We start from the raw sequence: 70936 nt of genomic DNA, 5'->3' as shown, positions 1-70936 counted from the left end.
CCCCCATTCTTCCTGTTCCATAACCCCACCCCCCTCTTCCTGCTCTATAACCCCCCCTCCCTCTTCCTGTTCTGTAACCCTGCCCCCCCCCCTTCCTGTTCCATAACCCTGCCCCCCCTTCCTGTTCTATAACCCCACCCCCTCCCCTCTTCCTGTTCCATAACCGCACCCCCCCTCCCCTCTTCTTGTTCCATAACCCCACCCCCCTCCCCTCTTCCTGTTTCATAACATCGCCCCCCCTCCCCACTTCCTGTTCCCAGGGCGACGGGAAGAAAAGAGGGAGATTTTTATTTAACTCTTCATACTTTTTGCATGAAATGAAGTATTTTTGAGGGCTCAAGTTTTACGGGGCCATAAAATCTTGCACATAGGATTTCTATACATTATTATTTTTAAATGCATAACCTAAGTTATTTAGATTTGCATTAAAAAAGGGATACTTTGATTGTCCTCATTCTAAATTAATGGGAAAAAATTCTGTCAGTTTCCACTAAGATTAAGTAATCAAAAATGTTCTATTTTCTGCCAGTACAGATAGTTTTTATAAAAACATACTTTTTTTCATAAAAATCGATGTATTCCTGGTTATTTTTATTTTATGTACATTACATTGTAATATTCATATTTTTGTTGCTACTTTTGCACTACAGGTAGCTATATATTCATGTGTCTGTATACATGCATATATACATACAGTTGAGTATGTATATTTGTGTATATATATATATAAATGATTCGGTGATTTTGACTTTAAGCAGGAGAAACACTGGATTCTTGTACATACACCATTGTGTTGGTTTTTAACGTGTACAGTACTTCATAGGCTAAAGTCGTAACGTTATGTAGCATTGGAAAAAAATTGTCGTAAAACGTGTCCCGAGTCCTGTCTGTCTGATACTGTTGCTCCAGATGTACATAGTGACTATAGTTTTAGCTTTCCTATGAACAACTGTGTCTTCTGTATATAAACCAGCTTCTGTTTCTGCCTGTCCATTATAACCGTGTAAATACATAAAGATTTTTTAAGAACCGGCGTAAAGACGGCTAACGCTTTTGTGTCTTCGAGAGCGTTATTGTGAACTCTCTTCCACATCGGTCTGTTCCTGTCTCGTGTATCACGAGGTACAGCACTGAGACCCCCGTCACCCGCCTCCACATTTTGGGCGTGCCTACTTGGCCAGGAGAAGAGTTGTGAGAATGTTCCCGCGGTTAATGTTTAAGAAACGCTCCATCCCGAGATCTCATCGTCCGAATGGAAATTTGGTCTCTAATCATTTGATTCATGGAAATGGGAATTCCTGCTAAGCAGTGGTTAAAGGAGTACCATGGTGATTTTCACACTTTCTCTGTTTTATGTGCTATTTGCACAAGAGGCATTGACGAAACACAATGAGCAAAGTATTAAATATGTCCGTTCTGTATTTTTGGAGAAATATGCGTTTTAAATTCATCGTCCCATTTTCAACCGGTTGAGAAAGTTGTCACTTTTCTACGTCACGAATACAGTAACCACTCCTATTTCCACGCCCCGTAAAGAAATCTGACAGGACACACCGTCCTGCTGTTCAGACAATGCAAATATTTGACTAACGTTAGGTTCACTTAAATTAGAGTTCCTTTAGATTATTTCTGGTTATATTCATTTAGCTAGCTAGCTAACGTTAGCTAGCTAGGAGGTTTGCTTTCATAAGGCAATGTCATCGATAACGTTAGCTTGCTAGTTCGCTTTTATGAGGACGTTATAGTTGTGCTTTTATCTTAACTTGGCTAGCTAGATAGCAAAAATTGTAACTGGATACAAGTCAACGTCCTTACCTTAGCTATCTATCGATACTTGATATACTACTAAGCTAGCTAGCTTGTGAAAATTCAGTCTCCCAAAGAGAGCGCGTATCATGGGGGTAGCTATGGTAACGGGGAACGGTCTGTCAATCATAGCTAACTGACAGTTCTCATTACCACGCCCAGACGGTTCGGGTGAATTTTTATAGTGGGAAATTTAGGCTTAGAAAAATACGTTTTTAAGTACATTGAAATGACTGAAGAATAAAAAAATTATGCACATTTGTTTTGTTGTTGCCTGAAGACAACTGGGAAGTGTCACGTTCAACCACCATGGTACTCCTTTAATGGAGGATTTTCACCTTCAGATAAACTATTTGCTGTGGTATGTCCTGTGTATTTTCTGAGTCATTTTCTACTACTTAAATAAATACTTCACAAATTCTGTGGTTAGGTAAACATCTGCAGAGCCCAGAATTGCATCATTTCCTTCTTGGAGCTGTAGTAGGTACTAATAAAGGAGCCCACGGGGACTTCAGATTAGGCTACTCTTAATTGACTCAGCGAACAAGTCACTGAGTCACATTTCAAACTTTTTTCCGTTAGCTTTGTGTTCGCCGCGAACGTTTGCAAACATAAGCGAACGGTCTGAAAAGGTAGTTTGCGGCGAACAAAAATGGACGCTGGACTGAGGGAAATGTTCCCAGATGGGTATTTCAATTGAAAATGCCGTTAAGTGTGATCAGTTTTTTCAATAATGTGATTGCTAACGCTGGCCAATGTTATTATTGTTCGCTAGCTGGCTATTGTTTTTTTTATCATCGATGATCACAGAAGCGGCTGTGAGTACTTAGCTCTCGTCGCCATGTCTGTTTATGTTTAATGGAAGCAGTTTGGAATGTTCGTAAAAAGCCATTCAAATTGAACTGTTCAAAGAAAACATTCGCCTCTGTTCGCTGAACTTGAACGCACCTCTGGTCTGACCGCCTGTTCCTCTAACAGCCAGCTTCAGCTTCTCCCTCCAGTTTACCGCGCAGGTTGTCACGTGGAATTTTTCTAGCACGCGCGGGTTTCAAGAATATAAACACTAAATTTGGGCTATAATTCCCTTTATTTTATTTACAATTCAATATTGTAATATAATTTAGGAAGACTGGTTATGTAAATGAGCACAAACCGCGGTATTTAAGATAGCAGGAAAGCAACACGCATACCATCTCTGGTGAAGTCGGGTTTTGGACAAGTGTCAGGATCCATGGATGCAATGAATACATTTTAACAGGTCTCATTAAAACAACAAAAAAAAACTTAAGAACTCAGTTCAGTTTTAATATTTCAGATTGTTTAATTCCGTATCCAATAGCCATCCCCAGAGTCACCATCTCTCAGCTGTCCCTAAAGATGGAGTCATGTGTTTCTAAAAGATTATAAAAGATTCTCTCCTTTCGCAAACGTCGGGGAGAATCGTCATGAATGCAATACGGCTACCGTAGCCATGTCAGGTTTGTACACGTCCAATTCAGTCATCTACCACCACCCAAATGAACGGAACAATGTGATAACCTTACGGGAAGTATTTCCACACAAAAAACTTTTTTGAGCGAGCTAAGTAAGAACTTCATTTTTATTTGCAATAAATCAAATCATAAATCATTTAAAAGTTACCGTCCTTGAGAAGTTAGAATGCTTTTCTGATTGCGGTGACCGAAAAAACATGTCCCCGTCTGTATAACTAACAACAGTTGCAGTTATGCCGCCTCTGAGTTGCTATAACAACGGTCTTTTTTGGTGCTATATGTCTACAGAATGGCATCTAAAGAGAAACGAGAGGGTTGGTACCCATGGAGGTTATGGGCTTCAGATTTGGGACACTAGGTGGTGTTGAAAGCATCTACTGTAGGCTACATGTAGTGATCCTTTTGGGAAAACCTTAGGCGTTTTAAATGGTGTTTAATATTTGTTAAAATATTTTTACTCGTCAACGTGTTTAGCATTTTAAGTTAGTTCCGTGTTTAATGTTAAATGTGTTCAGCTAATTTGCTTGCTGGGTTGACGTAGCCTCGGTTTCTGGATGCTCCAAGTGATTAAAGGAAAAGAAACCGTTTCCTGGTCACGGACATTTATAATAAGCACACATCGGTCTGCTCCGCATGGTCGGCTATTTCCTTTATAAAAGCTTACCTGGGGGTTAAGAAACAGACAAAAGCACCTTTCCTCATATATGTGGTCGTTACCACAACTCATTTCGCGGTAAGTTACGAAGTTGCTTGTGCGTTAATGTTAACGCAGTCTTTTTTCACGAATGAAGCCCCGTGCTTCATAATCTGCAGAAAAAAAACCTGTGTTTTCATTTACTATTACAATTATTCCGCACATCTATTACAGTCATACCGACAAGGTGATATGAATGTAAGTTACGTAACATCGGACTACGTGTACCTTGATTTTAATTGTATCCGACTCGATTAAGTAATGAATGTAATTAAAACGGCTAATGACTACTGACATGTCAAAATTCCACAGTAGTAGGGGGTGTCACGTGGCGTAGCCTGTAGAGCACTGTCACAGCCTGCAGCGACGTGACGAGCACTTTGCTCCTCACTGTCGTCTTCACTGCGCAAAAAGTACCGCCGTAAACCGTAGGCTATGTACACTCGACATACGCGTACATTTTTACGCATTTTTGTTGGTTTGTAAGACTGCCCTTTTTTATTTTTTTATTGTAGCAAGAATAATGAAATACATCAATCGGGAAATATGAAGTCCATCAGTGACAGCAATATAACATCTTAAGAATGCATACACAAAAGTATGAAACAATACAAATATCGTGGTACAATTTGCAATGAAGGGAAAGAGAAAGAGAGAGATGGAAAGAGAGATTATATACAACAATTAGGGGTTTTCTTTTTCACAGTTCTTCATAGCGGGTTAGTAACATCACTTTTTGTGTTTTTTATTAATTTCAAAGATTTTAAGAGAGAATCAACTTCCAAAAGCGATATCCAACATTAATCAGCCATTGGCTTAAGATGATCTGTTTTGAGGTCATCCAGCGATAACACCAGTCTGAGTCTGTGCTGATTTCCATTTCACTTCAGGAAATCAACTGAAATTCAGTTCTTGAATTTAAAGGTGCTCATAATGTTCTAAAAAGATTTTTTTATTCCAATTTTAATTAAAATTTTTAATGAACAATGTCTGCTAATATTATTTAGGTTTTATTGACCATTTGAATCGTTCGTAAGCAATATTTTGGTTATGCTCGGTTTGTGGGAGGAATTCAGGGCAATTAGAGGACCACGCCTGCTGGTTAAGAAGGCACACACCTGGATGATGTTACGAATCAATCCAGGATTTAAAAGTGTGCTTCTTTGCACAGTAGGTGTCTGAGAGCGGGGATCCCCTACGAAAGAGAGAGCGAGCCCGAGCCCGAGCCCGAGCCCGATGCGTGCAGCTGAAAAGCGATGCGTATGATTTCATTTATCTTTTTTTATTATTCCTCTTTGTTGTTTCAGTTTATTGTTTTGCCCAGAACCCGTGAGGGCTAAGGGTGAAGTGGTCCGTTTATTTTATTTTGTACTCAGTGTGTAGACTATCTGCGGTTATTTGTTTTATCTGGCACCTGTTGAGATTTACGATGCGCGCGTTCTTATTCTTTTTCACTGCTTGTTGGACTTAACCAGTTCCACCGCTGGGTGGCGCGAGGCACTCATCTGAAGACTTTATTGGCATGACAACCACACACGTGCGTTGTCATGCCAATAAACAGAAAAAGTAAAGACCATTTAAATTAATCAAGGGGAAATTAAAAAAAAAAAAAGCATTTACATCAGCCTACTATAACTAATGGAACCATTTATTAGGCTACTTGCACCCGCCAAGTAGCCAATTGGCGTCATCAGAAACTTAACACCCACGTCTGTAGACCTCTTTCACGCTAGTATGCCGCGCGACTCGAAATTCATTGTCACCTGATGCGACCTTTAATCTAAATTGCGCAACTGCCGGAGATACAGTTGATTTCAATCGCCCTGCCCACTTGAGAAAGAGGCTCAGTGCCCATAACCCCGGGATTCACATCACGTATCGTAACACCCAGGGTATGTCGGTAGCATAAAAGCCCAGTAGTCTACTGCAGTTTGTGACTTCGAGCACAGAGGAAGGCACGAGACTAACCATGTCGACTTACCTGCTTATTACCGGAGTGGCGGTCGGTGTGTATGTTGTCGTGTATTATAAGTTTGTCAAAGGAGCGCAGTGCAAGAGCAAAGCGAAACTACACGGCAAGACCGTCATTATAACCGGTGAGTTTGATTTCATTCGAAGCTTCATCATTATTGAACTGTAAACAAATTAATGCAAATTGTAAAGCGTAAGTGCTGATGACATTGTTTTCTATTATATTACGTGCATGTGTATGGTGCGAAACATTTTTCTCTTCTAATGAACTACACAACGGGACGCGTCTGCTCTAGCAGCTCAGCGAAAAGATCATTAAATCGCAACGTACTCTCAGAAAAAAGGTATGCTTGTCACTGTGGTGGTACCCTATAGGTACATAAACTGGTACCCCTAGCCAGCGATACGTAATTAATCTGTACGTTTTTTTGCTTGTAAAGGGTAGCTACTTATTTGTAATTGTACCAAAATAGAACATTATTATTATTTCTGGGGAAATTTGTTCCTTTAAAAAACGAAAATGTATCTCCACTGTACCTTTATTTCTGAGAGTAGGATAGAATTACCGGTATCTTCTGTGATTGTTATGACCATATTTGCCTTCTTGAAATGCGCTTATAAGACCACCAACAGACTGTTTACTGTGCTGGCAGGGAATCAGCAGGGCCTGATAGAGACGGTGCTCAGTTGCAGAACACCCTACTGGATCAGCCTTATTTGAACCTTAGGTTCTCCATAATACAGTCTAATCATGTTTTGTATTGTTGGAAAGCCGACGTCATGGGGCACTGTGTGCACTTAGGGCCATATTTATAAGTTTTGCGAAAATTACCGTCAGTGCCGCAAAATTTCTCTTCTCAGTTTAGAGAGGAAGGCCTGTTTAGGAAGACTGGTTATGTAAATGAGCACAGCCCGCGGTATTTAAGATGCGCCTTGCGCATAGCAGGAAAGCAACTGGTGACGTCGGGTTTTAGAAATATTTTCTGAATAAAATAGCAAAATCCGAAAACTGTTACATTTATGGCGACTCTTCCCTACTCTAACACGCTGATACGTCTCCTCTTACGAATGGCCGTGCTGATCTTGTGCCGGAAAGAAGTGAACACCCGCTTTTCGCGGGCGTTAAAAAAACAGACGCAATTTACTTTTCCGCAACAGCCACCAGCCATGATAAATGACCTCTAGCAGGTCAGATGCCTAAATGTCAATTCTGTCCGTTCATGTTTTTGCGGTCGAACATCAGAACGCCCTAAAATACTTTTGCATTTACCCAAACACGCACATTTTAGGGATGCCACATTCCTCTTGTTTTCCCTGAGTAATTATGTAAGAACGGTATTTGTCTTTTTGGCGTCTACAAAAGCCCCACAAATCCTTGGAGTATGTATGGCCCTAACCATTTTATTCCTTGTGACCTCTGACCTCTCCCCCCAGGGGGCAACACTGGCATTGGGAAGGCCACAGCCTTGGAGCTGGCCCGGAGGGGGGCGAGGGTGGTCCTGGCCTGCCGCAGCCGGCCAAGGGCAGAGGCTGCTGTCAACGACATCAAGGAGGTGAGGAAAATGGCTACTCCGACTGGCTTTCCACTAACATTACATTACACTACATTACAGGCATTTAGCAGACGCTCTTAGCCAGAGAGACTTACACACGTTTGCATTTACATTGCATCCATTTATATAGCTGGATATATACTGAAGATGTGCAGGTTAAGTGCCTAGATCAAGTGTACAATGGCAGTGTCCTGCCCATGAACCATACCTGTGATCTTTAGGTTACTAGACCAGTTCCTTACCCGTTATAGGGTCAGCTGTGGTGGCCTAAATTCACATCACAATATTTTGCAGTTATCACAATAACAAAATCGTTCTTAATCTGTATTGCAAGCATCACAATAACGATATGATCTCACATTATAGATTAAGAGCAATTCAGAATCATACCTTATAATATATAAAATCAGGATGGCATGACTTCATATACTCAATGATGTTGTGTCATTTTTAACTCCTCCACCAAAGCTAACATAAAAATGATTTTTTTCCCAGTAATATTTTTTTCTAATTGACTAATGTAAATGATTAATTTACAACAAAATAAAACATTTCAGGGTTGTCTTTTTTTCCAAAAGTTTTTCCTCTAAACTCTATCAGGGTCAACTGATCAATCAAATATCAACCTGGGCTCCCTTCCACAAAGTGGGCTCTATAAATCTAAGATTTGAGTTAAATTATATATTGCATTGAGAAACTATAACGTTCATGAAGTTAGGCTGCACAGCGTAGCCTAAAGCCTGGAAGATAGTTCCCATGTCCCATGGTTTCCAAGAAAGGACACGCTATACCAGCATACCGCCAACCCCTAATTTTCACCCGTAATTTCACTCGGCCTGATGCATGTGGACAGGCAGTCGGGGGGTGTGGCTTAGCTTGAAGCCCCTCCTCCCCCCTCCGTGTCCCTCCCCAGAAGAGCGGGAGCAGTGAGGTGGTGTACAGGCAGCTGGACCTGGCCAGTCTGGAATCGGTGCGCTCATTCGCCGAGAACTTCCTGAAGACTGAGCCCAGGCTGGACCTGCTCATCAACAATGCAGGTGAGAGGGGGAGGGGCCTGCTCATCAACAATGTCAGGTGAGAGGGGGAGGGGCCTGCTCATCAACAATGCAGGTGAGAGGGGGAGGGGCCTGCTCATCAACAATGCAGGTGAGAGGGGGAGGGGCCTGCTCATCAACAATGCAGGTGAGAGGGGGAGGGGCCTGCTCATCAACAATGCAGGTGAGAGGGGGAGGGGCCTGCTCATCAACAATGCAGGTGAGAGGGGGGAGGGGCCTGCTCATCAACAATGCAGGTGAGAGGGGGAGGGGCCTGCTCATCAACAATGCAGGTGAGAGGGGGAGGGGCCTGCTCATCAACAATGCAGGTGAGAGGGGGAGGGGCCTGCTCATCAACAATGCAGGTGAGGGGGGGAGGGACCTGCTCATCATTACATTACATCTATATTACATTTATTTGGCAGATATTTTTATCCAAAGCTACGTACAAAAAGTGAATTTCATGGTCATGGACAACTACTAAACACAGGTTCAATAAGATACAATACTTATTTTGTACAGCTATTTCTAGCCAAGAACACAGTTCACACAGTGAACACTATTCTGACCTAACGTCTGCAAAGCCAACTAGGCAGAAGAATAAGCTACAGTATTAGGACAAATACAAATTACCAAAAAGTGCTGGGATGGGGCAACATGTAACAAGTGTCATGGAAAGGGGGGGGGGGGTGGATTTAGAGTGAAACAATCAACAATGCTCATCAACAATGTCAGGTGAGAGGGGGAGGGGCCTGCTTTGGCACATACAGGTGATGGCATAAAATGTATTAAAGTCCATTTAAATAAGTTTCCTATTTTGAGAGCTTTATATTTCCCTGCGCTCTCAGGGCTTTTAATGGGTGGCCGGACGGAGGATGGGCTGGGCATGATGTTCGGCGTCAATCACCTGGGCCACTTCCTGTTGACCAACCTGCTGCTGGAGAGGCTGAAGGAGGGCGGGGCGGCTCGCATCGTCAACGTGGCCTCTCTGGGGCACCGATTCGGCAGCATCGACTTCGACTGTCTGAGCGCTCACAAGGAGCTCGGGCGGGGAAGCTCCACCTTTGGTCTGATGAAGATCTACAGCCACAGCAAGCTGTGCAACGTCCTCTTCACCCACGAGTTGGCTAAGAGGCTACAGGGCACCAACGTCACCTGCTACAGCCTGCACCCAGGTCAGTGAGCGCTACGTCACGGCATCCCCACCCTGTTCCTGGAGATCTGCCGTCCTGTAGGCTTTCACTCCACCCCTAACAAAGCACACCTCAGTCAACACCGAGTGATCTTGCATGTGTGTGCGTGTGTGTGTGTGAGTATGGGCATGTATTACTATCTTTGTGAGAACCAAATGTCCCCACAAGGATAGAAAGATGAGGAAAATTACGCAAGGTGGGGACCTTTTGCTGGTCCTCACAAGTTCAAGAGGCTGTTTTAGGGTTAGCACTTAGGGTTAGGGTTACAATTAGGTTGAGGTTAGGGTTAAGGTTAGGCATGTAGTGGTTGGGGTTAGGGTTAAGTTTAGGGTTATGGTTAGAGGTTACGGGATGAATGTAAGTCAATGGTAAGTCCTCACAAGTATAGCAATACAAACATGTGTGTGTGTGAGTGAGTGTGAGCCTCTCTGGGAGAGTGACCTGTCTCTGTGTGTTACTCAGGTACGATTAACACAGAGCTGAGTCGCAACACTAGCAGGGTGCTGAGGGTCCTGCTCCTGCCCATCACCGCGCTCTTCTTCCGAGGCGTGGAGGCGGGGTCCCAGACCACGCTGCACTGCGCCCTTCAGGAGGACATCGAGCGCCACAGCGGCCGCTACTTCTCCGACTGCGCCGTGCAGGAAGTGGACGCCAAAGCGCGCGACGACGCCGTGGCCAGGAAGCTGTGGGAAGTGAGCGAGACGCTGTGCGGCCTGCGCTGAGGCTCCGCCCACACCGTGCCCAAGCCCCGCCCTCATCCCACAAACTCCTCCCCTTCTCTACTCATGCCCCGCCCTCATCCCCATAAACTCCTCCACCTCCCCCTTACTCGCCCTCATCCCACATAAACTCCACCCTCTTCCCCATCCATGCCCTGCCCACATAAACCCCTCCCTACTGCCTCACCTTTGCCCCGCCCACATAAACCCTTCCCCCGGCCCCGCCACCAACGCCGTGGCCCGGAAGCCACTCCCACACCCTGCACAAGCCTCGCCCACTGCTCACTGCTACTCTGCCAACTGTGTTATTTTCTATCGTATGAAAATATCAATAATTACTTCAATAATTGTGTCGGCCCTGTAAGATAATAAAATCCTTTTATACTAGTTGCCTTTTATGAACGGTTACCAGTTTCTGAATGTGCACTTGATTTTTTGCGAATGCTCCCATATGGCTGGCTGTTTTTATTTTTAGTGTTTTCCTGTTACAGCTACAGAAACTACATCTGCTATAAGCGAGGAGTAGTTATGTAATCTAAACTCTGCATTACTTTTCTCTGTGTTCATGTTATATATCTGTTCTCACTGTTTTAAGACCTGCATGCTGTCCCTGTTTTAGTCTCAAAGGAAAGTCAGTGTTTTTTTTTCTGTTTGGGAGATACGCTTGTTAACCACAACCAGCCCCAGAAATTAAGAGAAAAAGAGTGAATGGTTGGTTTGTTTGTTGCCCTTTTATTAGAGCCCTGGTACGTCTGTGACAGATTCATGAGGTAGTAGATCATGCCTCGGGCGAAATGCCTCTCTGATAATATAAGAAGAAGAAGAAGAAGATATACTTTATTGTAATTTGTCCTCTGCCCTAGTTTGACCCATTTGACCCACCCTAGTTACCTAGGAGCAGTGGGCAGCTGCCTCTCTTGTGCTGCGCCCGGGGACCAACTCCAGTTCTGAGGCCGTGGTCAAGGGGACCTGCAGGAGCGCACCTAACATGCACGTCTTTGAGTGTGGGAGGAAACCGGAGTACCCGGAGTAAACCCACGCGAACACGGGGAGAACATGCAAACTCTGCACAGAAAAAAAGAAAGGCCCCAAGCGGAGATTCGAACCCACAACCTTCTTGCTGTGAGGCGACAGTGCTAACCACTATGCCGCCGTGTTCCTCCTTACTGTGAACGTGCGGTCTTCTGTCCTGGTGCGCTTGTGCTGATATCCAACGTTAATCAGCCATTGGCTTACGCTGATCCGTTTTGAGGTCATCCAGCGATAACACCAGTCTGAATCTGGGCTGAATTCCATTTCACTTCAGGAAATCAACTGAAATCCAGTTCTTGAATTTAAAGGTGCTCATAATTTTCTAAAAAGATTTTTTTTATTCCAATTAGTTGGTTGAATTTTAATAAACTTTTAATTTCATAAAAATTATTTTGGTTTTTACTAACCTGAATCATTTGTAAGCAATACTTTCTGATGCTGAGTATTGGACTACAGGATTGTATTTGAAAATATATTCAAACACTTTACGTTTTTAATATTGAATATCGCAGAACTTGGAACTTTGTGTAGCTATGTTTTAGGAAATTGACGACTTTTATTTACATTTACAGTCACTTGTTTTTATTGGGCATCACAAATGGAGGGAGACATCTGAATTCACTCTGAAGCTACATTTTTGAGCATTTTAAATATAATTTATGCATTTGGAAAGTACCTTTGAGAAATTGTGTAGATACTTCATACACACACAAAGAAAGTTTTTGTTTATGTTTATACATGTATGAGTATACATACATCGAAAAATACAAAATTTCAAAATTTTTAAAATCAGGATTTCTCTTTTGCCAGGAAGATGTGTAATATAAACAAATAATTACTTGAAATAATGTACATCTGAAAACATATTTTTAATCTAAATCCTAGAAAGTACTTCTGTATTTGACCCATGTCTACCAGCATGCACTTTGTACTTAAGTATTTGTATTGGATCTAACCCAAATCTGAGATAAAGTTTAGTGGTTTGACTGGTCCAAACATTCCAGAAGTCAAGGCTTGCAGAGCAACAGATTCTATCATGTTGGCTACACCCAATGCAACTGAATTACCTCCAAATATTACAGATATTACAGCGTGACATTCTCTCATTCCGTCTCCGCCCGCTTGAGAGGACACTCCCATTTTCTCTGAAATTTCAGCTCTGACATCGGCGGGGCTGGGTCCTGTGTTTAACCGCCGAAACAAACCACAGAGAACCACGTGCCCGTGTTTTTAAACCCCTCACAACAGGGGTTCCCAACCCTGTTTTTGGAGATCTAGGTTTTCTTGGGGAGATTTTAGGGTTTTCATTTCATCCCTAATCTGGCACACCTGATTCTACTAATTAGCGACTCAATGAGATCTCTGACTGTTGAGTGAGGCGTGGCTTTGTTAGGGTTGGAGTGAAAACCTACAGGACGGTAGATCTCTAGCTGTTGAGTGAGGCGTGGCTTTGTTAGGGTTGGAGTGAAAACCTACAGGACGGTAGATCTGTAGCTGTTGAGTGAGGCGTGGCTTTGTTAGGGTTGGAGTGAAAACCTACAGGACGGTAGATCTGTAGCTGTTGAATGAGGTGTGCTTTGTTAGGGTTGGAGTGAAAACGTACAGGACGGTTGATCTCCAGGAACAGGTTTGGGCAGCCCTGCCTCATAGCACATTGCTGTTGTCACCTAGATGATAATGTTTTTTGTATTATCTGATATCTGCAATGATAATGAAGAAATGAAATTAAAAGTGCCCGCTCCGTCTGTGCCCCGTCCCATCTGTGCTCGCCCCCTCTGTGCTCACCCCGTCTGTGCCCGCTCTGTCTGTGCCGTCTGTGCTCACTCCGTCTGTGCCCCGTCCCATCTGTGCTCGCCCCCTCTGTGCTCACCCCGTCTGTGCCCGCTCTGTCTGTGCCGTCTGTGCTCACTCCGTCTGTGCCCGTCCCGCCTGTGCCCCGCCCCGTCTATGTCTGTGCTCGCCCCCTCTGTGCTCACCCCGTCTGTGCCCGCTCTGTCTGTGCCGTCTGTGCTCACTCCGTCTGTGCCCGTCCCGTCTGTGTCTGTGCTCGCCCCGTCTGTGCCCGCTCTGTCTGTGCCGTCTGTGCCCGTCCCGTCTGTGTCTGTGCTCGCCCCGTCTGCGTGCGGGCGTGGCTTCCTGCCGCGTTCGGCAGCGCGCGGTGAAAAGGGACTCGAACCCCGGCGACCTCGGAGCGCGTCGGAGCTTTTTCGGGCGCTTCTGGAGCGCCGGCGGGCATACCTGCGCCAGCCTCCGCTGCCATGGCTGGGAACACAGCCATCATCACACTGTGCTATGCTTACCTTTATTCTGGAGGCTTTTACTCGGCGCTGTTTGCTGGAGACGGCTCGATGGTTTTGGCCTCGCTGTACCCACAATGCCTCATTTGAGGACTTTGCACGTGCTGTGTACCTTCACCTCTTTACTGCAACTTGTATTTATAACTTCTTCCTTAAGTCTTTATGTCAATTAAAATGCTGATGAAATTATGTACTTTTTATTTAATAGATTTAGAAACTGAAGGCCATGTTAAACGCACCTTGGTGAGTCACTTTGGTTAAAAGTGCGCCAAATGGCTAGATTTAAATGACCTGTCCAATAAACAGAATGTGCCAACTAGGACACGTCTTTTGACTGATGAATTCTAGGTGGCATGTCTCTCCCTCATCCCACATAAACTCTTCCCCCTTCCCCACCTAAGCCCAGCCCTCACCCCACATAAACCCCTCCCCCTTCTCTACCCATGCCCCACCCTCATCCCACATAAACTCCTCCCTCTTCCTTCAGATGCCCTGCCCTCTTTCAGCCTATGTGCTACCCACTCCTGAGAGAGAGAGAAACAGGGTGGGGAAGCTGATCAGATTTATAAATGATATGTGCCCTGCAATCTGTCCGGGGTGTATTCCTGCCTCTCACCCAATGCATGCTGGGATAGGCTCCAGCACCCGCTGAGATCCTGACCAGGATAAGCAGGTTAGATGATGGACGGATGGATGAAAACCCAAAAGAATCTGCAGGGAATAAGAGACTCACGTGCTGCTCAAATAAAAACTATAATAGACAAGCGTAAGAAAGTGCTAAATCTTATCAGGCGTCTGATAGGATAGGTGTGGGGAGCAGACAGGATTTCACGGAAGACCATGTATATCAGATTTAAAAGATCCGTATTTGACTACGGAAGTGATGTGAATGGCTCTGCAACTGTAATGTGTGTTGGAAAAACTCGACATAATTAAAAATCAGGAATTTAGATTAATCCGTGGGACAATTAAAACAACACCAGCGGTAGCAAGTGCGGGTGGAGATGGGAGAAGGGGCACTACACCTTATAAGAATGCACCTTATTGCTAATAGTGTTTCCACTGCAGATTATGGGAATGAGTGTCTGTTTTGCGTGAATTCCAGCGCAAGTAGGCGTTTAAGGGAAAGAACTGGCTGATAAATTCACAAAAAAGATGTAGTTTGAAGCGCAAAAATTCACATTAAAATAGACCGTAGTAAAGCAGAGATGAACAACATATTTAACGGTGTAATTTTGAAAATCAGCAAAGAGCAATTGAATGAAGAGAGGACAGGGTGGAATTTTTTAATTTTCAAAAGGGAACGGGACTGGTCGTGAAATGCAGCTAGGAGGAGATGGGAAGAAGTGATAATGTATAGAATGAGGCTTAGGCACACGTGGCTACATATAACACTGTTTTTAATGAATAAACACAACAGTGGGAGATGTGAATATTGTAACCTTTCTGAAACCATTGAGCACGTACTGGTTAAGTGTCCAAAATACAGTCAAGAAAGAGGACAACTGGTTTAAAGTTTTTCAGAAAAAAGTACGGTTTCATATAATTGACATTCTTTAAGAAAGTTCTCAATAGAATTGCTTTAGCTCATGTATTCACTTTCTACAGAACACAGGGTTTGTCCACCAAATTTGTACTCACAACTTTTAATAAGTAGATCTAGCAGGTAATAAATAACCCCTATCCACACTCCAGGTCAGAAGGTGGCAGTAGTGCATTATACACTTGTTTACAATCGCCATAAAACTCTCGAAGAAGAACGAAAATGAAATTAGTTGCTCGCGTTATTGAAATGTTGATTTCATAAAAAGGGACGCATTTACGAACTCACAAGTGTGAATGTAGTAGGAATAGAAAACTTTGGAATGTCTGCATTTTTAACTATACTGGCTGCAGTAGTTACTGTGTATGTTCTGATTTATTATTATCTATTCAAGTGCACCAGAAGATGTGAAAGTACTGTAAAGCTCAAAGGGAAAACGGCGATCGTAACAGGTGACATATATTTATTTTCCAGCATTTTAGAGCAGAGAGTGCACCATATTCACACAGCTATTCTTTTGAAATCGGAACTTAAAATATTATTTGCCTGTTGATCCGCTTGGTGAAATTTGACTAATCAACAGTTCTAACGTATAGCCTAATAAATGACACTTTTTATGCTTATTTTGTGTAGTCTACTTCAGCCGTGGCGGAGGCTACGGATGAAAGGACCGTAAACCAGTTCTGTTACATTTTAGCGTTACGTAAATACAGAGTTGGCAAGTACTTCATACTCAAGAAGCCAGCGTCTACCTCACTCGGTTTTATATGGGGAGTTAAAACTTTATGCGTTCTTTGCAATTATTATTTTTTTACGCGAGGGCACATTTTATGACGAAAATATGACGATTAAACTGACTGATTGTGTTTATGCACTTTGATTCTCTGAAGATGACCGCCTAGGTTGCAACTCAGTTCAGTGTCTTTTTCCAGGGTTTAGCCTACTTAGAACAACCATTTCTTTCTTCTGTACGCCTTTAAAATATGTAATTATATAACATTACACGCATTTCGCAGATGCGCTTATCCAGAGCGACTTACACAACTTATTATTTATTTATTTATTTATTTATTTATTTTTACATAGCATTTACACTGCATCCATTTATACAGCTGGATATATACTGAAGCAATGCAGGTTAAGTACCTTGTTCAAGCGTACAACGGCAGTGTGCAACCTGAGAATCGGACCTGTGACCTTTAGGTTACAAGACCAGCTCCTTACCCATCATTTGTTTATGCTTTTTAAGCAGGTCCCCCCTGCTCCTCTACTCTTGACAAGATTTGTCCATGACCCCTGACCCCTCTAATGATCAACATTTGACCTGTCCCCCCAGGGGGCAACACTGGCATTGGGAAGGCCACAGCCCTGGAGCTGGCCCGGAGGGGGGCGAGGGTGATCCTGGCCTGCCGCAGCCGGCCGCGGGCCGAGGCCGCTGTCTTCGACATCCGGAGGGTGAGCGGTTATTTAACCGATTCTCTGCTCTGTGGGTGAAAATAAACTACCTGCACAGGACGTATACTGCAGACAGAGGGCGCCGTAGCCTTGTGGCAGTGTCGACCGCAGGCTGGTGGCGTCACTGGACCTGGTTGCATTTTTCCACACCTCCTGGACTGAAGCGCCCCAATCCCCCTCCCCCTCCGTGTCCCTCCCCAGGAGAGCGGGAACGGTGAGGTGGTGTACATGCAGCTGGACCTGGCCAGTCTGAAATCGGTGCGCTCATTCGCCGAGAACTTCCTGAAGACTGAGCCCAGGCTGGACCTGCTCATCAACAATGCAGGTGAGAGGGGGAGGGGCCTGCTCATCAACAATGTCAGGTGAGAGGGGGAGGGCTGCTCACATGCAGTGAGGGAGGCCTGCTTATCAACAATGCAGGTGAGGGAGGCTACATGCAGGTGGGGGAGGGCTGCTCTCCATGCAGTGAGATGGAGGCTGAGAGTAGAAGAATGTGATAGGTCCAGCTCTCAGCGGGCAGTCAGCATGTTTGGTTGTGCAGCCCGAAGGTTTCTCCATGCGCAATATGCGCTGTACTTGTAGTAGCTGGGTTTTCACGGACTGTTGGATTGGCATGTCATGGATGAGCTTGCACTACATTACCCACAAACCACTTAGTGCAGCTACTGCGACCTTATACTGCAGTTTCGCTGAAGTACAGTGCAGTTAAAATGCAGTACCAAAGAGTTCTACTGCATGAGTACCGCACAGGAAGTAACGGAACTGCAATTAAAAACAAGTGTGTCAGAAATATTGCATAATACTGCAGTAATACTGTAATAATTACAGTACAGTCATCAGTTTTCTGTGAGGGTGTTGATGGAATTGAAGAGAGACCCAGTCAATGTGCACAGAGGGAGGCCTGCTTCTCACCAGTACATTAAGGGTTAATCGTCAGGATTGAGAGGGGAAAGCGGAGCGCGAGATTTTCGGGCGTGACCCCGGGGCCTGCCTCTGCCCCGTCCCGTCCCGCCTCAGGGGTGATGGGGCCCGGGCGGACGGAGGAGGGGCTGGACCTGGCTTTCGGGGTGAACCACCTGGGCCACTTCCTGCTCACCCGCCTCCTGCTGGAGCGTCTGAGGATGGCGGACGCGAGCCGCGTGGTGAACGTGGCGGCTCTGCTCTACCGGCTGGGGGGCGTGAACCTCCCCGCCCTGACCGCCCCCCCGCGGGACTCCGCCCCCGCGCCGTCCGGCTGGGCCCACGTCCAATCGTACAGCAACAGCAAGCTGTGCAACCTGCTCTTCACCCGGGAGCTGGCCAATCAGCTGGAGGGAACCAGCGTCACCTGCTACAGCCTGCACCCTGGTGAGTCTGCACCGGGGCTGGGCACGTTTCAGAACTTCACACTGTTCTCCCTTTCAGTTTGTCAGTTGGAATTTGAATTGGATAGGCCACACCCCACCGAATGTTGAACTGGAATTTGAAGTGGAATGACAGGAAAGTGGAAGTTCAATTCACCGCTGTTGAAAGAAATTCCACTCTGTCACACTACAAGAATACTTCAGACATAAATTGTAAATGGACTGAATTTATATAGCGCTTTTATCCAAAGCGCTTTACAATTGATGCCTCTCATTCACCCATTCACACACACACTCACACAGCAACGGTGAAAGGCTGCCATGCAAGGTACCAGTCAGCTCGTTGGGAGCAATTAGGGGTTAGGTGTCTTGCTCAGGCATACTTTTTGCTGAAAACTTGTTGTTTTATATTTAAAGCCACAATCTCTTTCATTTCCAATTGACTGTTTTAAATACTTAAGGCAATGATTATCTGCTCATTTAATTCATATGGCATAATGTGTATTTCATCAGAATGAACGTGATCTAGGTAGTCACAATAAATGAGTAGCTGTGCTATATTCTACGATATGATATTGAATTTCAGCCCGGAATGCATCTCCTAATTATTTTTTATTAAGGCTTAGTAGATAAGTTCTGCGCGTATAAATTGCCATTCTGTTCAAATGCTAACATAGTTATGATGTCAAATTTATCAATGGCAGACCCTGTAATCTACACTAAACTACACTACACTAAACTACAGTAACGTCACAAATTATGGAAACACTGCATTTATAAAAGATTATGGTGATTGATGCAATATTTTGCAACAATTTCTCTTTTTTTATAATATGTGTATTGTCAACATAAAATTAAGAAATTATTAGCATTTGCGTTAAACAAGTAGTAATTATTCCAGTCTATTGTATCTACTGTTGGAAATGTTATTATCAGCTTGAACATGTATTTTTCGACATAAAGTGATACTATTCATGCGAAGAGAACTTTATTTCAAATGACTGATGTCAGATAATGTCACTGCTGCTCGTGATCTGGTAGATAACTTTCAAATACGAAAATGGCTCAGAGATACAACAGAAGAAGAAGGGGCTCAGATAAGAGTTTTAAGAGATTATGAAACATCTTTAAGCACAGTGTTTTTGTCATTTTTGCCTGTACTGTGTGTATATGAATTTAATTGAATTTAATTCTTGTTGCTTTAATTCAAACTTGAATTGCAATTCGGCATCCTTTGTGCTGCCTCAGTTCTTGCTTTATATAATCCATGTTAGTATGAACCAAGATACTAATATTCCATCATATTATAGTCAGCATCTGATTTGGTTCTATTTTATTGATATTTTATTTCCAGAAAAAGGCCCTTGAAAGGCTGGGTGGGGGGTGGGGGGGGTGCATGGTCTCAGATTTGGTGAGAGAGTAATTTTATTCAGCTGATTAAATAGGCTGCTGATTGGGTGAGGTGGCCTCTGTCAGGATGGGCTCCTTGCCTGACGGTGTGATCATGTGTCTGTGGATGTGATCATGTGATCGTGTGTCTGTGGATGTGATCATGTGTCTGTGGATGTGATCATGTGATCGTGTGTCTGTGGATGTGATCATGTGATCGTGTGTCTGTGGATGTGATCATGTGATCGTGTGTCTGTGGATGTGATCATGTGATCGTGTGTCTGTGGATGTGATCATGTGATCGTGTGTCTGTGGATGTGATCATGTGACGTGTCTGTGGATGTGATCATGTGTCTGTGGATGTGATCATGTGATCGTGTGTCTGTGTGCCCCGCCCTCAGGGGTGGTGAAGACGGAGATCGGCCGGGACATGCCGCTGTGGCTGAGGCTCCTCTCCGTCCCCATGGGGGCGCTCTTCTTCCTGGACGTGGAGGCGGGGTCCCAGACCACGCTGCACTGCGCCCTTCAGGAGGGCATCGAGCGCTACAGCGGCCGCTACTTCTCCGACTGCGCCGTGCAGGAAGTGGACGCCAAAGCGCGCGACGACGCCGTGGCCAGGAAGCTGTGGGAAGTGAGCGAGACGCTGTGCGGCCTGCGCTGAGGCTCCGCCCACGCCGTGCCCAAGCCCCGCCCTCATCCCACATAAACCCCTCCCCTTCTCTACTCATGCCCCGCCCTCATCCCACATAAACCCCTCCCCTTCCCCACCCAAGCCCCACCCTCATCCCACATAAACCCCTCCCCTTTCCCACCCACGCCCCACCCACATCCCCATAAACTCCTTCTCCTTCCACACGCGTGCCCCATGCTCATCTCACTTAAACTCCTCCCCTTTCCCCACCCATGTCCCACCCTCATAACCCCTTCCCCACCCTCATCCCACTAACCCCTCCCCTTCCCCACCCAAGCCCCACTCTCATCCCACATAAACCCCCCCCCTTCCCCACCCATGCCCCGCCCTCATCTCACATAACCCCCTCCCCCTTCCTCATCCATGTACCCAACCACACCGTGGCCAGGAGGCTGTGGAAAGTGAAACAAGACTCTGACCACAGTCACGCCTTTCTGGGCGGGGCCTCTTCTGAAATTGAGATAACTTTAACCACGAGCATTCACAACAAAGGGACACAAAGAGGAAAGACAACATTACTGATCTGCCATTTCATAGATTACTCATGTGGCTGCTCATTTTAATGCCAGAACACTAAAGATTATGCCATGAAAACAATACTGAGAACAGCACCTTATAAATATATCTTTCTAATCGGGTTCTAATAACAATAATGTAAAAATAAAAGATGCTGGTATCGTTTTGATAATTTTAAGAATGACGTTATTAAACCGATGGTGTGATACGTTTAACTACAAGTTACCAGTTCTTAATAACATGTTAGTTATAGTTTGAAGGTGACTTCTTGGCAAGAATGTATTGGTTGGGGTGTTATAATTAAAAAAGACTTGTGACAGATGATAAATGATTGTCTTTTTTGGGATAGTTGTCGTTGACTGTGTGATGGGGACAGAGGGAAGCCCGCGATGATCCAGCCGTAGTGAAGAATGTGGCTGAACCCTACGGTGCTCAGCAGGTCCAGTCGTATGCAACACAGGGTCTTACTGTAGAGGAAAACTAGGATTTCACTTAATTTGTGGTCTTCCTCTGTGTCAGGTTTTTACACGAGCGATACTTAGAATCTTTAGAAGATCTATAGAAGAGTATATTGTTTCAAAAATGCTTTTGTAATTTTACCGGCAGCAAGTCTAAAACCGTGATCAGTTCTGGCCAAAAACAGGATTGAGAAACTAATGTGAAACTAACCTTTTGAACCTTTTGAACACCACACTGTGCATGTATAGGAAAAACACATGGATAATTTTTAAAAAATGTGAATACATGCTTTGGATATACACTTCAAAATTTGACACTTTCATTTTTTATCTCATGTTAGAGTATGGAATTGGAGCTGCAAAAGAAGGTGTCACTTGATGAGATTAGACTATTAGATATTAGTAAATATTTCTGGAGATGTGAGTGAATATTGTGTTTTTTCAAAAGAAAACTGGCTTTAAAGAATTTGTTTTGAATTTTTCCCTGTCTCATCATAAAATATGCCCCCAAGCCAGGTAATATTGTTATGCTTGCGTAGGCCTTAGTGTTTGCTATGATTCTGAGTGGCTTTGATTATGATAGAGGTTTTTGTAAAAAAAAAAGAAAAGAAGATATATCTCAAGTTTAACCTCTGATTTAGCTCAAATTTTTTTATTTAGATTCTTCTACTTCCTTAATCATTTTGGCATGGCTCTCCTCATAATGTAGCTTTAAAACATTCATAACTGCTCTCTCTATTGAAATAGAAAAATAATACTCCACAGTGCCGCTGTGTTTTGATAGCTCTCATTAACAGATACTTCTAGCCAGGAAGCTATCCCACAATGCATTGCACATGAATACTTGGAGGAAAATGGCTGCCTACTGTCTCTTTCGTCTGCTTTTGTCAGATTTTTGTTGCTTTTAGATTTTATATTTTTTCACATGACTGCAGAATGCAGGTGAAAAAGTAAATTGCTGAATATTTGAGTAGATATTTTTATTTAATAAAAAAGACTCGGTGCTCAGTAAAAAGCATTTTCAGAGAATGCAAATAGCATTGAAATATAAATAGAAAGATATTGGCACAAAAGATACATTTCTGTAATGTTCATTTTTCATTCATTCGATTTTTTTGACAAAATGTGATCCTAAAGTTCAGCGTTTGCAATAATTAATTTGGACCTCAAACATCTATACCAGTGGTAACCAAACCTGTTCATAGAGATCTGCCATCCTGTTGGTTTTCATTTCAATAAGATCTCTACCTTGTGGTGTGCTTTGTAGGGGTTGGAGTAAAACCTACAGGACGGTAGATCTCCAGGAGCAGGTTTGGTTACCACTGCTCTACACCTTGTTTTAAAGGTTTGTGCCTCCTGCTCCATCAGGGCTTGTGATGTCACTATTGTCCACTAGGGGGCAGTAGCACACTTCCAATTTTCACTCTCGTCCGCTGAAAATAGTCGTGCCGCGTTCATTCGCCAGCGAGTTTCCATAACGATTGTGGATAATAGAATTCTGAATGTTGTTTCCCTCGTCCTAAAAACTTTTGAAATTTATTCGGCAGGATGAATCTGGGAATATTGTGTGATGTGATATTTTTTTTATCAGTGTATATATGTTTGAGACATAAGCTGGGGCACCTTGCTCAGCTGTGATATATGCACAATAAAAAATAAGCAGTTTAAAGCAGCTATGCATCCTAATAGTGAGACCGCTGGCACTATTACTGCAACAGGGTTTATGAAGCTGTCATTCTATGTTGAGCATGAATCACTGAGTGGTTTTAGTATTATTTTATGTATCACATAAAGTTAAGCTGAATTCTCAGTTTCCAGAAAAACACGTTCGATGTTGAGCAGTATATTTAGTCTCCGAGCGAGCGGCGGCGTTGAGCAACAAAGCAGAAATGAGCAGTATGCTGAAAGTGGAATTCATGTGTTTTTCTGTTGTTGTTTTTATGTTTTCTTTTTTGCAGGAGGACTGTTGTTCTCTGAAGGGGAAATCATTTGTACACAGTCTTTGCTATAAAGGGGCAGAGGGGAAATCTCCTACTTTTCAGCTGTGTGGGAGTAGTTTTAGAGGTTTTCCATCACCTCCTGAACAGATTGATCCCATATTACTGTATATGCAACTTTTGATACATTCCCTTCCTATATGTAGGACGGAGTGTAGCACAGTGGGTAAGGAACTGGGCTTGTAACTGAAAGGTCGTAGGTTCGATTCCCGGGTAAGGACACTGCCGTTGTACCCTTGAGCAAGGTACTGAACCGGAATTGCGTGTGAGTATGCTATAGTATGCCAGTGTGCTTGTGTGAGTATGCTATAGTATGCCAGTGTGCTTGTGTGAGTACGCTTGAGTAGGCTATTATGCTTGTGTGAGTGTGCTGTGTGTTTGCGTGAGAACCCTAGTGTGCTTGTGTGAGTATGCTACAACACCACCCCACTCACAGGAGAGCTGCAGCACCATGGACAGCACCAGGCCCACTCACAGGAGAACAGCAGCACCATGGACAGCGCCACCCCACTCACAGGAGAGCTGCAGCACCATGGACAGCGCCAGCCCCACTCACAGGAGAGCTTCAGCACCAGGGACAGCACCAGGCCCACTCACAGGAGAGCTGCAGCACCATGGACAGCACCAGCCCCACTCACAGGAGAGCTTCAGCACCAGGACAGCACCAGCCCCACTCACAGGAGAGCTGCAGCACCATGGACAGCGCCAGCCCCACTCACAGGAGAGCTGCAGCACCATGGACAGCACCAGCCCCACTCACAGGAGAGCTGCAGCACCATGGACAGCACCAGGCCCACTCACAGGAGAGCTTCAGCACCAGGGACAGCACCAGCCCCACTCACAGGAGAGCTGCAGCACCATGGACAGCGCCAGCCCCACTCACAGGAGAGCAGCAGGACCAAATAAAAGGAGGTAAGCCAGACCTCTTGTCGAGTTGTATTTCTCTGCTCACCACGTGTTCAGTAGTGCATCACACTTGCGTGAGTACACTAGTGTACCCAGCACTGCATCACTGTGTGTGAGTGTCAGTGTGTGCATGTGTGTGAGTGAGTGGGCCTGTGTACCAGCATTTGTGGCGTGGGGGCCCGCCCCCACGCCATCTGCTGATGTGTGGTGTTTGCAAACACGCTACAACGTGCTAAAGAACTCTTATCACCCCACCCTCTTCACACCTTGTCAGAACGGTGGCCTGTACCAGCTGTCCTGTGCTTGGGTTGATGCTACTCGGACGTGACGGCTGACAGGTGTCAGGTGTGCTGAGATCCGGTCATGAGAACAAGGTCTCTCTGAGCGTGCTCACGTCAGGAGTCTAATGTACTGTTTTGTTCCTGAATTTATGCTCAGGAATATTGTAGCGGTGCTTTGAACTGAACACGCTCCGTGCTCGCTGAATGCATTCTGTGCTTGCTGAACATACTCTGTGTTTGTTTAACACACTCTATGCGTGCATGCATGCGTGCGTGCAGGGGTTAATGCAGCCATGAGTGCATGCATGGGTGCGTGAGCGCGAGCATGCATGAGTGCGTGCATGGGTGAGGACGTGCATGTGTGCCTGAGGTTGTGCATGCGTGAGTGTGTGAGTGCATTCATGCGTGCGTACATTCTATCATATTAACCAAATTGGCTTATGACACTGTTGCCAGGCGAGAGTGGGTGCAGTGGGCAACCCAAGAGTGGAGAGTGGAGGTTTTCACAAACATTCTGCACGCCAGCGTTCAACCAATCAGAGCGCTCCGCTGAGCCGGCCCCACTGGCCCCCGTTCTCTATAATTTGCGGTAATGAAATGAAGACACACAGAGCCCCGTGTGTGCAGTCAGGCAGACAGTCTTCAGCTGGGAGTAAATCCCTGAAAACATTAGAGAATTAGAGAGAGAATATTGCATTTTTTCACTGATTGCCAATTACCTGCTTTCTTTTTTTTTTTTTTTTTTTACCATAAGCACCACTGTCTTATTGATTCGTGCAATTCTCTAAGCAATCAGAGTGTTCGCGAAAACTGGGGGAAACGGTGGAGTTTCTCGAATTGCGTTCTTCTGAACTCGAGCCTACGGCTCTTCCACTTTAAGGGTGTACTTCTCTTTCACCCCACCCCAAAACCACGAACGCAAAACACGCAGCGTTTTCCAGCCGCCGCTGTAAGTTTCCGGAACTTTTTTACGCGACGCATTTCCTGGTGTTAAAACTCGCTTTCTTAACACACTCAAATACGAATTATTGCCCATCTGTTGGTAAGTCTGCAGAAAGCACTCTTTGTCGCCCGCGGATGATAAAGAAACTCCGCTTTACGCGTACTCTTCGCCGGGCCGGTGAGCGACCCCTCCTCCGAGCCCCGGGTCGAGGCTGCGGTTTTTTTGTGCGAGCTTCTCGGGGGAATCGACGGAAAAATTCCAGGGAGGGTATTACAATCGATCGGCCGCTAATTGCGGCTCCAAACCCGCGCCGGAGGGGGGGGGGGGCGGTTGTTCCGACGGGCTGTGGGCGGCGGTTATTCCGACGGCCGGCGCCGAGCTCGGTTTTTGACAATGAGCACAATGGCGCCGCGCTCGCCTCCGTCCCGCCCGTTTCGCGTCCCCCGCCTGGAATGCGGGCGGACAAAAGGGCCCGCTCGCCAAGGTCACGGCGGGGGCCACCGCGGCTCTGCAGCTGTGCAGCTGTCTCAAAAGAGACCGTCGAGGTCCCGGGGACTAGGGGGGGTGGGGGGTGGGGGGGGTCGGGGGGGTTGTGGGTAAATACCGACGGAACCCAAAACGCGGATGCAATCAGACTTGAAATGGCGGCTCTCCGCGGCAACCTTGGAGGGAAGCGAGGGCCCCACGAGGACAGCGTTAATCAAACCGGGGAGAGCCATCGCTAAACCGAGCCGGGCGCTAATTAACGGCGCGGGTTCGCCGACTCCTGCCCGCTCTCCGCGGGAGGGAGGGAAAGCGTGACGGAAGAAAAACCGAAGACGCGGGACTGGAAACGCGAAAAGCGGACCGCGAAGCGACCAGAAAGAAAAAATTCCAGATCTTCAATTCCCGTCTGTACCGCACGACAAGGCCCGAGTCTACTACTTTTTTTTTCGTTACCGTTTTTCGAAGCTCAGTTTTAGAACTTCAGACCTTTTTTTTTTTTTTTTTTAGACCTTTCTTTAGCGGGGTTGGAATTCCGGGCCGCGATCCTTCCCCGTCTGTTTCGGGTTCCCGTCATTAGACCTGGGGCCCACTCGAGCACATGGGACGAGGGAGCAGGAGGACCCTTTCAGTCGAGTGGCCCCACTTGGAGGAACGGGTCCCAGCTGAGCCCCGGGAGGGTTGCGGAGCTGGTCAGCTTAAAAAGGGGCTTGTTTTGCTGACGGGGGGGAAGGGGGCGGGTTAATTGGTTTACAGTAAAACAGGCACACGCAAGGACACCTGGGCGCAAGGTTGAAGGACCCTTGTGTAGCTCCGTTTCCCCCCGGCGGGTTTCCCAGGATTCATCGTGGCACATCTGACCTCATTGCTGCTGGGGAAGACGGACAGTCAGACAGAGGGACAGATGAACACATCGCTCAGACACAAGTTGGCCTCCACATTCCCCTTGAAAAGCAGTCAAATGACACAATACCCCAGGCTGCCCTGGAAAGTTGTATTTACCTTGTGAGTTACACACGATTCTGGTCCTGGTGGTGTCTGCAGAGCACCTTGCTTTTTGTCTATGAGTATGAATCTGTGTGTCTTGCACATGTATTTGTGTGTCAGCTGTCAACAAGTTAGGCAGTGAAAACATACACACATGCCCCTCTCTCTCTCTCTGTCTCTCCCTTTCTCTCTCTCTCTCTCTCTCCATATTGTCAGCTACAGCAGCATGGGCGGTAGGCTGGACAGAGTGGTCAATACTGGTCGTTGCTATGGATCAGGCACATCGACGAGCACAGGAGCGATGTGGGGTGGGGGGGGGGGGTTCCTGATTCTCATCCCGGTGATTGTTTAGGGTCAGTGGCAGATCCGATAGCCAATCAGGGAACGATCATGAGAACAAACAGCTGCCCGGAGGAGCTGTCACTGCGGATTAGCCCCCGCAGAGAGGAGGACTGCCCACTGAGGCGAGAGGAGGAGGAGGACTGCCCAACTGCCCTCGAACCCGATACCACTCCACCTTCCTGTGAGTCATATCTCAATCCGTACGCGTTTAGTGTGCAGGGTCATTTATGGTAACTAAGGCGGTAGAGAAGTTTCTGGAAGCAGTACTTTGAAGGACGCGCGATTCTAAGTTTTACTGGGCTGTCGGAGCGTGTGGAACACGTCTGTCCGACACTCGGCGCCACGGAAACACGCGCTGCGGGTCGGTGCCCGGCTTCCTGTCTTGCCTCCACGTGTGGTGGCCGGCTTCCTGTCTTGCCTCCGCGTGTGGTGCCCGGCTTCCTGTCTTGCGTTCCGCGTGTGGTGCCCGGCTTCCTGTCTTGCCTCCGCGTGTGGTGCCCGACTTCCTGTCTTGCCCCCGCGTGTGATGCCCGCCCTGTGACGAGCCCCGCCCCCCTCATTCGGTGCAGGACCCGCTGACTCTGTGCATTGTGGGAATGAGCAGACCCGGGAGCGGGAGAGGTTGGGGGGGGGGTCTTATCTGAGGAACGCCGCCTCCCTGCAGCTTTGGCAGGTTATTAACAACACAGCGGCTGTAGCCTTTTACACCCGGCGCCCCCCCCAGGACCCCTCTCCTCACGCTATCTATCTGTCCTCTATTCTCCCCCGCACCCCCCTCCCCCCCCCCAAAAACTCCCCGAGGCCTGCTGCTCTCTCGCTAACTGGCACCTCATATTTATGCTCTTAAATCGCTCTGTGCCCCCTCTGTACCCCGAGTCCCAGGCCAAACAGGAATGGGTTTTTTTTTTTTTGGCCGGGGCTCAGGGGCTGAACGGAATTCTGATCGTTCCGTTCCGGCCTGGTTTACCGCCGACGTTCCGCCGCCGGTCGGCATCGGCGGTTCGGCGAAAACTTTGTTTTCGGTACGTGTGTGAGCGTAGACTTTTGTCTTCCTGCCCGGGAATGTTTTTCTGACATTATTTCCAGATCATTTTTTACTCTCCGTTTTAGCCACTGTTTCTCATTTTCAATCCCATCCACCAGGGATTCGGTTTTCACTCGTTGTGATTAGTTAGCATTTTTCGCTGCATAGCATCTACTTTATAGGACCTAACTTGAAAACAAACTTCAAAATCACAAGTGTAAAAATGTAAAAAAATTTAGACCACAGGAAGAAACAAAGCATTGTGTCAAACAGTGTAACACTGTCCTTCATTGCTACAGCGTGTCGACAAGGATGTTTTGGAAATGCTCAATGACAGAACGCCGGCTTTAGGTTTTCTTCGTCCGAGCGTTCAGAACAAGAGCAGACTTACACGAACGTCCTCTGAACGTGTTAAAAGTAGGCGGGGCCAATGTGGGCCCCGCCCCCGCCCGGCTCCTAGCGCGCGCTGACTCTGGTGGGGAGGGGCCACCGGGCGGAGCAGCTCTGAGCGACAGACAGACACAGCGGAGCGGGACTTTGATTTAAAAACGTGGCCCGGGGCACTTTGTTAACTAATTATGGAAAACAGAACCTCGCTTCCACAACCCCCCACCCCCCCTACCCCCCCCCGTCTCCCCCCACCTCTCACCCTCCCATCCTATGGCCTCTGATAAGGCTTTGCACACTTGTCAACAAGCTTGTATTTAATTAGTGTTGATTGTTGTTAGCGTGTTCAATAGTTATTAATTAGGACTGGGAGGGGCCTGGGCTTGATTGCTTGCCTGGGGGCGCGGTGACTTCTCGTGTAGCTTCACACTCTGATTGCGACACAGATGTGAATTTTAAAGAGAGAGAGAGAGAGAGACTGGGGACACGAGCGGGGCAAGAAGAGACAGGGAGGTCGTTTTCAAGGATTAAAACTCTGCTAAGTGGTTTTTTTTTTTTTTTTTTTTTTTGCCTGGACCGGAATGCAAAAAACGCTACGAATGAAAGGAACAGGGCCTTGGCTGGAATCGCAAAATCAAAATCCCACAAAGAGCGTCGCCAGGGCGGACGCCCGTGATGTCACACGGAGGCGGGGCCCGTGTGAGCGTTCCGCCGATCTCTGACCGGCCCTTCTCCTTCGCTCGTAAATCGAACCGTCCCCATTCTCTCTGAGCCAGAAATGCCTTCGCCGAGCGTCAAAACCGGAGAGAATTCACAACGCGCCGTCTACAAAATTAATCTCCATTGAAGTCGAAATCAATTGCGTTTCGTGGTTTTTCCTTGACCACAACACGCTCTGAAGATATTTTTTTATTTTATTTGTCTCTTTCTTGGTTATTCTGGTTGTCCTTTCTGTAGGCTGTCTCATACCGCACGCATTCCATCTGTGCAAAGAATTTAAAAACAGCGATTCTTCTTCCCCCGTGTTGATTTAACCGCTGGTGTGCGGGAGGGTCTGAGCTCCTGCCACTGATGCTTAGGAGGGATCCCTCCAGTGCTGCGATGAGGGTTAGGGTTAGGGTTGGGGTTTCTGCCCTGCTAGAGCTGCCCCAGTCAACTGCAAGTGCTGTTATTGTCAAGTGGAAATGTACAGGAGCAACAACAGCTCAGCCGAGAAGCGGTAGGCCACACAAGCTCACAGAACGACTGCTGAAGCGTGCAGCGCTTAAAAATCATCTGTCCTCAGGTACAACACTAGAGTTCCTCTGGAAACAATGACAGCACAAGTGTTTGTCAACAGAATGTACATAACATTACAGGCATTTAGCAGATGCTCTCTTTTTTTTTTTACATAGCATTTACATTGCATCCATTTATACAGCTGGATATATACTGAAGCAATGCAGGTTAAGTACCTAGCTCAAGGCAGTGCCCTATCTGGGAATCAAACCTGTGACCTTCGGGTCGCAAGACCACTTCCTTACCCATTATACTACCCTGCCGCCCCATAAGCTTCATGAAATGAGGTTTCCGTGGCCGAGAGGCATGTGTGCATGTGGACTTAAGACAAGCCTAAGATCACCATGCTCAAAGCCAAGTGTCGGCTGGAGTGGTGTAAAGAACCATTGGACTCCGGAGCAGTGGAAACGTGTTCTCTGGAGTGATGAATCATGCTTCACTATCTGGCAGTCTGACAAACGAAACTGGGTTTGGCGAAATGCATAGTGCCAACTGTACTGGCCTGAATAGTGTCAAATAGAGGAATAATGGTCTGGGGCTGTTTTTCATGGTTTGGGCTAGGCCCCTTAGCTCCAGTGAAGGGAACTCTTAATGCTACAGCATACAATGACGTTCTAGAGAATTGTGTGCTTCCAAGTTTGTAGGAACAGTTTGGGGAACGACCTGTCCTGTTTCAGCATGACAACGTCCCATGCACAAAGCAAGGTCCGTAAAGAAATGGTTTTCCGAGTTTGGTGGAGAAGAACTTTACTGATCTGCACAGAGCCCTGACCTCCACTCCATCAAACACCTTTGGGATGAATTGGAAAGCCGACTGTGAGCCAGGCCTTATCGCCCAAATCAGTGCCTGACCTCACTAGTGCTCTTGTGGCTGAATGGAAGCGAATCCCCACGGCCATGTTCCAAAATCTAGTGGAAAGCATCTCAGAGGAGTGGAGGCTGTTACAGCAGCAAAGGGGGGGTCCAACTCCATATTAATGCCCATGGTTTTGGAATAAGATGCCTAACAAGCACATGTGGGTACGATGTTCAGATGTCCACATACTTTAGGACATTTAGTGTATCTACAGTGGGTTTGAGACAAAGCCATAAAATAGCCATGAAATGGGGGAGCTTTGCACAAAAGGTGCTATTTCTACATGGCAAAACCAAAATGATTTAAAATCCCCTTCAATGAAAGCTTAAAGCATTTTAACCACATGAGCACTGTATGATTGCAAATCTAAAATTGTGGAGTACAGAGCCAAATCATAACTACTTACACTGTACTGCCTCCGTGTAATTTTATAATTTTTTAAACATTTTTTTGTTCTTCTGCTGAGTGTAGTCTTGTGTGAATGTGCCAGTCTGGGAATGTTTCCTGGCATTGCGCCCAGGCGATTGTTTTACCTGTTCTGTTCATCTGAGCCTCTGGGATCCGGGCTCCTTTTGTTCTGATCAGTGAGCGTGTTCCTGTGCGTCGGCCAGTTTGGAGACATTCACCCCAACAAGAAAAGAAGCGTGGAAAATGTGAGAGTCTATTTAAAAAAAATAAATAAATAAATAAAAACAAAATAAAGGTGAAGATAGTTTTATGAAATGGCACATTAAAACATATGCAAGGGATAAAATATTTGATGGAATAACCTGTGTGATGTCCTTCTGATTACACACATTTAGCAGCTCGAGTGTATTGTGTATGCACTGATCTATCATCCACACAATTATACACACACACACACATCTATATACACACACTCATTGTATATGTAGGCCTATACGTATGTGTAAATGTATATATATGTGTGTGTGTGAGCATGCATGTGTGTGTGTTTCTAAAAGATACCCTTTTACAGCCTCACAATAATTAAGCATGTTTTTTTCTAAATGTTTTAAAGTACGGGGGGGGGGTCTCACATGCCTGGCGGGACATTCCATCTCCCCCCCCCTACCCCCGAGCCCACCCCACATTCGAGGGCAGAGAGCGGATGCACCCATTAAAATGTAAATTCCCTCTGTGCTCAGCAGTCCCAGACGGGGGCTCGGAAGGGTGGGGGCGTCCCCCAATGGCAGGGAAGCATTGCTGCACCCCCACACTGTCTCACTCTCTGGGTAATGCCAGTTGAACACAAAAATATATTAAATATATTAAAACGTACGGCTATTTAATGATAAATCATGCATTGTCTACATTTGATAAGTGTTCAATGAGTCCAACTAAAACCCACCTTTAAAAACAAAACCTTTTTTTTTCACGTTCCTCAAATTCAAGAATACTGCTGGATATTAATGTACAGTAAATATGCACTATAATACGTACATGTAATATTATTTATATTATAATAATATAGCCAAAGTAATATATCCACATGCTCATATGACACACATTTATATGGCTAAATAAATATGCATATATACATAACATTAATTGGAAATCTGTTCAAATGCTCTCAACAACAAAGATACATTTTATCTTTCTTTGAGATGTTTTTTCTTCTTCAAGCATCTCTATCATCTCTGGAACTAGTTTTTTTTTCTTTTTCGTTTTTTCCTTTCTTAATATATTGAAATCCTTTTGATTACTTGTCTATTTTTCTCCCGCTGCCCTTAACTTAATATGCAATTGTTGAAACATCGGGTAAAATATCTTTGCGCGGGAGCCAGATGAGACCCGAACTGGAGCGCAGCTGAACCACGGCTCCCGCGAGGACGCGTCTCTGGCTGCACGAGCTCCGCCACCAATCGAGGTCTTGGCGGTTTATCTCAGACGCTGTCACCTTACGTTACGTTTTTAATTTTGGTAGGAATATAACTGCCTCTAAAAATGTAATTTGTCTGAGTTATTCTCTCGACTACGATGCTGAAATTAGAATTGTATTTAATTTTGGACCCCGCTATGAAGGAAGTGCGATTAAAATGCTGGCAAGTTTTGGCATTTTAATAGACAGCTAACTTTAACTCACACTGCAGTGTGTTGTAAAATGGCAGCCTATATTTCCATATTAATTCTTGAGTTTAAAAATCGAAATGTCTATTTAGGGTAACAGTCGGGTCCTCACTAGCTATTTTACTCACATTGCCCTGATGTGAGAGCAAAGGATGCCTTCTCAGCTTTAATTTAACAACCGAGGTAAAACAAAACAAAACAAAAAAACAGTCATTTCAATTCCGGGAAGTTTGTCTAGGTTTCCATTAGTTGCCTTAGCCACGTAACGAATTTACACTTTACATACAAGTATTTTAATAGGCAAAATATGAGGGTCCTCCTCATCAGTGTTCTGTGTAGGCCAGCGAACATGGCGGAAACGGGAACTAACCAGACGCAGCAGCAAACAGTTGGACGTGCGTTTGGATACAGGTTTGAACTTGGTTCAACAAGCATTTGTGTACGTTAATTACTGCGAGAGGTTGTCGTAAACTTGTACTTTATATAGGCTATGTATTTTGTTGTAGTAGGAATCCTCCAGTAATCTTTGTTAGCGTTTATAGTGTGTCCAAGTTCTCTGACAAAGTGAGCAGTAGTCGGAGGACCGAATTTCACCCGAGTGGCTCCAAGTTCTCAACTGATTCTTGCACTGACCCCGCTTGTAATTTTACGGAATAATATATGCAGGCACGCATTTATTCATTTTAAGAGAAAAGGGGTCTTGTTTTTTTATTATTCTTCACGTACCACATATCATAGGTATTTTTTAGGCCAAGATACGGCCTTTATGCTTGTTTGAAGGTTGTTTTTTAATGTGCCAGGTTTCACCACTCTGTAGTCAGAATACTGGTTTGATAATTTTGGTTTGGTAATATAGTTGTTTTCACGTTTCAAAAATGCACATGCAATGTGATTATCTGCTGAATAATTGTCACAATACAGGTGTTTTAGAATTCGCACCAAGATCCATAGAGGTTTAGGGGTGACCGTTCTCCCTAGAATGAGTTTTTCTTGATTTGGAATTGAATATAAAGTGGACGGTTTCCTCCAAATACAGGTGTTCTGCTTTCTGAATCTGCAACCTACAAAGTGCAATTCGGGAAACTACCACTAGATGGGGGTGTGATTTCATTGTCAGAAGTACAAAGTAAAAGGTCACATTGATTCTGTTACACACGGCCAAAAAAAGTCTCCCGCATTCGTCGTGGCATTGTTTCGACAACCTTATGCAACGTCACAACATTTATTTCTGTCCAGAATTGCATACATTTTTGGCCGAGATCTTGTATTGATGACGGGAGAGTCGAACGACTCTGTAAAGTCTTCTCCAGCATATCCCAAAGACTTTCAATGGGGTGAAGGTCAGGACTCTGTGGTGGCCAATTAATGTGTGAAAATGATTCCTCATGCTCCCAGAACCACTCGTTCACAATTTGAGCCCAATGAATTTTGGCATTGTCGTCCTGGAATATGCACGTGCCGTCAGGGAAGAAAAAATACATTGATGGAATAACCTGGTCGTTCAGTACATTCAGGTACTCAGCTGACTTCATTTTATTGCCGCATAAATGAATAAAATTAATGCAATTCTGGACGGAAATAAATGTGGCGTTGCATAAATTTGTCGAAACAATGCCACGACGAATGCGCGCCGTAATCAATGCTAAAGACGGTCCAACGAAATATTAGTGTGCGCGACTTTTTTTTCTTTTTTTGGCCAGGCAGTGTATTCAGGAAGCTGTAGTCTCACGAATACAAACTGGGGTCATGATGTAGATTGAATATAAATAATTAAGTATATTCCATTAATTTGTATAACGGATTTAAGTGATAACGGAGCTGATGTTTAAAACTTACTGCAGAATAGTCGTGGTATTATTATTGTGGTAACTGTAGTAACAGCTCACACTGTTGTAGATATTAGCTTACAGTGACACCGAAGACTGTTTACCTGTATTTAAGACCAGAGGATGTCCTCTCCTCCTTGCTCCGTGATATCTGCACAGACTTTGTCTGAATTGTTTAACTCGGGATAGCGGTGTAAGAGTGGAAGCGTGGCTAGCCAGTTGGATTGTTCAGTAGTGATGAATGCGTTTGGGCTTCAGTGAGATTTAACAAAGAGAGCGGCGGCAGTCCTTTTGGCCTGTGCGCTTTTCAGGTCCGAGTGAGGGGTGTGGCTAATGACCGTGAGTGTCGCGTGCCATTGGCTGCTGCTGTTGCAGTGATGGCCAGGGGCGGAGCCTCCACTACAGAGCTGTTGCAGCAGACCGCTAGCTTTGCGCACCATTTGAGCCTCTGTCAGGCCAGGTTCGATGGCAAAAGCCACAGCGTTGCAAGACGTCTCGGACATCATATCCTGCAAAGTAGGAATGCCTTCAAACCTGCATTGGCTGCAGCCTAATCACATCCAGCATTGATTTAGCAGTTACAAAGTGTTTCAAATGTGCATGTCAGTGCAGTGTTTCCTGATCCTAGGATTTGATTTTGCAGAAGTGAATTTGACATTATTGGTCATTCACCTGCAGTTTGGTGGAAGGACAGCAGATATACAGTCATGTGGACTAAACACAGCCATCACCAAATATCACTGGCAAAGAGATAGGGACCCTAAAGCTGGGACTAAAGGTAGGCACTGTTTGCCACCCCCACCTGTTCTTTCTTCCTTCCCATAAACAATTTAGCCCCCCTCCCACCCCAAACCAAAAGGCTCTTTGCATTTTGTTTGGTCATTTTACAGTTCAATCTTCCAAAAACTGAGATGGACCAATTTTGACGGGGCCTTTGTATTTTTAAAGAACGAGCCACTAAAATACCTGTGAAATAATGGTTATTCATTTTAGAAATTACAGAAAGGAAATTACACTGTCTATTTGAACTGACGTATCTAGCAAAAGGGGGGAAGAAAAAAAAAAACAGCCTCCAAACTGAAGCAGCAGTGGGGGGGGTAAAACAGCCTCCAAACTGAAGCGGTGTGGCAGGGTGATTTGAGGCCTTCGATCCTTGGAGTTCAGAGCAGCAGCCAGTGAACAGCCGCTCTTACCGCTGATTGGCAAAGTGACCGCGGACTCTCGTAAAAGCACACAAGTGCCCTGGGAAGGAAAAGAAAAAAAGAGATAAAATACTCAGACAGCCTTCCTGTCAAAACGCCACGTTACACGTTTGCAGTTCAGAGCACTCAAAACGTACTGCGCAATTATTTTGTCCAAAAAAATAAAAAATAATAGCGGGATTTTATTGGTGCAGCGACTCCAATCGCTGCAGACGGAGCCAGGTGGGGAAGGCTGTGTCCGAAGCCTTCCAGCGCAGACCTTGGGGTGACCGTTTGGGTTTTATGGGACGTTTCATAGCCTTTTGTTGTGAGCTACGTACGTAGCGTCTGCACCTCTGTTTTTCTGGCCACACAGAGAGGCCGTTTGTGGGGATCCAGTAACGCTGGCACGTGTGCTCACATTAAACCCAGTCTTGGATTTATTTGGCCGCTGTCTTTGCTCGACAGACCCGTCCGGTTCTGCTGCACCGTCCGTAGCGGTCAGTCACACTGTCGCATGGGACCACTGCGGTTCCTCGTAAGCAACTGCGGTCGCCAAATGCCTTTTCCTGCAGAGCAAAGCATTGCATTTATTAATTAACCGTTCGGTTGCGTTTACTGTCAGATAGGCCTCGAATAGCTCAGTTGAGCACGACTGAATTTTCGACATTAAAAATGCAGATTGTTTTACTGCACGTTTGATCAGGAAGTACGGTGCATGAACTGTTATTGAGTGTGTTAATAAAGAGTGTTATAGTCCCGTACTGATTACACAGCCAGGCACTGATGATTGACAGGTGGGTGAGGCGTTGTCATTTCTGCGCACGCAATTGGTTGATTCGCTCAAGGATGACATTTGCCGTCATTTTATCTATTCATGATTTATTTATTTTCATTATGTATTTTCCGCCTTCCATTTTGTGAAGAGAACACAAGCTGCTGCTTGAATATAAACATCATCATCAAGAACAAATATTATAAATGTAAATTATTATTATTATGTAATTCAGAGTTGGGGAATTGGGGAAAATTAGTGTTCGAAATGGTAAAACACGCTTTCAAACTTTTTTGTGTAATCGCGTTGCCGTGATAAACGATTTCCTCTGTAGTAGCTATTTATTTTCAACAAATAAACCAAACAGCACTGCAGTGCCATGACTGAACATTCAACCATCGATGAGGAGTTAATATCTCCTGGGGGTGTTTCACGAAGCAGGATTACTGAGTTAGGCTGGATAACAGCACTGAGTAAAACCCAGAACCCTCCCAAATCTGGAACACGGACTGGAGTAAAAAGAGCTGTTCCGGGTTTTATTCTGCGCAGTCATCCAGCTAACTCAGTAATCCTGCTTTGTGTAACACCCCCCGGGTTACTGAGTTAGCTGGATAACTGCGCTGAGTAAAACCCAGAACGCTCCCAAATCTGGAACACGGACTGAAGTAAAAAGATCTGTTCCGGGTTTTACTCGACGCAGTTATCCAGCTAACTCAATGATCCTGCTTTGTGAAACGCCCCCCGGGTTACTGAGTTAGCTGGATAACTGCGCTGAGTAAAACCTGTGTTTTTTTTTCGTTGTCATCCACACAGCCATAATCCACTGAGCCTCAGGAGACCGTCACATATGACCCTGTTAACTGTTTGCATACTGCCAGACAGCACTGATGTTTAATTAAATATAGAATTATGCTTTTGAATGTATTTGAAAAGTTAGCTTTTTTAAGGAAAGAATATACAAAATAAAAGTTTCTGGGGATTATTGACAGTCCTAAAATGTTCCTTGAGTCTTGGCCAATTTGAATCCCTGTTTTTGACGTACGTACGTATGTGTGTGTGTACGTATGTACGTATGTATCTGTGTGTGTACGTATGTACGTATGTATCTGTGTGTGTATGTATTGTGTCGTATGTTGTATGTGGTGTATGTATGTATGTACGTATGTATGTATGTGCGTATGTATGTATGTACGTATGTATGTGTGTGTGTATGTATGTACGTATGTCTGTATGTATGTATGTGCGTATGTATGTACGTATGTACGTATGTATGTGTGTGTGTATGTATGTACGTATGTCTGTATGTATGTATGTGCGTATGTATGTATGTATGTGTGTATGTATGTACGTATGTACGTATGTATGTGTGTATGTACGTATGTACGTATGTGTGTATGTATGTACGTATGTACGTATGTATGTGTGTATGTACGTATGTACGTATGTGTGTATGTATGTACGTATGTATATATGTATGTGGATAAACTGGTAAAGAACATCAGCTAATCAGTATTGGCCTATTGCAGGTGTGACCGCCGGAAGTACGGTGTTTCACTCACTGTTTTCCTGTCAGTTGCCAAACGCTCTTCAGACTTGTTCAAATACTCCGGAAAGTTCTGGCGGTTTTTTTGGGGTTGGAGTCGAGCGGCTCCGGCGGTCGCCGCGGCCGGTGCGTCTGGCCTTCGTCGCTCGCCGCTGTGAGGAGGCGCGGCCCCGCCCGCCCGGCCGCGCGGTTACACTCTGCGATTTATTCGGCTTTAATTTGGACGCTCTCTGTTTACCGCGTCCGCTGGGCTTCCTGCTGCTAGCAATTTCTGCGTTTTTGTGTGGATTCTGCCCGAGTTAATAGAGCTCTCTCTCACTCTGTGCTCAGCCCCAGTGTGATTGGGGGTGTGGGGGGTGTGGGGGAGGGTGAGGAAATATACTCCATTTGCTATTTACTCTGCCAGTTCCAATCGCTGGCGCTTGGCATATTGAAATGAATGGCAGCTGCTGATGTCGCCGAGGCAACTGCTGAACGGGAAGGATGGGGTGTACAGCGGGGGGTTCCTGCATTCTGGCTTCTGATTGGACCAGCTGCCTTTCACCCTCCAGGATCTTAAGTCAGCATTGGCTCAGACCTTCTTTGATTGCTTTCACACACGTTCACTGAATCTGCCAGGATCACCTTGTTCTCTGCCAGGATCCGTCCACTTCCTGTCGCTACATTTCCTGCCAGACTTAGTCCATTTCCTGTGCCCGTGTTTCCTTCCAGAATCCCTCCAGTGGATCCCTTTACTTCCTGGCTGTCTTAGCCTCAAGAGCCCTGAATTTCCTGTCTTCCTGTTTCAGGCTCAGAATCCCCTTTACTGTCTTCAGGTTCATTCCAGTCGCTTGGAGGTCTGCCATCTTCCAACCTGTTATATGTTCCTTGAAGGAGTGAGGAGCTCTAGGATGCTCCCGAAGGGTGCTTGAGCAAGGAAACATGAGTGTATCCTTTGCAGAAGTATTTTTTTTGGAACGCCTGATGGCCAAAATGCATTTACAATACCTCTCTCTTTCTTTAAAGGTCACCTGTTTTTTTAAGTTTACTTGTCAAAAGATGTTTGTGCCTTTCTAGATAAGGATGATTTGCATGTTTGATTCAGCAAGTAAAACTACTGCGCCAGCAGGTAAACCCCATTTTCACAGTCAAGGAGCAATTGTCAGACTCCAGTAGTAACTCATGGCGATGGTGAATTAAGGCGTGTCTAACGTGGCTCCAGTAATTTCCTGACAAGAGGCTGTTGTTATGTTATGCAGCGCAGTCGTAAAAGAGGGTGCTTTAAAGCACAGTTCATTTTCTGTTTTTTTTTTCATAATATTTCAGTTTTAGTGTGTTTTCGATTGCCCAAGGTCTTTTGTGTGCGATGGGGGATATTTTACAGACTTACAGACGTTTCTGACAACAATAAAGCCTTGACAATAAAGCCTTAATTCGAAGCTTTTATAATCTTAAAGGTTCAACATTTATTTATCAAATCATAGATAATTTAACATGTGTAGAGACTGTTTTTTCTCCACATATTACAGTCTTGTGTTATCACTTGCCAACATTCATATGCATGTATTGGTAAGACCACCAAAATGACACAGTGTGCCAGAATTAGAGCTAAAATGTGGTCTGGGGTTATTAGATACCAAACTTGGTGCTGATTTTTCACTGAAACGTGCCCTATTACACTGCCCAACCAATATTTGTTGATATTTATTTATTTATTTATTGAAACCATGTTCTTTGCAGACCATGAAACTACCAGCCCTGGGAAAAATATTGCATTTGCACGTCGCAAAATTCGCAATTCCACTCGTGCCCAGACGTGTCTGTGCTGCCGTCGCCACCATAGTAGGGCTTCTCGTGCCATTTCTCCTCAATATGTTTATCTGGGCCCCGTGTAATTTAACAGGAAGTGGAATTTATTAGCGGCTTCGCGCGCTCTGATTGGTCCTCTGGTGCGTGGCGGCGTTGGCCGTTTGCAGGGCGCTCTTTGATGACACCGTGAAGCGCTGCGATGAGAGTGGCTCAGATTACAGGATGACCTCACGGCCGTCGCCGTGGATACCCTGCATTTTGGACGCCCTTAATGCCCTTTTAGAAATAAATAACCCGCTTGGCCATTTGAACCCTGCTTTATACTCTCCAGCGAGGTTTGGTGCTTTTTCTGTGTGATACATAATATAAATATAAGTATAATGTGCAGATTATTATTAGTACACTAGTATTAATGTAACTGCGTCATGGCCAGGTATGGATAGCTTCAGCTTCTAGTCTGTTCAAAAATTAAACGGAGACTCTGTAGTGTGTAGGGGAGGAGGACATTTACTGACCCAGGATTTTAAACACAGTGCTCTCTAAATGACCAGTGCTGGACTGAGTCCACAGCTCTCTGTAAATTACTACAGCCGGACTGAGTCCTGGAGGCTGTGTTTCTCTTTGCATTTAACTCTCTTTCTATTTTTCTTTAATTGGTTCATTTTCTCTGCATGTACAGGTGCAGTGATGAGGTCACAGAGGGGAACCTGCGGGGCGGGGCATGGCGGCTCTGCGTGTTCTCGGACAAGCCCCCCCTTCCCCCTCGACCCCCCCCAACCCCCCCCCCCCCCCCCCCACCATCTCCCCGGCTGGAATCGCGACCTCATCTCGGCCTGATAATGAGCAGGTAAGAGGCAACACTGGTCAGCCGCTTAGGGAGCCGGCTGGCGTTCTCCGTCCTTAAAGATAATGGTAATGGCTCATCGATTGGACGACGCCGCACGCGGAGGTGATTACCTGGAGCCCGAGCGGCTCGCACCTTCCAGAGGCACGCGGTCACGCCGTCGCGTTAATCACACCTGCCCTTAACGTCTGGAACATCATCATCGTCATCATCATGATCTCTCTCTCCCTTCCCACCCCCCTCCCTCCCTTTGCTGTTGCACCCACAGGTTCACTGAGTCATAGACCCTTTGGCCGTATGTTTAATAAAGAACCCGCACATTCTCCAGTTAGCTACGTGATCGTGATTACAGTGCCACTCGCACGCACTAGCGCTGAGCTCACACACACAACGTGAACCAAAGAAGGTCGACCAGAGTAACTAGCAGTGGTAACTGCCATTGTTAGATGGACACACTGAAGTTTTTTAACTTTTAATTTTACTAAAACGGGTAATCCCAGGGCTTTTGCTTACAGTCGTAGGTGCTGTTTACTGAAGGTTTCTTGTCATTTTACATTTTCTTCAGGTCGTGTTTGTTGAGAATTAGTGATGTAATTGATCATGTTAAAATCATAAAGAGCGCTACCCCACGCAGGGTCTGCGGCCAAACCCAGTGCACTCGTGCAGGAGGCCACACAGGGAGCGGTGCAGTGGCACAGATTGGTCACGTGGTGGCCCTGACCAGGATAAGTGGGTATAGATAGTGGATGGATGGATGGTAACCCTGACCAGGATAAGTGGGTATAGATAGTGGATGGATGGATGGTGACCCTGACCAGGATAAGTGGGTATAGATAGTGGATGGATGGATGGTAACCCTGACCAGATAATGGTATAGATAGTGGATGGATGGATGTGACCTGACCAGGATAAGTGGGTATAGATAGTGGATGGATGGATGGTGACCCTGACCAGGATAAGTGGGTATAGATAGTGGATGGATGGATGGTAACCCTGACCAGGATAAGTGGGTATAGATAGTGGATGGATGGATGGTGACCCTGACCAGGATAAGTGGGTATAGATAGTGGATGGATGGATGGTAACCCTGACCAGGATAAGTGGGTATAGATGATGGATGGATGGATGGTGACCCTGACCAGGGTAAGTGGGTATAGATAGTGGATGGATGGATGGTGACCCTGACCAGGATAAGTGGGTATAGATAGTGGATGGATGGATGGTAACCCTGACCAGGATAAGTGGGTATAGATAGTGGATGGATGGATGGTAACCCTGACCAGGATAAGTGGGTATAGATAGTGGATGGATGGATGGTAACCCTGACCAGGATAAGTGGGTATAGATAGTGGATGGATGGATGGTGACCCTGACCAAGATAAGTGGGTATAGATAGTGGATGGATGGATGGTAACCCTGACCAGGATAAGTGGGTATAGATAGTGGATGGATGGATGGTGACCCTGACCAAGATAAGTGGGTATAGATAGTGGATGGATGGATGGTAACCCTGACCAGGATAAGTGGGTATAGATGATGGATGGATGGATGGTGACCCTGACCAGGATAAGTGGGTATAGATAGTGGATGGATGGATGGTAACCCTGACCAGGATAAGTGGGTATAGATAATGGATGGATGGATGGTAACCCTGACCAGGGTAAGTGGGTATAGATAGTGGATGGATGGATGGTGACCCTGACCAGGATAAGTGGGTATAGATAGTGGATGGATGGATGGTGACCCTGACCAGGATAAGTGGGTATAGATAGTGGATGGATGGATGGTAACCCTGACCAGGATAAGTGGGTATAGATAGTGGATGGATGGATGGTGACCCTGACCAGGATAAGTGGGTATAGATAGTGGATGGATGGATGGTAACCCTGACCAGGATAAGTGGGTATAGATAATGGATGGATGGATGGTAACCCTGACCAGGGTAAGTGGGTATAGATAATGGATGGATGGATGGTAACCCTGACCAGGATAAGTGGGTATAGATAATGGATGGATGGATGGTAACCCTGACCAGGATAAGTGGGTATAGATAATGGATGGATGGATGGTAACCCTGACCAGGATAAGTGGGTATAGATAATGGATGGATGGATGGTGACCCTGACCAGGATAAGTGGGTATAGATAATGGATGGATGGATGGTAACCCTGCCCAGGATAAGCGGGTATAGATAATAGATGGATGGATGGATGGTAACCCTGCCCAGGATAAACGGGTATAGATAATGGATGGATGGATGGTAACCCTGACCAGGTTAAGTGGGTATAGATAATGGATGGATGGATGGATGGTAACCATGACCAGGATAAGTGGGTATAGATAATGGATGGATAGATGGTAACCCTGACCAGGATAAGTGGGTATAGATAATGGGTGGATGGATGGTAACCCTGACCAGGATAAGTGGGTATAGATAATGGATGGATGGATGGTAACCCTGACCAGGATAAGTGGGTATAGATAATGGATGGATGGATGGTAACCCTGACCAGGATAAGTGGGTATAGATAATGGATGGATGGATGGTAACCCTGACCAGGATAAGTGGGTATAGATAATGGATGGATGGATGGTAACCCATGTAGAGGGAGAGCTGTTTGAGGGAGAGAGAGAGAGAGAAAAACACCTATTTTGACTTCTTTTTTTTTTTTTTTTGCCTGCAAAGTAAATTTGTTGCTTTATTCACGAAATAGTGTTGCTGATGACTGTATTCCGGTTATTTAGTGTCCTGTTGTGCTTGCAGATGAGTCTGTGCCTTCAAACGAACTCTCTCTGGGGCGACATTACGGTGTGAGCAGTGCCAGGCACGGCTGCTCTCCGGCCCCCAGCGAGCAGCTCGTTCCGCTGAAATTGAGTCGGTCTGCCTCCTCGCTCGGCGTCTGTACACGTTCACCACTTCCGTTGACATTTACCTTTGTTTTTTGTTAAAACGGTTTTTTTTTTTTAAATTTGGTGTCGCGTCCGTTCTAAATGAAAATGTCTCCCTCAGATGCAAGATCGCAGTGCGGTCTAAGTATTTAGACGGTGCCGCAATTTTTTTGTTTGTTTCCGGCACGTCGGATTTGAAATGAAACTGCGAAGACGAGGTTTAAGTGCAAACTGTCGGCTTTTGGGGGTAATTTACATCCATATCGGGTGAGCCTTGTAAAAAAAAAAAATTAAAATAAAAATGACTGCCTTTTTTATACGTTGTCCCCACCATTTTAGCCTGAACTTCAACCTCGAAATGAATGAATGTCGAAATGAATGGTTTCATTTCAACGACTGTGCCACTGTCCAAATACTTACGGACCGCGCTGTGTATACAGATTGTGTTGGGGGGGGAGAATCCGCACGCGCGTGTTTGCACCCTTCGCTGCGGTGTGGTTTTTGTGCGTCCGTCTCTTGATTACGCTCGGAGACAGGGCCCCGAGAAGCGGAATCTGATTGGACGGCTTTAAAGAGACGCGGTCGTCTCATGTTCTCCGTTGGAGCGGATGCGATTTCAGCGCTGCTGCCCAGCCGGGCGTGTCGCCGCCGAAGGTCGGCCGCCTGCCAGCTAGAACATGCAGAAAATGTTCAATTAGACTCGCTGTCTCACACACACACACACACACGCACACACGCGCGCACACACACACACACACACACACTGACAGACGCATGCACACCCTCCCACGTTCACAAGCACACTGAAATACAAACTTGCGTGCTGGCATTTGCACACACGCAAACATGCGTGCGCCCAGGTTCATGCACAGATGTGCATACACACAGTCATCTATAGCATCAGGCTAGCTTCCTCTGTAAACACCTGTGGTTGGTGATGACCCGCGTAGGAGTGGGTGTGGTGGTTCGGCAAAAGGAGAAAGGGGTGGAGCAGGATACAATTTAGGTGGCTGGCCCCCACCCCTTTACCTCTGCTGAACCGCCACACCCAACTGTGAATGCCCATGTACGTAGTTCTGGCCCACCTATTTCTGGCTGTGCTGCAGGTCGGTGGCAGTGTGGCCCTGCTGCTGGTCGGTGGCAGTGTGGCCCTGCTGCAGGTCGGTGGCAGTGTGGCCCTGCTGCAGGTCGGTGGCAGTGTGGCCCTGCTGCAGGTCGGTGGCAGTGTGGCCCTGCTGCAGGTCGGTGGCAGTGTGGCCCTGCTGCTGGTCGGTGGCAGTGTGGCCCTGCTGCAGGTCGGTGGCAGTGTGGCCCTGCTGCAGGTCGGTGGCAGTGTGGCCCTGCTGCAGGTCGGTGGCAGTGTGGCCCTGCTGCTGGTCGGTGGCAGTGTGGCCCTGCTGCTGGTCGGTGGCAGTGTGGCCCTGCTGCTGGTCGGTGGCAGTGTGGCCCTGCTGCAGGTCGGTGGCAGTGTGGCCCTGCTGCAGGTCGGTGGCAGTGTGGCCCTGCTGCAGGTCGGTGGCAGTGTGGCCCTGCTGCAGGTCGGTGGCAGTGTGGCCCTGCTGCTGGTCGGTGGCAGTGTGGCCCTGCTGCTGGTCGGTGGCAGTGTGGCCCTGCTGCTGGTTGGTGGCAGTGTGGCCCTGCTGCTGGGTGGTGGCCTTGTGCTTGGCCTCATCTCTGTGATTCTCAGCCTCCCTCGGCGCTGTTCTGAGAGGAGAGACGGGGGGGGGGGGGCTGGGGATGGTGCGCGGGGGGGGGTGGGGGGGGGGCAGCAGCAGCAGCCCTGCTCTCTAGCCCTTTAATATGCAGTGCAAGTCAGCACAGTTTATGTGTGCAATGCATCAGCACGCCTCTGCCGCCCGTGAGTCTATTGAGAGTCACTTTGGATGAGGCTGCCGTCTGAGCAGGGTAAACAAGATCTGCCAGGGAGACAGAGAGGCGGCGGGGAGCGCCGAGCCCTCCGTCGCAAACGATAACGGCGCGCCGCTTCTCTTCCATTAGCACGTTAGCGCGGCGCGCCGCCGCCTCTCTTCCATTAGCACGTTAGCGCGTCTCCAGGGTCAGGGGAGAGGACGGGGCACGCCGTGGCTCAGGCCCCCCTTTTTGTTTTCCTTTTTTAACGTCTCTTTATCCCTTTAGTTTTTTCCTCTTGTTTTCGGAAGGGCAGTTATATCTGCCGGCCCACTGCATCGGCAAAGTGCGCTCGGGCGTGGTCAGAGGGGAGGAGCCTGGAGCGAGCGGGGGGTGGGGGGTCATTAAACATTCATTTAAGCTATTGGATTCTTTGATTGTTCCCTTTTGAATGTGTCAGGGATACGTATGCAATTCATTTGTGGCACTTTTATCCCTTTACTTTCCTAAGACAAACCCTCCTTTTTTTATCTTATTTTATAGATGAAAGACTAGAAAGCTGATCTATCAGTCAGATATAAATAAGGCAGTTTTTTTTACCTCCTGTCGTGGGGTTCATTAATTATTCCATTAGTGAGAGCGTGGTTAGCCAGAGCATCGTTAGCCAGAGCATTGTTAGCCAGAGCATTGTTAGCCAGAGCATTGTTAGCCAGAACATTGTTAGCCAGGGCATTGTTAGCCAGAGCATTGTTAGCCAGAGCATTGTTAGCCAGAGCATTGTTAGCCAGAGCATTGTTAGCCAGAGCATTGTTAGCCAGAGCATTGTTAGCCAGAGCATCGTTAGCCAGGGCATCGTTAGCCAGGGCATCGTTAGCCAGAGCATCGTTAGCCGGAGCATCGTTAGCCGGAGCATCGTTAGCCGGAATATTGTTAGCCGGAACATTGTTAGCCAGAGCATCGTTAGCCAGAGCATCGTTAGCCAGAGCATTGTTAGCCAGAGCATTGTTGGCCAGAGCAGACTTGCTAAAGCACGTAGGAAACAACGGGCTGTAGCCTCAGCTCTACATTGGGGTGGGGGGGGCAGTAAAGATGTGCCATCTCTGGGGTGTCTGGGGGGGACAGTGAGGACCCAGGAGGGTTAGGGATGGAGAGGACAAAAAAAAAACTAACATGAAAATATACATTTCACATCAGCCTCTCTGGCGGGCCTGATCCCATGTGGACAGGGCAGGGCTGGCGAGGGCGGGGGCGAGGGCTGCAGGCCCTCTGAAACGCAGGACGCACCGCGCGCGTAAATTGGAGGCGTCAGCGCGCCGAGACGATGACACGTGGAGCGGCGACCCTGACGGGGGCCTCGCACCGCGGCGAAGGCGAATCTCGCACATCAGACAATTTCATTTTCGGCACGGGGGGGGGGACGCCTGCCACAATGGCTGCCCCTTTTCAAATGGTAATACCCCTTTTCAGCCATACCGCCTTTTAGGGTTCTTTCTCTAAGGCATAAATTCAGGTCTGAAGAGCAGCAATGAGCTGCATTATTTACTGATATGATTTATCTTCTTTTTTTTTTGTGGAGACCTTTTTCTCTGCCTCTTCGTGTTTCTCTTTAATCTGTACATTTAGAAGCAGAGGTGTAAATCGTAATTGCTTTGCAGGTTTGGAACATCTCAGAGGCTAGTCTCTTCTACAGCTTTGTCACGGAGTTCAGATAATGTTTCATCATGCAAGAGGCCAAACGTACAACTTGCCAACTTGATCCACGATTGAGATACTTTGGGCATTTGCAGTCTGCCTGAAATTAGCATCTTGTTTACTAAGGCTACGGCTAATAGCGTAATAAGCTACTGGGACTGCCTGCTATTCACATTTTGTGAATGAAGCAGAGCTTGAAATGTGCTGTTAAAGAAAACAAAGTGCATTGACTCATATAAACTCTGTAAGAGTTGATTTAACACTGAACACTGTGCTGTGTATCTTTATGGGATGGGGGGGACATTGATGTATTTTCTCGTGCCATGTAAAAGAATATCCAGCACTGTGAACAGCACAGAACGAAATGCCTATATTCCAGCTGTGGCAACAACTGCTGATTGAATTGGTCCGAATGTGAGAGAGTGTAATGTTGCAAGCAGCTTTACTGTTGCCAGGATAGAAGGAGAACATGTGGGAGGTTCGAGGCCATCTTTTACTTCTTCCAGAAGAGTTATTATTTCTGTGGCTGGGTTTTTCTCACAGAAGTCACCGGTGTCACAGATTCCATTCTTTTTGTCTTTTTTTTGGTATTGCCATGAATTTCACCATTTCCATGATTTTTCGAGCGCTGTTCCTGTAACTAGGTAATGTTGTCAGTGACAACAGGCGCTCAAAGACTCAAACCTCGCAACGTGTACCAAATCTAACTTTGAAGAAATAAAATTAAGAGCACAGTAGCCTGTGTTTTATTATTTTAGTAATGCAATTTGTGCAGGTGTTTTTGTGGGCTTATGTTGCTCTTCACATTGCGTCTTTGTTCCATCAGTGATCAAACAAGCGGTTTCATTTTAAGCGTCTTTAGGATGCAATTCTTTGAGCTTTCAAACCAAGTTAAACACAGATTTAACAGTTTGACTTCCCCCTGTATATAGAAATAGGTTGAGAGCTGAGGGGGTGGGGATGGGGGGGTCAGGATCAGGGCTGCAGGCCACCAGCTCTCCTCCTCCCCAGGTTACCCCCCCCAGTGGACGATATACTGGACCCATCCTGCTCACCAGGAAGTGGGGACAGGAGGGGTAGGAGATGGGTTTTTTTTTTTTTTTGGGTGGGGGGGGGTGTTTGTGGATGAATATAGCTATGATTGCATTGACTACACTGTCTTTAGGGAGGGGGGGGTTTGTCTACACCTGCTTGTATACTACCATCTACACCTGTCTACATCTGTCTGTATACACTTATCTACACCAGTCTGTGTGTACACATAGCCTAAAACACACGGTACTCAGTGCTGATCTTTACAGTGTAAAACACACGGTGCACTGTGCTCATCTTTACAGTATAAAACACACAATACACAGTGTTCATCTTCACAGTGTAAAACACACAGTACACAGTGTTCATCTTTACAGTGTAAAACACACAGTACACAGTGTTCATCTTTACAGTGTAAAACACACAGTACACAGTACTCATCTTTACAGTGTAAAACACACAGTACACAGTGTTCATCTTTACAGTGTAAAACACACAGTGCACAGTGTTCATCTTTACAGTGTAAAACACACAGTACACAGTGTTCATCTTCACAGTGTAAAACACACAGTACACAGTGCTAATCTTTACAGTGTAAAACACACAGTACACAGTGCTCATCTTTACAGTCTAAAACACACGGTACACAGTGCTAATCTTTACAGCGTAAAACACACAGTACACAGTGTTCATCTTCACAGTGTAAAACACACAGTATATAGTGCTCATCTTTACAGTGTAAAACACACAGTATATAGTGCTCATCTTTACAGTGTAAAACACACTGTGCTCATCTTTACATCCTAAGACATGCTGTACAGGGTGATCCTCTGGGGTGGTGGTTTAAAAGGGGGGGGGGGGAGGGGTCGCTGGTTATGGAATTAGAGTTAAACCCCTCCCCGCTGGGTGGGTTTGACAACAGGGCAATTAACCTGCTACTGCACTGGGCCATCGGAGCGGCCCGTGCCTGTTCACCACCACAGGACAAAGGAGGGGCGAGGGATTATGGGATATTAGGGGAGACGGTTTACCGTAATGAGCCGTCGTATGACTCTAACCGTTTAAAATGATTTAAAAAAACGATTCGCGTACAGTTACGCAACAAGTATCACTGCCAGAAAACTGCCACGCCCTTATTTCACGCGACAAATTTTCTGCACCGTTATTCACTCTCTTCCAGGTGTTTGAAGGACAAACCAGGCATTTGAAATTGTGCCGCGCGGACCTGTAGGTTGCGTTTTTAACCGTAGGCAACTTTGCCACGACTGCAGTGCTACCTCTGTCCTCGTTTTTTGCGATTACCTCTATGGTAATGCCTCTATGTACCTCTATACCTCTATGCCAGTCTGCTGTTGTCTCTGGTTTTTGTGTTTTGTGTCCGAGTGGCGCCGATGTGAACATTTAAGAGGAGGACCAATGGGGAAAAGATGAAGGACCTCTATGTAATTTTACGCAAAGAGATGGAGGGCAGTCGCCACCGTACCTTAACATTCCTTCACTGCCGCGTCCCAAACCTCCAAAATAATTAGAAAACACTGAGTATTTATTCATTGGTGCAAGAATACATTTTGTAGAAGCAGTGTTTTTTTTTTTTTTAATTGGGGACATTTGATATGTGTGAGTGTGTGAGTGAGTGTGTAGTGTGTGTGTGTGCGTGCGTGCGTGCGTGCGCCTGCCTGCACATGCGTGCGTGTGTGTGCGTGCGTGCATGCGTGTGCGGGTGAAATCCCAGTCTCTCTCCTCTGCGTTTCTTCACCTTGTCCTGTGTATATATATATATTTATAATATGGATCTATTTTTTTTTTCTAAGCAGGAGGGGGAGAGAGAATAAATATTTACCATCTGTGTTTTTCCACCCCCGCTCCCCCCCCCCCCAGCGTGAGATTCCGGTCTGTTTTATCAGCGGCGCAGCTCAGCCACGGGCTCCCCCGCTCCGTGCCGTTGTGTTTTTGGGGGGGGGGAGATTGACAGGCGGCTCTGTCCCCGGAGCATTGTTCTATTAATCTGTTTAATATGCTGCGGAGGCAGCCGAGTGGCGGAGCAAGGGAGCGGGGTAATGGAATCTCAGCAGGTACGGCGCCCGCACGCCCGCCCCCCGCCCGCCCGCACGCCCGCCGCAGTACCGCCACACCGCGCGCCACCAGAGGGGGCGCACACCCCCCCCAAATTCCACCCTCAGCAGAGACAGACAGATGGACGTGCCTGGGGGGGGGGGGTACGGTTTGAGGCTCTGCTTTTTTCCAGAAAAATCACCAATTTTGTTTGTAAAAATAAAATAAAATAAAATAATTTGATTTCCTGGTTGTGGTGTAAGTGTAGGGAAAGACGGGGCATTGAGTTTGCGTGAGGACCATTTATTCTGTCTCTTAGACGTTTTGCATGAATATCTCAGTGATGTCTTAGCGCTTTGAAAGGTGTAATTTGACATGGCAGCAGGTAGTCTGATCGCTAAAATGACCAGTTTACATCCTCACCCCTGTGGCCCCGTATGTTAATTAGCACAGATTCAGTAGCCAGTGTTAATTAGCCTGGTGTTAATTCCGGTACAGTAAGAGGCTGCAGGTTGCAGCGTTCAGGAGTGAGGCTGGAACAGAGATGGAACAGGCCTGTTAACTGACCGCTGTGTTCAACAGCGTGCTAACCGACGCTAACCCTCTGCGCCAACCGCCTGTGTGTGTGTGTGTGTGTGTGTGTTCAACAGCGTGCTACCCGACGCTAACCCTCTGCGCAAACTGCCTGTGTGTGTGTGTGTGTGTGTGTGTGTGTGTTCTACAGCGTGCTAACCGACGCTAACCCTCTGCGCCAACCGCCTGTGGTGTGTGGTGTTGTGGTGTGTGGTTGTGTGTTACAGCTGCTAACCGCGCTACCTCTGCGCCAACCGCCTGTGTGTGTGTGTGTGTGTGTGGTGTGTGTGGTGTGTGTGTGTGTGGTGTGTGTGTGTGTGTGTGTGTGTGTGTGTGTGTGTGTGTGTGTGTTCTACAGCGTGCTAACCGACGCTAACCCTCTGCGCAAACCGCATCACCATTCAATGTGACGCAGCAGCAGCAAGGCCGCACGTCGCTATCCTTCGGTATGAACACGGGGCACAAACCCTTTCGAGCTGCGCTCGAGCAGCCTGACCTCAGTGTGGAACTGGGGAGCACACGGCACACTGCTATAGACAGGCAGACTGTGGAGCTGTGTGAGCGAGCACTACCAACTCCGCAGTGCACCCAACCCCGGCTACACAGGAAAAAACTGCATTCACAGACACACAGGCCTCAAACATCACCATTCTGGGGGCAAGCCCCCTTTTGTAGCAGCGCCATAGTTTCGCATGGCACCGCAGTACAATGTAGTAAGGCTGAAACCTGTTTTGATGTATGGGTATCAAGGCCAAAAGGCACATTGTAAAAGCGCTACTCCCATCCACACGTCAGAACGCACAAGGGTAAGGAGCTTGCGACTGTAAAACTGTTTACACAGAAACCATTTGTTTGTACCATATAACAAACGTATCGCGGGTAATGGAAGTTCTCAGATTGTATGTGGAACTACTGTATATTTATACACAAATACTGTACTACACTGTTTATACTAATGTGAAATTTCTAGAGTTGTCCAACATTGTTGTTCTCTGACTTTAGATTTAACAGAAAATTATTAGACATTAATATATACATAAAATTTCTAGATAATTTCTGTACATATTTTACTCGTATTCATCTTTATGTAATAAATTTAGCGCTGAAGTTGGGCCAAACCTAGCTAACTCAGTAGTCTAGCTAGCTGGCTAACGCTTATCGATTGCGGACTGATCACTGAAATAGCGGCAATCCTTTCCTGAAAAAGTAGTAAATGTAGCTGTGTAGCTAATTAAGATGTTTTAAAGCTCATTTCGCAGCAGCGTTTGCGAAGGTTACCTCAAAGATTTCTTTCATGGACTTCTATCCGGTTCCGTCCGTGTTAGCTATACACAGCAGTTGCGCGGTTGCCATGGATACCTGACAAAGTAAAAAGCGCAGGGAGGCGAGCCGTTTGCTCAGAGCACGACTCTGGCCGCCTCACTTTGACGTGCAGTGCAAAAATCGCTCTAGAGAATTATTTCCACGAACTGGAAAGGGAAACTTTATTATTATTTTTCCTTTTTTATCTTATCCTGCAGAGGGCACCCCAGCCATATAGATTATAAAAGTAAGACACAAATGCCTGAGCAGTAGTTATTTTTTTAAAAGGCCAATAAGACTTCATTGCAGTGCGTCCATAGCACTGGCCGTACGGTTGCTGTATAATTTCAGCCCCAAGCCCGCGTTTCCCTTTGCAGTGGCCGAGCTGAAGCTGTTCATAGTTCCCTTTGTGACCCTGCGGCTGAAACAGTTTGGTTCCCTTGGTGACTGTGCATGGCCACTGCTGAGACCAAGTATGGGTCAACGAGGAACTTAATTTATCCTTATTTATAACTTAAAAAAAAAAAAAAAGTTTTCCTTAATTGTTACCATAATTGATCGTCTTTGTAATTGGCTATCTGCTGTTAATTGTCTGTTTTGTCATTTAAAAAAAAAAAAAAAAAAAGCATGTTTGGGGTTAGCTATATATTTGGGAAGTGACTGTTCTGGTTGCGACTGACGCACAGTGGCCTCCTTGTTGAGTACCACGGTGGGGTCCCATTGCGACCGCATAGCCAAAATCCCCCCCCACCCCCCGCCGTGAGCGCGCAGCCGTACGCGGGTTAGCCGCGGGTGCCGCGGAGCAGCGACGGCAGCAGGCCGCGGACGGGCTTTAGTGGAGCGGCGGTTTGGGAAACGGCTCAGCGGGCAGGATAATTCCCCCATATGGTCCTCGTCTCCCCGGAGCCCCAAGCCCGGCTCTGCGGCTCTGGCTCTGCGGCTCCGGCTGCTCGTAGCGCTGAGGCTCGGCAGTGATCCGGGAGGCCGGCGGGCGCCGTGTTTCTGTGGCTGTCGGGGCTAGCCGGCTAGCTCTGCGGCTCTGGGGCTATGGCTGCTCTTAGCGCTGAGGCTCGGCGGTGATCTGGGCGGCCGGCGGCACGTTCCCGCGGCTTGCGAGGGTAGCTGGCCGGCGGGGCGGTAATGTGAAACCAGAGGTGCAAATTTGCCAGAGCACCTGGGATGCTTCGCTGGTCCGTTTTTACCGCTGCTGTTAGACATTTATGTCGGCGGGAGATAGAGACTGGTTTTGGATGCGGGAGCCTAGGCCCTAGTGAAATTTGGAGAATGTTGGAAAGTGGAACCCAGGAAAGGTTTTCGGTTGGACGTTTTGGGTGCGCTGCTTGTTCCAGGCTGATTTGTGACAGAGGCACACCGAAAAAAAAAAAAAAAAAACTTTCCTGAGTTATAATATCATGGGGCTGGGCAAAGCTACTTTTGGGATGTGGGACAAGCTTTCAAGTGTGGAGAGCAGTCAGATCCAACATAAGTACAACTATATCCCCTTACTTCCTCTCAAGGTATTGAGTATTTGCTTTCAAAGAACAATAAGTTTTAAAAAAAAAATGTCTTTCCCTCCTGTTTTATTTATTTTTCCCACGGCATGCAGGAACTGCCACCGTGGGCTATGCATGGCAAATTGTGGTCACTCACTCACACACTCACGGACGACCTTTGAGGGATGTTTTGCGGGACGCATGCACAGGTGGTGCCAGCTGAGATGTGTCTGCGGAAGTGAGGTGCGCTGTGGGTCTGGACGGTTACGTGCTTGTTTTTTCCTCTACCAAGGAGGTGATGTAATGCTGTCTGTTCGTCCCTGACAGACATATCTGCAATAGTTATAGATTCTGCTAAATGTGCGATGCACTTTCACATTCCCTAGAGGAGTAAAGCTTTTTATTTTGGTGACCTCTTGATCTTTCCTGTAGTGCCACCATCAGGTCAAATAGTAATGAAAGTAATGATTGAGCTGGCAAGACGTTTGCTGCGCACATTCATGTGTGAGGGGTGATTGTTGTGCCTTGTCAGAGGTCTGCACTCTACGGTGTGCGTACTTTCTATTTAGAAATGCTTTGATGGCATTGCTTTGTGCCTCATGGTTCTTTCTTCATAATAATGAGGAACAGGTGGTATTTGAGGGTTTTTTTTTTTTGGTGCCTTAAATTTTTAACTAAATCGTGTATTCTTTAAAGATGCCATTGAAACAGAAGCTCTGTTGTGTGTTTAGGGAGGGCGGAGCTCACGCAGTGATGGAGGTGTGGCTTGATGTGTGGGGGAGCTGGGTGGGGCGGAGCCTGTGTGTGGGCGGACTGTGTGTGCGAGCCTGCATGTGGGTGCCTGTGTGTGGGGGCGGAGCAGCTGTGGGGCGAGCTGTTGTGTGGAGGCGGAGCCTGTGTGTGTGGAGGCGGAGCCTGCATGTTGTGGGGGCGGAGCCTGCATGTGTGGGGGCGACTGTTGGGGGGCGGAGCCTGGGGGCAGAGCCTGCATGCGTGGGGGCGGAGCCTGCGTGTGTGCGGCACTCCAGCGTTTGTTCGCGCCGGTTTTTAATGAACTCGGCTGCCCTCCTCTCCCCTCCCCATAGCCCTCCGCGCATCTGAATGCCAGCGGTGTGCCAGAGAGCGGAGTGAGCCGGTCTAATGAAAGAACATGGTGGCGAACGCCGGAACGCCGCCGGAACACCGTGTGAAGTGCTAGGCGCGGGATCAAAGTGCCCCCCCCCTTCCCCTTCCTCTTCCTCCCCCCCCCATAATTAGAATGCCCCCTGAGGAAGAGGCGAGCAGGAGAATCTGCATCCGCCGAGCCGAGCGGCGCCACCTGTCGAGCCTCGGAGATAAAATTGGAAGCGTCGGGGGAGCCGGCGGCCCGGCGTGGGCGAGCGGCCCGGCCGCCACGCTGCTTCTCATTCTCCTTCCCCCGGCGCGGGGCCCGCCGCCATTCTTTAACATCTCACACGTCCCGCCACGTCTGATTCACAGCGCCTTCGTCCCCAATTAGATCCGGCTCGGTTTCCTCTCCTCTTTTTTATTTTTTATAACTCCGTACTTGCTGACTCTCCACCTTCTGCTTTTTAAAAAATTCAAAATCTTCTTTTCTTTTTTGTTTCGCCTCTTTCGAGAACAAGGCTCTGCTGTTGAGTTGTCTGTCGGTCGGGCATTTTTTCTTCTTTTAAAATGACAACATGACTGTCGTTGCCCTATTTTTTTTAAATGTCAAAATGGCTCCCTATTTATGGCCGGTTTGTGATAGTACCTGTATGGTATATGGCTATAATCCGGGTTGTGCAATATCCAGAATAATAACCATCGTTAAAAAAATACCTGTGTATGAGGTGTACTTTCTCGATAGTAGAAGCTGAAAAATGTTGGCTTAGTATGTTCGTAGTCCTGCCAGCTGCTTATAACTCTCTGCATTTACATAGCCTACCATCAGCTGCAGATGTTTTGACACCATTGATGAAAATGATGGGGAGGGGGAAAGGAGCTCATCTCGGTCTAGAGGAACCAGATTGCAGCCTTCGCTGTTTCACTGGGGTATATAAATGAGGTAACACGCATATAAAGTTCCTTTGTCACCCATCACCATTGGGAAAGCCAAAGAATGATCAGATCTAGAGTGACTTCGTTGTTGACCTGCACCAATCAGGTAGTGGGTACATAAAATACATGAACAGTTTGAACCCCTTGCTAGCAGAACCTTGCGAGATATACTTACAGTCTGAGCTGTGTGGACCGCAGTGAGGTATGAGTACAGTGTGTTTATACCGGTTGTGGGGAACACAGCCTTGTGTGTGAACGGGCTGGTTTGTTGCCCATGGGACCGGGGTGGGCGGGGGGAGGGGGGGTCACAGGGGGGGCCACGGGGGCCACAGCAGCGGGGCGACGCGGCGCGGTCCGTAAATGTCAGCGGATCGCCCGGCGCCCGTCGGAGGGGCGGGCCTGGCCTGCGGAAAGCGCCGACGCGGCAGATCCGCGCCCGGCGCTCCTGATTTAGACGCTACGGGGCAGCCGGGCGGCGGGGGCGCCGAGGCGTGAAGGTAAATTCCCATAATTCACCTCTGAAAGGTCAGCTGCTGCTGCTGCTGCTGCCTCCTCCTGCCGCGCTGGCTACTAACACATACCACCTGACCGAAGGCGGGACAGCTACCGTGTGTGTGTGTGTGTGTGTGCGTGCGTGCGTGCGTGCGTGAAGAATGAGTGTTTGTGTGTGGTATATGTGCGTGTGAATGTGTGTGTGTGCACGCGTGTTTGTGCACGTTCATGCATGCGTGGCTGTGTGTGTGTGTGTGCACGTGAAGTATATGAGTGTTTTGTGTGTGTAGTATTATACACGTGAGTGTGTGTGTGCATGTGATATTGTTTTGTGAGTGTGAATGTGTGTGTGTGCGTGTGACGTGCAGTGAGTCTGTTGTGGTGTGTGTGTGTGTGTGTGTGTGGTCGTGTTTGTGTGAGAGTGAGTGTGCTGCTGTTTTTGTATTGGTGAGAGGGGGGTGGAAGGCCAGGCTGTCAGGGCTGGTGTTGTGGTCAGCCGGCTGGTATATTTACAGCTGTCTGGGGCGAAAGCTTCATCAATCCTGGAGCTGAACAGCCATGCGAGGCTCTCCTGGCAAACACAGTGTTAGCCGCTGATCTTAAAATCCCTTTCCTCTTTGCGACCCCTGGGGTGACTCTCTCAGCCCTGGGGGGAGTGGAGAGGGTTTGGGGTGACTCTCTCAGCCCTGGGGGGGGGGGGGTGGGGTGGGGGGTTTGGGGTGACTCTCTCAGCCCTGGGGGGTGGAGAGGGTTTGGGGTGACTCTCTCAGCCCTGGGGGGGGTGGAGAGGGTTTGGGGTGACTCTCTCAGCCCTGGGGGGGGTGGGGGGGGGGGGGGAGAGGGTTTGGGGTGACTCTCTCAGCCCTGGGTGGGGAGTGGAGAGGGTTTGGGGTGACTCTCTCAGTCCTGGGGGGGGGGGGGGAGAGGGTTTGGGGTGACTCTCTCAGCCCTGGGTGGGTGAAGGTTTGGGGTGACTCTCTCAGTCCTGGGTGGGGGGGTGGAGAGGGTTTGGGGTGACTCTCTCAGCCCTGGGTGGGGGGGTGGAGAGGGTTTGGGGTGACTCTCGGTCAGCCCGGGGGTTCGTGTGGGGCGGTGTGGAGAGGGTTTGGGGTGACTCTCTCAGCCTGTGGGTGGAGAGGGTTTGGGGTGACTCTCTCAGCCCTGGGGGGAGTGGAGAGGGTTTGGGGTGACTCTCTCAGCCCTGGGGGGTGGAGAGGGTTTGGGGTGACTCTCTCAGCCCTGGGGGGTGGAGAGGGTTTGGGGTGACACCCTCAGCCCTGGGGGGAGTGGAGAGGGTTTGGGGTGACTCTCAGCCCTGGGGGGTGTAGAGAGCTGGGGCATCTCTTTCAGTTGCTGTTGTTTTCGGTGTTTTTGGCCTGAGATGTGAGCTCATTGTGTGAGTGTTTGGCTCAACCACACGGCCACATTGTAGAGGGCATGTGTTTATTTGTGTGGGACTGTGGGTATGTTGTGTGTGTGTGTGAGGATGAGTTGGTATCTGCACCTGTGTGTGTGTAGGTGTGTGTGTTTGTATGTGTATGTGTGTGTGCTTGTGTGCGTCTTTGTGTGTGTAGGTGTGTGTGTGTGCGTGCACGCATCAGTGAGCTTTTCCTCAAAGTTCGCTTTCTCTTTTTTTCCAATTGAATTAAATGTTATTTGTTTAGCACTTTTTACAGAGAACTGTCACAAGGCAGAAACAGACTTTTACTCTCCCTCTCTGTTGGCTAGCGCTGGCTTTGATTTGGAAGTGCTCCCTAAAGTTGCGGAGCATGCTGGGTAATGTACGTACGCACGCCGGACCGGCCCGGAGGGAGGCCCCCGTAACTCGCCAAATTGCCGATACGCATGTAAGCAAATGCCCTCTCGAAACGACGGCCCTCCTCCTCCTCCTCCTCCTCCTCCCCATGTCTGTGGTGCAGCGGGTTATTCGGGAGAGGGGCCGAGCGGGAGGGGGGGGGGGGGTTCGCCCCTGCCCTAATCTGCATGGCACGCCGAAACGCATGAACTCATCGCCACCCCCCCCGCCCCCCCCGCCCCGCTGCCGGCTTTTATTGCCTTGTTCTGCGCTGCATCTCGATTCTGATTAAGGCCCTCTTCATCTGGGCCGTGTTTTAAAAAAAAAAAAAAAAAAACACTCAACTGTAATCAAGGGGGCCCTTCGGTTTTTTATATTTTTTATTATTATCATAAGAAAAATGTCTAGCGTTTTTATTACCGGCTTTATTTATTTATTTATTTGTCTGTTTGTTTATTTTGTCTGAGGAGGTGCAGAGTGGTTATCGGGGAAACGGAGGGTGCATCGGGGGGCTTGTCGTCACGCCAGATGTATCCTGGGATAGACTCGGCCCTCCTGCACACACACTCATTTCCACAGGCCTGCTGTCTTCAGCAAAACAACATGCTACATGTTCTGCTGTTATGTTTGAAATCCTCCTGTATACACACACACACACACACACATGTATACACACACGCACACATACATACACACGTGCGCACGCACGCACACGCACACACACACACATGTATTGACACTCACCCACACATACATACACACGTGCACACACACGCATGCTGTCCTAATAGAGGCAAATTTATATAGATACATATGTATAGTGACATATTTACACTCACACAACTGTAGAGAGATAATTACACTTAGATATAGACACATATTTACACTCACACAGGTGTAGAGAGATAATTACACTTAGATATAGACACACATTTACACTCACACAGGTGTAGATAGATACTTACACCCATACAGGTGTGGAGGAAAGTGTTTACATGTAGACAGAGTGCCTTTTCTGGGTACTGTAGTGTGAGAATGTAGTGCTGTAATTCAGTTAAATTCAGTTATTTTACAAAAGTAAATTTGCCCTGAGCAAAGTTGCCTGCCAAATATGGGCAGTGGAGGGTAATTTTATATATACAGTCAGTGCCTTCAGCAGGTTTTCACCCCCCATTCTTTCTTATGCGATGGTTATAAAAATATTGGCAAAGCTTGCTGGGAGCACCGTTGAGCCCATTGTAATAAAATGGAAAAAAATATGGCACAACCCAGCATTTTACTGAGGTCATACGGTCCTGCCAAACTGATGTTAAGGTAATCATTAGAGAAGAGACCAAGGGGCTACCAGCTACAACACTGAGAGAGTTACACCAGCTACAACACTGAGAGAGTTACACCAGCTACAACACTGAGAGAGTTACACCAGCTACAACACTGAGAGAGATACACCAGCTACAACACTGAGAGAGTTACACCAGCTACAACACTGAGAGAGTTACACCAGCTACAACACAGAGTTACACCAGCTACAACACAGAGAGAGTTATACAAGCTACAACACTGAGAGAGTTACACCAGCTACAACACTGAGAGAGTTACACCAGCTACAACACTGAGAGAAGCTTACACACTGGAGTTACAACAACCTGAGAGAGTTACACCAGCTACAACACAGAGTACACAGCTACAACACTGAGAGAGTTACACCAGCTACAACACTGAGAGGTTACACCAGCTACAACACTGAGAGAGTTACATAACCAGCTACAACACTGAGAGAGTTACACCAGCTACAACACTGAGAGAGTTACAGCCAACTAGTTACAAGCTACAACACTGAAGGTTACACCAGCTACAACACTGAGAGAGTTACACCAGCTACAACACAGAGAGATACACCAGCACTACTGAATTACAGTACACATGAGAGATACACCAGCTACAACACTGAGAGAGATACACCAGCTACAACACAGAGAGAGTTACACAAGCTACAACACAGAGAGAGATACACAAGCTACAACACAGAGAGAGTTACACAAGCTACAACACTGAGAGAGTTACACAAGCTACAACACTGAGAGTTACACAAGCTACAACGAGAGAGTTCACAGCTGCAACACTGAGGAGTTACACCAGCTACAACACTGAGAGAGTTACACCAGCTACAACACTGAGAGAGTTACACCAGCTACAACACTGAGAGAGTTACACCAGCTACAACACAGTTACACCAGCTACAACACTGAGAGTTACACCAGCTATAACACAGAGAGTTACACCAGCTACAACACAGAGAGATACACCAGCTACAACACTGAGAGAGATACACCAGCTACAACACAGAGAGAGTTACACAAGCTACAACACTGAGGAGTTACACCAGCTACAACACTGAGATACACCAGCTACAACACTGAGAGAGATACACCAGCTACAACACTGAGAGTTACACCAGCTACAACACAGAGAGAGATACACCAGCTACAACACTGAGAGAGATACACCAGCTACAACACTGAGAGAGTTACACCAGCTACAATACTGAGAGTTACACCAGCTACAACACTGAGAGATACACCAGCTACAACACAGAGAGATGCACAAGCTACAACACTGAGAGAGTTACACAAGCTACAACACAGAGAGAGTTACACCAGCTACAACACCGAGAGAGTTACAGCAGCTACAACACTGAGAGAGTTACACCAGCTACAACACTGAGAGAGTTACACAAGCTACAACACTGAGAGAGATACACCAACTAAAACACTGAGAGAGTTACACCAGCTACAACACTGAGAGTTACACCAGCTACAACACAGAGTTACACCAGCTACAACACTGAGGGAGTTACACAAGCTACAACACTGACATAGTTACACCAGCTACAACACAGATTTACACCAGCTACAACACTGATGTACACACACACACGCACACACATGCAATAACGCACAGTAAGCAGTGTGGTTCTCGTGATGTATACGCATGCCTGGGGTTGTAAATCCATATGAAGCTGAGAATCGTTTCCACTCCGCAAGTGCTGATATATCATGAGGACTATGCGGCTTGTGGTTTATTCCAGTTATACCGTGGCACTTATGGCAAAGGTTAAATGACAAATGTACAAAAAACAAAACTGCTGTCAATTAAAAATGATGACATTTTTGTTTGCGTATATCCACTGTGACATACGGTGTGGCCAATTCCATTCAACTCATTAACTGAATGGGAGAAATTCTTAAAGTTCTGACTTTCACAGAACCCTATGTGTGTGTGGGAGATTAAGATTGTGTGTTTGTGTGTATGTATCCGTGTGTGTGTGTGTCTGTGCGCACGTATTTGTTAGTGTGTGTGTGCATGCGTGTATGTGTGTGCATGCGTCTATGTATGTATACTGTATGTATGTGTGTACGTCTACGTATGTATACTGTATGTATGTGTGTACGTCTATGTATGTATACTGTATGTATGTGTGTACGTCTATGTATGTATACTGTATGTATGTGTGTACGTCTACGTATGTATACTGTATGTATGTGTGTACGTCTACGTATGTATACTGTATGTATGTGTAACGTCTGATTAGTGTTATGTTGCTCGTGTGACGTCTATGTATGTATACTGTATGTATGTGTGTACGTCTATGTATGTATACTGTATGTGTGTACGTTTACATATGTATACTGTATGTATGTGTGTACGTCTATGTATGTATACTGTATGTGTGTGTACGTCTATGTATGTATACTGTATGTATGTGTGTACGTCTATGTATGTATACTGTATGTATGTGTGTATGTATACTGTATGTATGTGTGTACGTCTATGTATGTATACTGTATGTGTGTGTACGTCTATGTATGTATACTGTATGTATGTGTGTACGTCTATGTATGTATACTGTATGTGTGTGTACGTCTATGTATGTATACTGTATGTGTGTGTGTACGTAAATGTATGTATACTGTATGTATGTGTGTGTACGTCTATGTATGTACTTAGTTGAGTTACTATACGTATGTACTTGTATGTTACGTATGTACTGTGTACGTCTACGTATGTATACGATGTACGTGTGTACGTACGTAGTACGTATTGTGTGTACGTCTAGTATGTATACTGTATGTAGTGTGTACGTTACGTATGTATACTGTATGTATGTGTGTACGTCTAGTATGTATACTGTATGTATGTGTGTAGTCATGTATTCTGTGGTAGCTACGTTGATACTGTAGTGGTGTACGTCTGTAACTGTATGTGTGTAGTCTAGTATGTTACGTATGTGTGTGTGTACGTCTAGTATGTATACTGTATGTATGTGTGTAGTCTACGTATGTATACTGTATGTTGTGTGTACGTCTACGTAGTATACTGTATGTATGTGTGTATTCTACGTATACTGTATGTGTGTCGCTACTATGTATACTGTATGTATGTGTGTATGTATGTATACTGTATGTATGTGTGTATGTATGTATACTGTATGTATGTGTGTACGTCTACGTATGTATACTGTATGTATGTGTGTACGTCTATGTATGTATACTGTATGTATGTGTATGTCTCGTGTATACTGTATGATGTGTGTATTACGTATACTGTATGTAGTTTTGTATGTATATGAGATGTCGTTATGTATGTATACTGTATGTATGTGTGTATGTATACTGTATGTATGTGTGTACGTCTGTGTATGTATACTGTATGTATGCATGTACGCATGTTCTCTTTGCTGATTCCGTCATTGACACCCCCAGTGAAAGGCGTCGGGATGCTGTGTGCTGGGCGCTTGATCATTACCTGGCAGGTAATTTTCACATCCTCACGCCGCGCCGTGCGGCTAATCAGGAAGCGCGGCGGCAAATTTTCTCCGATAAGAGGGGAAAATGAAAAAGAATAAAGGAAGAAAAGGAGATGGAGTGAAAGGGGAGAGCGGGAGGGAATCTAGGCGGTGCTGGTTCGGGTTTTCTTCTTTCTTTTTCTTTTTTGCGGGAGGCCGAGGGTGGGGGGCGGGGGGGGGGGGTTGTCAGGTGGAGTGTGTGAGCTGGGGAGATGATAATGTGGCATGACACCTCCGAAATGAGACGCCGGTTGCCATGGCGAGGAGACGGGAGGGACAGTCTCTCGAGAGGCCCCAAATAAAACAATCTGTAAATGATGTTTGATTAGAATTTAGATCATGTAAGCGTTCAGGACAGGCCTTTTGTCAGAGGCTTGCCAGCACAGGATTCAGCAGCTTCTCGTACGACTGCCTTACTGAGTGTCTCTCTGTCTGTTTCTCTATCTCTCTCTCTCTCTCTCTCTCTGTCTGTCTGTCTGTCTCTCTGTTTTTTCTTTCTATCTCTGTCTTTCACTCTCTCAGTCTGTCTCTAACTCTGTTTTTCTCTTTCTCTCTGTCTGCCTCTCACTCTCTATTTCTCTCTCTCTCTACTCTGTTTCTCTCACATTTTTCTCGCTTTCTCTGTTCTCTCTGTTTCTGTCAGTACCATCTTTCTTTTCCTCTCTCTCATCCCTGATGTCTTTTTTGTAGATCGGTTTCTATTCCCTTTGCAAACCAGTGTTTTGGTCTCATGACTGTTGGGAATATTAGACGCATCTTGCGAACACCTACTGACTACTTGCAAAAGTACCCCACCAAGCCTCCTTTCCCCAGCTCCCGGTTCACACCCCAAACCTGATAAGCTCCACCCACCTCACCAAGCCTCACTCAGTCCTGCCTACTCATTCTCAGCCTTGCCCACCCCACGTCCAGCTCCACCCCCAATCTCAATCTCACCTGTGTCTCTATCAGTCAGGCTCACCTGTGTCTCTCTCAGCCAAAACTCACACTGTATTTGAGGTTGTTGCTGTCAGTTTTTCTGCTTTAGCTCTCTCACTCCAGGGCACACTTGACCCAGTGGAAGTGACTCCTCTAGCAGCCAGGGCTAGCAGGACAAACCTGTATCGCACCTCTGAGCATCTGAACCTGGACAGGGCAGCACCTTCGTGAATCGGCTAATTAGACATTTCCCTAAAACAGTGGTTCCCCAACACTGTTCCTGGAGATCTGTCGTCCTGTAGGTTTTCTCTCCAAACCTAATCTGGCACACCTTATTGTACCAATTAGCAGCTCGATAAGATCTCTGACTGTTAAACGAGGTGTGATTTCATTGAGTCGGAGTGAATGTTGGCACCACTGCCCTAAAATGAAGAAGAAGCACCGTGAGAGTTTCCTCTTTCACCCTGTAGGGGGCAGGAGTGGGCAATTCCAGTCCTGGAGGGCCGGTGTGTGTGTGTGCAGGTTTTTGTTTCCATAAGTTATCCAGGTTAAATGGGCGAATTTGCTGTATACGCCAGCACTGGTTCACCTGTAGATCAGTTTGCCTTAAAACGTTTTATAAAGGAATAAGAGAAAGTGTCTTCGGCTGCCGTTCATGTGCTTATCAGGGAGTGTAGCGGGAAGGTCAGATGGTGTAAACGTTAGGGATGATGAAGTCACTAAGGCCCAGATGAAGATACAGCTCTCGGTGCCTTCCTCTGTTGTGAGGGCACTGCCTCTGCATTCCCATCCTTTCCCCTTTCATTCCTCTCCTCTGCACTCCTCTCCTGCTTCCCCCCCCCCCCTCTTCGGTCCTCTCCCCCCTCCTCTTTCTCTCTTTTCCCCCCTCTTCAGTCCTCTCCCCCCTCCTCTTTCTCTCTCTTCCCCCCTCTTCAGTCCTCTCCCCCCTCCTCTTTCTCTCCTTTCCCTCTCCCACTCTCTTTTGTCTTTCTCCCCTGTGCCCGGCTGTTCTGGATAATGAACTCCTTACCAGTCCTGGACTAATCCAGACTGACTGCTCTCTGTCTCCTCCAATTTCACAGCCCCCCCCCCCACCCCCCTACAAGAGAGAGAGGGAGGAGGAGGGGCCAGCAGAGTCTGTTCTCCAGACCCAGGGATGAATCTCCCAGCAGGCTTCTCAGTCCCCCAGAGCGGCAGGCTGTCTGGTCCCTCAGGCAGGGCTGTTCAGTCCCCTCCAGGCAGGCTGAATCGGCCTCAGGGCAGCTGTCCTCAGGGTCACCCTCCAGAGCGGCAGGGCGTTTCAGGTCCCTCGGCTCAGGGTCACCTCAACAGAGCGCCCGGTCACCTCCAGAGCGGCTCCATCGGGGTCACCCTCCAGAGCAGAGCGGCTCTATTGGGGTCACCCTCCAGAGCGGCTCCATCGGGGTCACCCTCCAGAGCGGCTCCATCGGGGTCACCCTCCAGAGCAGAGCGGATCTTGAGGGTCCTAACCTCTCGGGCCCCAGACGGCCTCGGTACCAGCGGTAGGGTCCCTCTAGGCAGAGAGTCTTGGTCCTCTGAGCTGTGGTGTGTGTTTGCATGTTGCTGAGAGGGAATGAGGAAGGTGTCTGTACGTGTTATGTGAGAGTGTATGTGGTGTGTGTGTGTGCATGTGTGAGAGTGTGTGTGTGCATGCGTGTGTGTATGCGGGCATGTGTGTGTGTGTGTGCGTGCGTGTGTGTACTGATTCTTGGACAGTCTCCCACCCATTTGGTTTCCAGCTAGAGGGGAAGAGACACCTATTCTGAGTCACTCATTTAAAAACTCATGAGGATTCGACACATTTCTTTTCAGCGCGCTTCCAGCTATGTTATTTGAAGTAATTAACCTTAATTTGCCAAAAAAGGGAAATCTTTATTAGCTGGCTGCCTCTTAACTGGAGCCCCCTCCGTCTGTAAGAGCGTGTCCCTCTGCTCCTAATGGGGTCTCCATTTAATCAAAATTCACCCATCACATTTTCAGTGTTGAATCATATTTTAATTGGAAGTTACATTCTGGTTAATAGTTTTATAATTCGCAGGCTCTAATAGTTTTACCTCTGGGACCTGCTCTATTTTCCTGCCGATCTTCAGCTCCCTCATCCGGCTGCGAAGACCGCCCCCCCCCCCCCCCAACATGTGTGAAGCGTTGTGCCCTGCCCTGACGCCGCCTGCCCAGACTGGGACCAGCATCGCCGCGAATAGCAGCCTGAAACGGGGTCAGGCAGTCACGTGATCATAGCCGCCGGTCCGATTCCTCCGGTGATTGGGATGGGGGAGGAGGGGGGGGGGGGTTCGGTCCCGCGCGATGGAGCCCTCGTCCTAAATGCTGTCCGCCAGGAGGGAGAGAGAGAGTGAGTGTGTCTATTAGCGTTTTGAGCAGCACCACCCCGCCCCCCCCCCCCACCCCCAAGCATTAACAGAAACTGCAGCTTGACCTTTGACCCCCATCACACGGCTACCCAGACAAATCTGTGATCCAGTGGAGTTCATCGCGTCATGTCTTTTATTCTTAGCATTGTAGAAGAGAGGAAGAGAGAGAGAGAGAGAAAGAGAGCGAGAGATAAAGATAGAGAAAGCGAGAGAGAGAGAGAGGGGGCTGTCATTATCATGGACTATGTTAGCCCTGATTTTCTCTCTCCAATTGTTGAGTGGTGGATGCATGTAGATTGGCAGATCATGTGGGATCATTGTAAAAGGATGCAGCCAATGTGCATCGTACGGTAACTGGAGGAGGCGTTGCGTTCATTTTCAGCCAGTTCAGTTCTTATCTGCCTTCGTGCTTGTTTGCTGATTCCCTTCTGTTATCCGCTGATCACCTTCTGTTGGTATTGTGATGAGAGGTGTACCGGGCCTGACCCCTTTCGTTTCTGGGATGCCTGTTCCCACCACGAGGCCACACTGGTGTGCAAAGATCAGCATCTTTTCAGGCATTTGAAAAATGGCTGTCTTCTGTTGTAGGAATTGGGGTGTTTTTTAAATGTCTCTGTAACTGTGCCGATCAGCTCGAAATGCATAACGTTAGGAACCCTGATGCTCGATGAACACTCCTCTGAGGTGTTTGATCGAACGCTTGCAGGTTCAAATCCCTGCCGAGGCATTGCTGTCTTTTCCCCCCTGCTCAGGAGACTCTGAATTACTTGACTGTCCAACATGAATTAATAACGTCTGAATTGTACTTGGCATAAGTTTCCACAAAAAGAGCACAAAAAAAATGATATTTGCAAATAAAAGGTTTCTGAACGGAGGAGTTTGCTTTAGGCTCTTCCATTGACTGGGTCCCCGTTCTCTTGCCCTAGACCAGAATTCTGTGGGCCACGGAAATGTTTCAAAATCACGTCCCTCCGCCTTTTACTGTGATCCAAGAAGAGCGAAGATCTGTGTGTGCGAATGAGAGAGAAGAGAAAAAGAGCGGGAGAGGGAGAGAGGGAGGAGGAAGAGAGATCGAGCTGGCTGTTTGCATACAAGTACAGCGCGTCTGTTTCCAGCCCTATAGTGAGCGGCTTGTTTTCCTGTGCAGGGGTGTGTGTGATTTTGAGGGGGGCGGTGTCTCCCTGCCCCCCTCCCTTTGTGGAGCGTGCCGGATGCTGCTGGGGTCCGCTGCTGTAGGGTAATCTTTTACACCAGGCAGGGGGAACCAGTGAAGAGTGGAAATGAGCTCTTCAGGCCCACTGCCCCCACCACACCCCCCCCACCACACCCCCTCTCCTCCACTTCCACCGCACCCCTACACTCCCACCCTCCCGCACCCCCCCCCACCCCCCCACCCCCTACACTCCCACCCTCCCACACTCCCACCCCCCCCCCACCCCCCCGTACCCCCTCTCTCCCACCCTCACCACACTCCCCCACCCACTGTACTCTCATTCCCCTTCCCCCACCGGACCCCCTGTTCCCCCACCCCCACCGCCCCCCTACCCTCTTGCACCCCCATTCAGTTTTTGGCGCCTTCACTCTTACCTTTCGCCTGTTCTGCCAGCACTGTGACGCCTCCACCCACCCCCCAGGAGCAGCTGCTGTGTCATAGACTCCATACATGTATAGTAGCACCACTTCTCCTAATCTGACCCCAGTGATGGTGTTTCACTTTTAGGTTGAATACAGCCCCCCTGTCTTTGCTGTTTCCTCCGGTAGTTTTGGCTTTGATTTGGAAGTGTTCGCTTAAGTTGCAGTGCATGCTGGGTAATGTTAAGCTGCCCACTCTTTTAGGCCACCGTGGGAAATCTTCAGACTCGAGGACTTCACTCCACACCAGAGGGCCTGTGCTACCCGTGGCCCCTCAATTCATCTCTTACCTCTCTCTCTCTCTCTCTCTCTCTCCCCCCCTCCTTCCCTGACAGTGCTGACCCCCCCATCCTGCAGTTTTGGGAGGATCCAACATGGCCACCCCACTCCACCAGCCCAACGAGCAGCACAGAGAGGGGGAATCCAACATGGCAATCTGCTCCACCGGCCCAGCGAGCAGCACAGAGAGGGGGATTCAACATGGCAACCTGCTCCACCAGCCAACGAGCAGCACAGAGAGGGGGATCCAACATGGCAATCCCGCTCCACCGGCCCAGCAAGCAGCACAGAGAGGGGGATCCAACCTGGCCATCGCACACTGCCAGCCCAGCCAGCAAAGACTTGCGGTAGGAGGAGGAAGGGAAGGGAGAGAGAGAGAGAAGGGGAAGAATGGAGATTACAGGGAGTGAGGGAGAGAGGGAAGGAGCAGCTTTTTCTCGATTTTCTCCTGGACGGGGGGTGGGGGAGCATTAATCATTATTGGCGCACACCTCCATCCCTGACGCGCTGTGCCGGCCCCCACACCTCCTGACATAAATCATAATTCTTCCCCACGATGGATCCCCTCTCTCTGCCGCCGCGTGGAAAAGCGCGCTGCTCTTATCGATTTTCCCTTCCCCCCCCCCCCATCCCGCACCACCACCCCCACCCCCACCCCCCCACCCCACACTCGCCTGGGCCGGGTCATCATGAAACATAACTGATCAGAAATTCATGGAATACTAAATAAACTTTACAATGGCAGCGCACTGTGTGTGTGTGTGCTGCATGCGAGCTAGCACACGTGAATGAGTGCGAGTCTGAATGTGTATGTGTGTGAGTGTGTGTGTGTGTGTGAGTCAGTGAAAGAGTAAGTTTGTGTGAGTATCTGAGTGTATCTGTGTGTGTGCGTGTGTGTGTGTGTGTGAGTGTGAGTGTGTGTGTGAGCCGGTGTGCGTGTGTGTCCGTGTGTGTGTGTGTGAGAGCCGGTGTGCGTGTACGTGTGTGTGTGAGAGCCTGTGTGTGTGTGTGTGTGTGTGCGTGAGTGTGTGTGTGAGCCGTGCTGTGCGTGTGTGTGTGTGTGTGCGTGGTGCGTGTGTGTGTGTGTGTGTGAGCCGGTGTGCGTGTGTGTCTGTGTGTGTGTGTGAGCCGGTGTGTGTGTGTGTGTGTGCGTGCGTGTGTGTGTGTGAGCCGGTGTGTGTGTGTGTGTATGCGTGCGTGCGTGCGTGTGTGTGTATCTGTGCGTGCGTGCGTGTGTGTGTATCTGTGCGTGCGTGCGTGTGTGTGTATCTGTGCGTGCGTGCGTGTGTGTTTATCTGTGCGTGCGTGCGTGCGTGTCGTACGCTGTCGTTGAAAGGGCCGCACTGACTTTTGACCCCTGACTCCGCAGTAACCTCCTGATGCGCTGAAGGGTATTGGATTTTGCCGGAAGGTGCCGGCGGTTCCCCGTGCACCCTCCCCTCCCCTCCCCTCCGCGTCCCTCTCCTCGCGTGCGCTGCTGGGCCCGTGGCCTGTGGTTCAGCCGCCTCTGACAGGCCCGCTCAGTAGATTAACTCTTGTTAGGTCAGGCGGGAGAGGCAGGTTTGGTTATGAAGCACATCACTGCGCTAGGGAGGCCTACAGGCCTTCTGCACACAGAGCGGTTCCCCCCCTCCTGATCAGACGGAATTAACGATCATCGAAGGTGCACGTTTACACACGTAAGTTGCAGACTTATAGGTGTCATAATCCGCACTCCTGTTCCGTTTAAAAAAAAACTTTTTTTTAAAGATGAGAACGCTGCAAAAACCAAAAAAAGTATTTTATGCTTATATTTAGAATTAAAATCTTATTTCTGTTCATTTACTTTTGCTAAATAAGACAAAAATATTGCCTGTTAGCATAACATTGACCATTTCAGCTCCATCAAAGATTGCCAACTGGGCTAGGTTGTTACTTGTGAAACTACGTTAAGCTAATTTGGTACTTGAGAGAAAAATAAGGTTTTAGGTGTCTTTGCAAGATACTTGTTAAGACTTCAGTCAGTCCCGGGCAGGTGCCTCTGTCTCTGACCAGCCCCTGCCCCCAAAACTTAGCCACTCCAGTCTGGATGCGGGTTAGCGGGTTAGCCGGTTGGCAGTTAAGGCTTTGTGGATAACTGGAGTCGCAGTTTAGCTGGTTAGCGGTCAGGGATTTGTGGATAACTGGAGTCGCAGGTTAGCCCGTTAGCCTGTTAGCGGTCAGGATAACTGGAGTCGCAGGTTAGCCCGTTAGCGGTCAGGGCTTTGTGGATAACTGGAGTCGCAGGTTAGCGGGTTAGCCCGTTAGCGGTCAGGGCTTTGTGGATAACTGGAGTCGCAGGTTAGCGGGTTAGCCTGTTAGCGGTCAGGGCTTTGTGGATAGCCGGAGCTCTTGACACAGGCCCCGTATCCAGGCTGGGATTAAAGCCGTGTTCTGGGTGAAGGGGGGATATTACTGCAGTAAAGTTGTGAGGACAGGGGCACGCTCGTCCAATTACTCTAACACCCCCCCCCCCCCCCCTTCTCCACACCCCACCCTCGCCCCGCCGCCGCCGTCGCCCGGGTGCGAGGCCACACCGCGAAAGGAGGACGGGATTAATTGCCTCGCACTTGCGCCCGCGCCACAGAACCCAATTACGGAAGGATATTGGCTCCCGCCGCCGCCGCGCCACGCTCACTGCTGTGTGGGGACATCGTGTGAGATTTCCAGCCACTTTCAGAGCCCCGCTCTGACGTCAGGACGGGATAGGGAGGGCTGCTGGGCGAGGGGGAGGGGGGGGGAGGGGAGGGGGGAGGGAGGGTTCATTGTCTTTGTTTAGGACAGGCCAGTATTAGTATTCATTTCAAGAAAGCAGTTTGGTTGTTTTTTTGCGTGGTGCTTCCATTATAACTCGATTATAATTATCTCTCTCTCTCTCTCTCTCACTCTCACTTTCTCTCTCTCTGTTGTCTGTGATTTGAGCCAATGCTCAAGACTCCCCAGGAAA

The 70936-nt window shown here is 47.4% G+C and overlaps 3 protein-coding genes and 1 long non-coding RNA gene across 6 annotated transcripts in view; all 4 read left to right on the top strand.

Annotated features, from left to right (window-relative positions):
- The window catches only part of LOC135235939 (PHD finger protein 12-like), a 14633-nt gene extending 13594 nt beyond the window's left edge, over positions 1-1039 (top strand). The window contains exon 12 of the mRNA XM_064302012.1: positions 1-1039. This exon is cut by the window's left edge and continues 533 nt beyond it. The gene's annotated coding sequence lies outside the window, so the exon portion shown is untranslated.
- A 4077-nt stretch (positions 1040-5116) lies between these two features.
- Positions 5117-11885, top strand: LOC135235897 (dehydrogenase/reductase SDR family member 13-like). 2 transcript variants are annotated; one of them, XM_064301897.1, is made up of 5 exons: positions 5117-5253; positions 7399-7517; positions 8431-8554; positions 9400-9726; positions 10207-11885. In XM_064301897.1, exons 1-5 carry the CDS (start codon positions 5250-5252, stop codon positions 10464-10466), a joined length of 834 nt encoding a protein of 277 aa, XP_064157967.1. In that variant the 5' UTR covers positions 5117-5249; the 3' UTR covers positions 10467-11885. The 2 variants fall into 2 exon arrangements, with proteins under 2 accessions (XP_064157967.1, XP_064157966.1); XM_064301896.1 differs by lacking the exon at positions 5117-5253 and adding an exon at positions 5261-6089.
- A 3631-nt stretch (positions 11886-15516) lies between these two features.
- LOC135235896 (dehydrogenase/reductase SDR family member 13-like) lies at positions 15517-20950 on the top strand. The gene is made up of 5 exons (XM_064301895.1): positions 15517-15787; positions 16672-16790; positions 16992-17115; positions 17808-18137; positions 19924-20950. Exons 1-5 carry the CDS (start codon positions 15658-15660, stop codon positions 20181-20183), a joined length of 963 nt encoding a protein of 320 aa, XP_064157965.1. The 5' UTR covers positions 15517-15657; the 3' UTR covers positions 20184-20950.
- Positions 20951-32937: 11987 nt separating this feature from the next.
- On the top strand, positions 32938-68717 carry LOC135236608 (uncharacterized). Of its 2 annotated transcripts, none has more exons than XR_010324627.1 (3): positions 32938-33152; positions 40534-40701; positions 68028-68717. It is a non-coding gene; the product is annotated as an uncharacterized LOC135236608 (long non-coding RNA). The 2 variants fall into 2 exon arrangements; XR_010324628.1 differs by lacking the exon at positions 68028-68717 and adding an exon at positions 47091-47837.
- Positions 68718-70936: the final 2219 nt, after the last annotated feature.

The sequence above is a fragment of the Anguilla rostrata genome, chromosome 12, assembly GCF_018555375.3.
Source record: "Anguilla rostrata isolate EN2019 chromosome 12, ASM1855537v3, whole genome shotgun sequence".
NCBI lineage: Eukaryota > Metazoa > Chordata > Actinopteri > Anguilliformes > Anguillidae > Anguilla > Anguilla rostrata.
Note: the sequence above shows the minus strand (reverse complement) of the source record. Positions and strands in the feature narration are given on the sequence as shown.

What these genes read in the sequence shown, in the direction of transcription:
- LOC135235897 (XM_064301896.1), top strand. Translation starts at nt 5,963, where the DNA reads ATGTCGACTTACCTGCTTATTACCGGAGTGGCGGTCGGTGTGTATGTT. An exon ending in CCTGCTCATCAACAATGCAG is followed by an intron (nt 8,555 to 9,399) that starts GTGAGAGGGGGA and finishes CTGCGCTCTCAG; the next exon opens with GGCTTTTAATGGGTGGCCGG. An exon ending in CTGCTACAGCCTGCACCCAG is followed by an intron (nt 9,727 to 10,206) that starts GTCAGTGAGCGC and finishes TGTGTTACTCAG; the next exon opens with GTACGATTAACACAGAGCTG.
- LOC135235896 (XM_064301895.1), top strand. Translation starts at nt 15,658, where the DNA reads ATGTCTGCATTTTTAACTATACTGGCTGCAGTAGTTACTGTGTATGTT. An exon ending in CTGTCTTCGACATCCGGAGG is followed by an intron (nt 16,791 to 16,991) that starts GTGAGCGGTTAT and finishes GTCCCTCCCCAG; the next exon opens with GAGAGCGGGAACGGTGAGGT. An exon ending in CCTGCTCATCAACAATGCAG is followed by an intron (nt 17,116 to 17,807) that starts GTGAGAGGGGGA and finishes GTCCCGCCTCAG; the next exon opens with GGGTGATGGGGCCCGGGCGG.